The sequence below is a fragment of the Anguilla rostrata genome, chromosome 8, assembly GCF_018555375.3.
Source record: "Anguilla rostrata isolate EN2019 chromosome 8, ASM1855537v3, whole genome shotgun sequence".
In the NCBI taxonomy this organism is placed as follows: Eukaryota; Metazoa; Chordata; class Actinopteri; order Anguilliformes; family Anguillidae; genus Anguilla; species Anguilla rostrata.
In genome coordinates this window covers 3,000,322-3,071,052 of record NC_057940.1, presented here as the reverse complement: position 1 = coordinate 3,071,052, position 70,731 = coordinate 3,000,322, and the positions used below count along the sequence as shown (strand labels likewise).

At 48.4% G+C, this 70,731-nt stretch overlaps 2 protein-coding genes across 53 annotated transcripts; one reads left to right on the top strand and one right to left on the bottom strand.

Annotated features, from left to right (window-relative positions):
* The first annotated feature begins 18,339 nt into the window (after window positions 1–18,339).
* pitrm1 (pitrilysin metallopeptidase 1) lies at window positions 18,340–35,186 on the top strand. 3 transcript variants are annotated; one of them, XM_064345811.1, is made up of 27 exons: window positions 18,340–18,551; window positions 18,933–19,044; window positions 19,712–19,818; window positions 20,402–20,553; window positions 21,147–21,261; window positions 21,667–21,763; window positions 22,367–22,527; window positions 23,753–23,879; window positions 24,284–24,372; window positions 24,903–25,031; window positions 25,566–25,679; window positions 26,060–26,156; window positions 26,557–26,691; window positions 27,245–27,383; window positions 28,510–28,626; window positions 29,246–29,375; window positions 29,739–29,859; window positions 30,081–30,157; window positions 30,636–30,801; window positions 31,565–31,665; window positions 32,012–32,132; window positions 32,289–32,336; window positions 32,763–32,875; window positions 33,106–33,231; window positions 33,633–33,778; window positions 34,058–34,160; window positions 34,698–35,186. In XM_064345811.1, the coding sequence occupies exons 1-27, from the start codon at window positions 18,505–18,507 to the stop codon at window positions 34,789–34,791; spliced, it is 3,084 nt and encodes a 1,027-aa protein (XP_064201881.1). In that variant the 5' UTR covers window positions 18,340–18,504; the 3' UTR covers window positions 34,792–35,186. The 3 variants fall into 3 exon arrangements, with proteins under 3 accessions (XP_064201881.1, XP_064201884.1, XP_064201883.1); XM_064345814.1 differs by lacking the exons at window positions 18,340–18,551; window positions 18,933–19,044; window positions 19,712–19,818; ... (2 more) ...; window positions 21,667–21,763; window positions 22,367–22,527 and adding an exon at window positions 22,867–22,887; XM_064345813.1 differs by lacking the exons at window positions 18,340–18,551; window positions 18,933–19,044; window positions 19,712–19,818; ... (2 more) ...; window positions 21,667–21,763; window positions 22,367–22,527 and adding an exon at window positions 23,472–23,496.
* A 328-nt stretch (window positions 35,187–35,514) lies between these two features.
* On the bottom strand, window positions 35,515–67,642 carry LOC135260530 (ATP-dependent 6-phosphofructokinase, platelet type-like). Of its 50 annotated transcripts, none has more exons than XR_010331653.1 (25): window positions 67,321–67,630; window positions 63,303–63,376; window positions 61,297–61,374; window positions 60,663–60,852; window positions 59,847–60,012; window positions 59,695–59,739; window positions 58,983–59,089; window positions 57,432–57,529; window positions 56,059–56,151; window positions 54,238–54,363; window positions 53,113–53,177; window positions 52,515–52,584; window positions 49,942–50,088; window positions 47,307–47,377; window positions 46,868–46,955; window positions 43,914–44,066; window positions 41,869–42,033; window positions 40,125–40,186; window positions 39,514–39,625; window positions 38,706–38,805; window positions 37,409–37,549; window positions 37,224–37,290; window positions 36,974–37,129; window positions 36,522–36,860; window positions 35,970–36,164 (listed from the first exon to the last, which is right to left on the bottom strand). XR_010331653.1 is itself a non-coding variant. In XM_064345818.1 (23 exons), exons 1-23 carry the CDS (start codon window positions 67,403–67,405, stop codon window positions 36,014–36,016), a joined length of 2,505 nt encoding a protein of 834 aa, XP_064201888.1. In that variant the 5' UTR covers window positions 67,406–67,642; the 3' UTR covers window positions 35,515–36,013. The 50 variants fall into 50 exon arrangements, 1 of the variants encoding a protein (XP_064201888.1); XR_010331645.1 differs by having other exon boundaries at window positions 37,332–37,549; window positions 67,321–67,629; XR_010331632.1 differs by having other exon boundaries at window positions 36,974–37,176; window positions 37,216–37,290; window positions 37,338–37,549; window positions 67,321–67,629.
* Window positions 67,643–70,731: the final 3,089 nt, after the last annotated feature.

Genomic DNA, 70,731 nt, shown 5'->3' with positions numbered 1-70,731 from the left:
CTTAATATGAATTATTTTAACTGCACGGCGATGCGCCTCACGGGAAATCTTTTCCGCTGGGCTGTAATGAGTTGCGTGTGCTATATTTGGCCAGGGGGCCCGTAAACAACATACTTGTTAAAATCGAAGCAACCGCGAGCAGGCGGGCTAATTCAGACACGAAGGCGGATTTATGCAAACGAGGCAAAAGTGCTGATTCCTCCCCCGTTCAGCTTTACATCAACTATTTTTTAATACTCGCTGAGCTGGAAGAAAAAAAAAAGCTTTGTGCCCGTAAACCGATTCAAAGCGCATTCAAAGATAAGAAGAAAGGGCGTGGCTAATGGATGTCAAGGAGGCACAAAGCGAGATTTCTGCAGCTGAGCTGTAGAGCTGAGGAGGTTAACTCGTAAAGAGCTAATCCGCAAATGAACGTTTAACATTTTTCTGTTTAATTGGGCATTAGGCAGGTATGAGAGCATGTGAATCTTCTCTGTTTTGTTGTGAGGTTCTCTGGTTAATGGGCTCGTGACAGTGCCAGGCTCTCTGTCCTGAAATTTTCTAAATTTGCTGAAATGCGATGGCTCTATAAAGGGAATAGTTTATGATTAGTAATTGCAGGGTGAATGCTGTTTAATAAAGAAGAGAAAAGAGGCTAAATAATGAAACTTTTCATTCAATTTAACAGGTTCTCCCCCTCCAACACACACACATACACATTCACACACACACACACATATACATGCACATATGCACACACACACACATACTAACACACACACACACACACATACTACACACACACAAACCTTATAATCCATTCCCTATACCACCTGCTTCATCTACATCTGCAAAATCATGTTTCCATGGAAACATGCATGAAAAGAGTTCGGATGAAAGAGGCACTTTAAGTCAGATGCAAAAACATGAAATTTTCCCCAGACTGGTACTCTCACTGCCATTCATCCATGCGTGTGAATGACCTCAGGCAGTTAACAAATGAATATAGGGGGATCGTCACGAGAGAGTTGCATTGCTTCATAGATTTTATGCCAAGAAATCAGATACCGATTTGTGTTTTTACGATACCCATTACTTTTTTAATGCTTATGAAAATGTTTAGTGAATATATATCAGACTTTTCATATTATATTTTTCAGCACTGTAGCAAAGAGGGATTGTTTTCTGCGTGTGAGAAATATCAAGAAACGTTAAAGTAAATTGTGAAATATGGTATATTCCATTGGTTTGTTTTATCCAGGTGTTGAGCCAGTTGAGGCTTCAAACCGAGCTGTGTTAAAACTGCTCGGCAGAGGCAAGGTCATGGTCACGCTGTGAACCGGAGGCTTTGTCTCGGTCATGTGACATTTGTATTTTTTTGGGGGTGACCGTGGCTTGAAGGAGACAGAAGGTAGTGCATTATCCTTGAAGCTTGAATTCACTGGTTCTCCAGTGTTTGGAGGTCAATACTTCCTTATCCCTTCTTTATGAATCTAACCTGTACGGTGCTTACCTTACATTACATTACATTACATTTAGCAGATGCTCTTATCCAGAGCGACTTAGACAAGATTTGACATAACATTTACATTGCATACATTTAGTGGGCATTATGCAACCGCATCGACCAATGTCTCCTGTCCTCTTGCAGCATATATCCCATAAATGGTGAAAACATTTTTTATATTGCATTACATTTATTTGGCAGTATTACATTTACTTGGCCTTGACCTCTGCTGCATCGACCCATGACCTCCAGGCCTTTGTGCGCGCACAGCTCCACACATTGCACAACTCCACACATTGCACAGCTCCACACATTGCACAACTCCACACATTGCACAACTCCACACATTGTAGAACTCCACACATTGCAAACTCCCCCATTGTAGAATCACCATTGTAGAACTCCACACATTGCAGAACTCCACACATTGCAAACTCCACACATTGCACAACTCCACACATTGCAAAACTCCACACATTGCACAACTCCACACATTGTAAAACTCCACACATTGCACAGCTCCACACATTGCAGAACTCCACACATTGCAAAACTCCACACATTGCAGAAGACACTTGCGACTACACATTGCACACCCACACATTGCAAAACTCCACACATTGCAGAACTCAACACTTTACAGAACTCAACACATTGCACAACTCCACACATTGCAGAACTCCACACATTGCAGAACTCAACACTTTGCAGAACTCAACACATTGCAAAACTCTACACATTGCACAACTCTACACATTGCACAACTCCACACATTGCAGAACTCCACACATTGCAAACCTCCACACATTGCAGAACTCAACACATTGCAAACCTCCACACATTGCAAAACTCCACACATTGCAGAACTCCACACATTGCAGAACTCCGCACATTGCAGAACTCCGCACATTGCAGAACTCCGCACATTGCAGAACTCCACACATTGCAGAACTCCACACATTGCAGAACTCCACACATTGCACAACTCCACACATTGCAAAACTCCACACATTGCAAAACTCCGCACATTGCAGAACTCAACACATTGCACAACTCCACACATTGCAAAACTCCACACATTGCACAACTCCACACATTGCACAACTCCACACATTGCAAACCTCCACACATTGCAAAACTCCACACATTGCAGAACTCCACACATTGCAGAACTCCACACATTGCAAACCACACATTGCGAACTCACACATTGCAAACTCCACACATTGCAGAACTCACACATGCAAACCCACATTGCAAACTCCACCATGCGATCCACTGCAGACTCGCACCTCCCTGTTCTCGAAACTTTGGCACACCTCCCTCTCTCAACACAAGATCTCTATCTGCTGAATGAGGTGTGTTTTCGCTGGGGTTGGAGGGAATGCCCACAGGGACGCCTCCCTGTTGTGTGCTGTGTGTGTGTGTGTGTGTGTGTGTGTGTGTGCCAAACTCAGAACCGTACTCGTGCCAAAACTCCGTGTCCCCACCTGCACCCTGAGCGCTCGACTCCACACTCTCAGGTGTGAAAAATCAGCAGGTGCAAGGAGCAACTACTCGTCTCCAGGTAACGGGAAGAAAAAATACTACCTTGAGTTTTGGAAGCGTTCCCGTTGTGAATCAGAACTGTGTGTGTGTGTGTGTGTGTGTGTGTGCGCGTGTGTGTGTGTGAGTGTGTGAGTGTGTGTGTGTGTGTGTGTGTGCGTGTGTGCGTGTGTGTGTGTGTGTGTGTGTGTGTGTGTGTGCGTGCGTGCGTGCGAGTGTGTGTGTGTGTGTGCGTGCGAGTGTGTGTGTGTGCGTGCGAGTGCGTGTGAGTGTGTGTGTGTGCGTGCGTGTGCGATTGCGTGTGAGTGTGCGTGAATGTGTGTGTGTGTGAGTGACCCCCTGTCCTTCACGGATGAGTCAAACCAAGCGGTATTTTCAACAGAATAACTGCTTAAACTGTGGTGGTGAAAAAGGGGGGGGGGGTGATATGAGTTACCAAGGCGGTTTTCTTTTTAGACCTGGATGAGTAAAGCAAATTTGTTTTTTTAGATTAGAAGATACTTGTCCTGCTCAAATGAATTTAATTGATTTAGAAGTTTTCTGGAATGTTCTGTCATACAACCTTAAAATGTACAAAGAAAAGCCTAATAATAAAAATAGACCAGCACGTAAAAGTCATTGTAAAGCAAAAGCACTAGGATTTCCATTAAATTTTTTTTCGCTTAATCACGTATTTGTACAAAGCTGACATGTAGTTTCAGAAGATGTTTCCCCAGGGGATACACAGGACACATCCAGAGAGGAGGGCAGACCTCCCCCCCCCCCCCCATTCCATTTAACAGCCAAAAATCCAGAACATCAGCGAGGTTACACCGTGGATCTGCAATCCCTGGTCCTGCAGAGGGTGACGCTGTTCAGATTTCCAACGTCACTCAGGGTTTAATCAATCGATTAAAGCAACGGATTACGCAGTGAGGTGACCTCGCCCCGGTCTCTCTGGCCTGAACTGGTGGCAGATTTTCAATGTGTGAAAGCAAAGATCGGCAGAACCTTTGGTTTCCGCTCGACCAGGACTGCAGATTTCCCCCCCCCAAAAAAAACAAGCTTCTGCAGATCAGATGGACTCTCTGAAGACCACAGTTCAAAAACGGCAAGGCACGGTCCGTCATTTTTGGTGCTCGAGGTTGAGTTCCGCTCCAGGAGCTAGAAATGAACTATGTAAAAAAAAAAAAATTTGCATTTTTCATTCTAAAACTGGCTATTAATGTTACCCCAGTGATATGTGAACTGGCATTTGTGAATGCCTCCAGGCTATCTAATCTCCTATGTTCTTTGGCTTCGGCTGTGAGAACGAGGAGGTTGGGTTTGGGGTGTGGTCAGGTTGGGTTGGGTGGGGCTGGGTTGGTTTTGGGTCGTTTCCATTCGGTGTCACGGTTACATGATCCGCTGCAGGTGGCTGCGTGTCCAAACCCCAGGCAATGCCGTCGGTCACCCCCCCCCCCCACCCCCACCCCCACCCCCCCATCCCCCCTAACCCCCTTTGTCATCGTGGGAAAATGCTTAACTGGTTTGTCATGGCGAAGTTGTGAAGGTTACATTGGAGCTGTACACCAAGATGCCTATTCAAATGCTGCCATAAGCGCAGCATGCCACGCGTCATATACATTCATAGTGTAACTAAGTTAGAGATTTTCCCTGAGACCGAGGTGGGATTTGAACCCGGGACTCTCGCTCGTCCAAAGGTTTCATAGGCAAATGCATTGCCAGTCAGCTAAAGGAGAAATCGCCCCTGGCCAAGGGCAATGTCATTATTTTTTAATTTGAGGGTCGCCACGGTAACCTGCTATGAGTCCTTCACTTTATCGGACCTTCACTGTGCTTCGCTAGCGAACTAGCCGAGCGAAACCGACTTCACTCATTGCAGAAGGACAAGGGTCGTTGGCCATTGTGGCATGTGTGTGCATGATGACATCACTGCAGAGGGACAGGCTGTTGGCCATTGTGGCATGCGTGTGCATGATGACATCACTGCAGAGGGACAGGCTGTTGGCCATTGTGGCATGCGTGTGCATGATGACATCATTGCAGAGGGACAGGCCGTTGACCATTGTGGCATGCGTGTGCATGATGACATCATTGCAGAGGGACAGGCCGTTGGCCATTGTGGCATGCGTGTGCATGATGACATCACTGCAGAGGGACAGGCCGTTGGCCATTGTGGCGTGCGTGTGCATGATGACATCACTGCAGAGGGACAGGCCGTTGGCCATTGTGGCGTGCGTGTGCATGATGACATCACTGCAGAGGGACAGGCCGTTGGCCATTGTGGCATGCGTGTGTATGAAGACACACTGATTTGCTCACAGTGCTAGTGGTGCCATGTTAAATGCAGCCTTCTGTGATTTGCTTTGGTTAAAAGCGTTGGCTAAACTGCTTAAATTGCACATTTATAAATAGCAAATTGCTAGGGACCGTGCTGAAATGAATTAATCTCGTTTTTTTATTTTATCTTAGAGGAGTTATTTGTGGCTCCTCTGTCAGTATTAAGATGCACGTTATGAGTCTCCTGGAGGCGTTTCGCATCACCGCCTCCAATTTAAAAGCATTTTGTTGTTATTTTAGACCAATTAGAGCAGCCCGGGTCACAGAAGGGAGAATGTCAGACGGTAATTAAAATTCCGCCGCAGCGTGTTTCTGTTCGCTCGCCGTGCTCTTCTGAATACGCACCCCGGGCTAATAAATCAACCGAGATAGAACTGTGAGGAATTGTGTACACCCGTTCATGTATTAAGATTGCATGCGTGAGATTCTTGAAAATTCCGGAGTTTACCACACGCCCCCCTGCCCCCCCCCCCCCCCCCCCAAAAAAAAATCACAACACGTTGAAAAAAGAAAAGCTAGAATCTCAACAATGCAAAAAAAACGCTGTCGACAGGTCATCCTGGCGCTGGTGATGGATTTGCACAAATTCCCCCAGGGGGCAGCACTGAGCCCATCACCAAGACGCGTCACACTTCTTCTTTTCGGTCCTCCGGGCTCCGGGGATCGAAAAGCCAGTATCCAGGAGAATGAAAACTCCTCTTTCACTCTCTCTACTCTACTTCTCATCACACACGTGCTATTCAGTTTCCAAAGCATTACATTACATCATATTACAGGCATTTAGCAGACTCACTTTCCAGAGCGACCTACACAACGTTTTACCTGGCATTTACATTGCATCCATTTATACAGCTGGATATATACTGAAGCAGTGCAGGCTAAGTACCTTGCTCAAGGTTTCAATGGCAGTGTCCTGCCTGGGAATCGAACCTGCAACCTTTAGGTTACAAGACCAGTTACCAATCCTGGCTCCTCTGTGTAGACTCCATGCAAGCTCACCCCCCCTCCCCTTCCCCCCCACCCGTCTGCATTAAATATTCATGAATATTTGAGATGAAAATGAAATTTGGGAATGTTTGCCTTTGCGTGCCCAATATATATGTCATGGTCCGGTTCTCCTGTCTGTGTTTCCCCTGTTGGGCCGCCAGATGGCGGCACTTCTGTTTTGTGTCCTGCTCCCCCCCTGTTAATTGTATTATTGTCTGTCCCGTTATCCCATCATTGTTCCCACCTGTGTCTTGTTATCCCCTCCTTCTGGTTTGATTGTTTTTTGAGTTCACCTGTGTCTTGTTACCCCTTGTCTATTTAAGTTCTCTGTTCCCTTGACTCGGGTGCTGGTTCCTTGCGTTTGTTCTTCCTTGTGTTTGTTGCCTATGAATTTTCAGACCCATTGTACCTGCCTGCGTTTTTTACCCGTTTGTGTTTTGTTTCTGACTTGTGTTTGTTCCTGACCCGTATGTATTTTCTGGTGTTTCTTTTATGTGTTTGCCTGTGTGTTCCACCTGCCTGTACCCTGCCTGCCTGCCTGTGTTCTGTTCTGTGTTTTGTTCTTAATGTTTTGAGTTTGTTGTTTTGCCCTTTGTGGCCTTGCCTGTTCCCTGGTTGTGTTTGCCTTTTTTTTTGTGTGAGTAAAATCTTTGTTAATTTTCCCTTTTTGAGTTTTGTGTTTTTTTTCCCCCCCACTCTGCGCCTGGGTCCCAGCACCCGTACCCTCACAGAAGGAACCAGCCAGTTTGGGACCCAGCAGAGTTTTTTTTTTTTTTTTTTTTTTTTTTTAATTTTTAATTTTTATTTATTTTTTTTGTTTATCATGCCACCGGGGTGGTGGAGTGACCCGGAGGACTCGCCACCCAGCGACTGGGAGTCCCTCGCCCTTGAGCTTCCCAGCGCCCGGGGCGGACGGTCACGGAGGCGCCGTGGTCGGGCTGCCTCCCGGTTGGCCAGACCTCCAGCTGCCCAGCCAGCGGTTCCCGGCCCTGCATCATTTGAAGGGTCTCGACTGGCGATCTTCCCAGGGTCCGGCCCGCGGGGGTCCCGCCGGTCCCGTCCGGCTGCCCAGCCGGGTTCCCTACAGCTGTGGTCTGTGTTCCTGTCCCCTGCCCAGCCCAGACGGCAGGGCCCTCGCCCTGCTCCACCCCAAGTCCAGGAAGGGCCTTCACGGCCTGCTCTGCCTCAAGTCCCGGAGCGGCCTTCACGGCCTGCTCTGCCTCAAGTCCCGGAGCGGCCTTCACGGCCTGCTCTGCCTCAAGTCCCGGAGCGGCCTTCACGGCCTGCTCTGCCTCAAGTCCCGGAGCGGCCTTCACGGCCTGCTCTGCCTCAAGTCCGGAGCGGCCTTCACGGCCTGCTCTGCCTCAAGTCCCGGAGCGGCCTTCACGGCCTGCTCTGCCTCAAGTCCCGGAGCGGCCTTCGCGGCGCTGCTCTGCCTCAAGTCCCGGAGCGGCCTTCGCGGCCTGCTCTGCCCAAGTCCCGGAGCGGCCCCCAGAGCCACCTGGAGCCCCGAGAGGCTCCCAGATCCGCCTCGAGCCCCGGAGAGGCTCCCAGATCCACCTCGAGCCCGGAGAGGCTCCCAGATCCGCCTCGAGCCCCGGAGAGGCTCCCAGATCCGCCTCGAGCCCCGGAGAGGCTCCCAGATCCGCCTCGACGCCCGGAGAGGCTCCCAGATCCGCCTCGAGCTCCGGAGAGGCCCCCAGAGCCGCCTCGAGCTCCGGAGAGGCCCCAGAGCCGCCTCGAGCTCCGGAGAGGCCCCCAGAGCCGCCTCGAGCTCACGGAGAGGCCCCAGAGCCGCCTCGAGCTCCGGAGAGGCCCCCAGAGCCGCCTCGAGCTCCGGAGAGGCCCCAGAGCCGCCTCCAGCCCCGGAGAGGCCCCAGAGCCGCCTCCAGCCCCGGAGGTCCCGCCTGCTCTGACCCTTCCGCGGAGGCCGCCTGCTACACCCAAGTTTCGGGCTTTACTTGTGCCTCGAGCCCCGGGGGGGCCTCCGGAGCCGCCTCAAGCCCCAGGGGGGCCTCCGCAGCTGCCTCGAGTCCCGGGGGGGCCTCCAGAGCCGTCCAGAGCTCCGGAGAGGCTTCCGGAGCCGTCCAGAGCTCCGGAGAGGCTTCCGGAGCCGTCCAGAGCTCCGGAGAGGCTTCCAGAGCCGTCCAGAGCCCCGGAGAGGACAACGGTCCCTTCTGTTGTCCCGCAGGGGCCGCCGCAGACTGCTCTGGCCGCCCCGCAGGCTAAGCCACCTGCCTTGCCCCCTGGCGTTCGTGCTCCCCCTGGCGTTCGTGCTCCCCCTGGCGTTTGTGCTCCCCCTGGCGTTTGTGCTCCCCCTGGCGTTCGTTCTCCCCCTAGCGTTCGTGCTCCCCCTAGCGTTCGTGCTCCCCCTAGCGTTCGTGCTCCCCCTAGCGTTCGTGCTCCCCCTAGTGTTCTCGCGCCCCCCAGTGTCCGTTCTTCCCCTAGTGTTCTTGCTCTCCCTAGTGTCCACACCTTGCCCCCTGGCGTTCGTGCTCCCCTGGCGTTCGTGCTCCCCCTAGTGTTCTCGCGCCCCCCAGTGTCCGTTCTTTCCTAGTGTTCTCGCGCCCCCCAGTGTCCGTTCTTCCCCTAGTGTTCTTGCTCTCCCTAGTGTCCACACCTTGCCCCTGGCGTTCGTGCCCCCCCTGGCGTTCGTGCTCCCCCTAGTGTTCTCGCGCCCCCCAGTGTCCGTTCTTTCCCTAGTGTTCTCGCTCCCCCTAGTGTCCACACCTTGCCCTCTGGCGTTCGTGCTTCCCCTGGCGTTCGTGCTTCCCCTGGCGTTCGTGCTTCCCCTGGTTTCGTCGCTCCCCCCAGTGGTCGTCCCTCCCCCGGTGTCCGTCCTTCCCCCAGTGGTCGTCCCTCCCCCGGTCTCGTCGCTCCCCCCAGTGGTCGTCCCTCCCCCGGTCTCGTCGCTCCCCCTGGTGTCCATTCTCCCTTTGGTGTCTGTCCTCCCAACCGTGTGTCCGTGTGTTCCCCGGCCCCCCTGTCTAATTGTCTGCCCGCCTGTTTGTCTGTTAGTCTACCCGTATGTGTGTCAGCCAGTTTGTTGGCCTGTTTGTCTGCCCCCCAGGCCGTCAGCCCATCGGCCAACGTGTTTGCCCGCCTGTCTGCCTGTCTGTCTGTGTGCCAGTCCGCGTGTGTTTTGTCTTGTTTGCCTGTGTGTCAGTCCCTATGTCAGTTGTTGGGTTCCCCCCTCGCCTTCCCTGTCTGCCTGTCCCTTTGTGTGTCCATCGGTGTCGCCGTGTGCCTCCCCGCCTGCTTGTCCCTGTGTCTGTCTTTGTAGGTCTCCCTATTGTGCCAGTGTCTGTCAGTCTTTCCCTCTCAGTCTTGCCCTACCCAGTCCAGTGTTGTCCACCTCGCCCCAGTCTAGTCCTGTATGTCTGCCTTGCCCCTGTCCTAGTCCCCCCTGGTTTCCTGAGTTTCCCCGAGTCGCCCGATGTGCGGGCCCTGAGTTTCCCCGTGTCGCCCGATGTGCGGGCCCTGAGTTTCCCCGTGTCGCCCGATGTGCGGGCCCTGAGTTTCCCCGTGTCGCCCGATGTGCGGGCCCTGAGTTTCCCCCGAGTCGCCCGATGTGCGGGCCCTGAGTTTCCCCCGAGTCGCCCGATGTGCAGGCCCTGAGTTTCCCCCGAGTCGCCCGATGTGCGGGCCCTGAGTTTCCCCCGAGTCGCCCGAGTGCGGGCCCTGAGTTTCCCCCGTGTCGCCCGAGTGCGGGCCCTGAGTTTCGCCCGGGTCCTGCCCAGCCCTGAGTCTCCCCGTGTCGCCCGGGTCCTGCCCAGCCCTGAGTCTCCCCGTGTCGCCCAGGTCCTGTCCAGCCCTGTGTCTTCGTCGCCCGGGTCCTGCCCAGCCCTGTGTCTCCTGTTTCCTAGTTCCTGAGTTTTGTCCCAAGTTTTCCTGTTCTGTTTTCCCCCGTCCGAGTCCAGTCCCGAGTCCTGTTCCCCAAGTCCGAGTCCAGTCCCAAGTCCTGTTCCCCCGTCCTAGTCCAGTCCCGAGTCCCGTCCTGTTCCTGTCCAGTCCTGGTTCTGCCCTGAGTCCTGTGTCCAGTCCTGTTCCTGTCCAGTCCTGTTTCCAGCCCCGAGTTCCCCTCCAGCCCCGAGTTCCCCTCCAGCCCCGAGTTCCCCTCCAGCCCCGAGTCTTGTTCTTGTTTTGTTCCTGTCCTGCCCAGTCCAGCCCCGAGTCTTGTTCTCGTCTTGTTCCTGTCCTGTCCAGTCCAGCCCTGAGTCTTGTCCTGTCTCTAGCCCCCACCCTCTGTTGACTCCCTCCCCGGGTCGGCCTCCTGGGACGTCAGGAGCCGTCCCTTGGGGGGGGGGTACTGTCATGGTCCGGTTCTCCTGTCTGTGTTTCCCCTGTTGGGCCGCCAGATGGCGGCACTTCTGTTTTGTGTCCTGCTCCCCCCCTGTTAATTGTATTATTGTCTGTCCCGTTATCCCATCATTGTTCCCACCTGTGTCTTGTTATCCCCTCCTTCTGGTTTGATTGTTTTTTGAGTTCACCTGTGTCTTGTTACCCCTTGTCTATTTAAGTTCTCTGTTCCCTTGACTCGGGTGCTGGTTCCTTGCGTTTGTTCTTCCTTGTGTTTGTTGCCTATGAATTTTCAGACCCATTGTACCTGCCTGCGTTTTTTACCCGTTTGTGTTTTGTTTCTGACTTGTGTTTGTTCCTGACCCGTATGTATTTTCTGGTGTTTCTTTTATGTGTTTGCCTGTGTGTTCCACCTGCCTGTACCCTGCCTGCCTGCCTGTGTTCTGTTCTGTGTTTTGTTCTTAATGTTTTGAGTTTGTTGTTTTGCCCTTTGTGGCCTTGCCTGTTCCCTGGTTGTGTTTGCCTTTTTTTTTGTGTGAGTAAAATCTTTGTTAATTTTCCCTTTTTGAGTTTTGTGTTTTTTTTCCCCCCCACTCTGCGCCTGGGTCCCAGCACCCGTACCCTCACAATATATTCATGTGTGTTTGTGTAATAAAAATTTGAAGACATTGCCGTCTCTTCTAATAATATTAATAGACAAATGCTTGATGCAAAAGATGACTAGAGGTCTTTTTGGGTTTTCAGGCAGAACTAACCCTGTGTCTATTCTGGTTAAAATCAGCGCAAACCTTTTTTTCAAAGGGTCAGTTGGACTTTGTAAAATTAACAGCCAATTCAGACCCAAGAAACAAGGTGAGGTGGCTGTGTAGTTAACTGTTTCGACAGGTGAGGTGGCTGTGTAGTTAACTGTTTAAACAGGTGAGGTGGCTGTGTAGTTAACTGTTTCGACAGGTGAGGGGACTGTGTAGTTAACTGTTTCGACTGGTGAGGGGACTGTGTAGTTAACTGTTTCGACAGGTGAGGTGGCTGTGTAGTTAACTGTTTCCACATGTGAGGGGACTGTAGTTAACTGTTTCGACAGGTGAGGGGACTGTAGTTAACTGTTTCGACAGGTGAGGTGGCTGTGTAGTTAACTGTTTCGACAGGTGAGGTGGCTGTGTGGTTAACTGTTTCGACAGGTGAGGGGACTGTGTAGTTAACTGTTTAAACAGGTGAGGTGACTGTGTAGTTAACTGTTTCGACGTGAGGGGACTGTGTAGTTAACTGTTTCGACAGGTGAGGGGACTGTGTAGTTAACTGTTTAAACAGGTGAGGTGACTGTGTAGTTAACTGTTTAAACAGGTGAGGTGGCTGTGTAGTTAACTGTTTAGACAGGTGAGGTGGCTGTGTAGTTAACTGTTTCGACAGGTGAGGTGGCTGTGTAGTTAACTGTTTCGACAGGTGAGGTGGCTGTGTAGTTAACTGTTTCGACAGGTGAGGTGGCTGTGTAGTTAACTGTTTCGACGTGAGGGGACTGTGTAGTTAACTGTTTCGACAGGTGAGGTGACTGTGTAGTTAACTGTTTCGACAGGTGAGGTGGCTGTGTAGTTAACTGTTTCGACAGGTGAGGTGGCTGTGTAGTTAACTGTTTCGACAGGTGAGGTGGCTGTGTAGTTAACTGTTTCGACAGGTGAGGTGGCTGTGTAGTTAACTGTTTAAACAGGTGAGGTGGCTGTGTAGTTAACTGTTTCGACAGGTGAGGTGGCTGTGTAGTTAACTGTTTCGACAGGTGAGGTGGCTGTGTAGTTAACCGTTTAAACAGGTGAGGTGGCTGTGTAGTTAACTGTTTAAACAGGTGAGGTGGCTGTGTAGTTAACTGTTTAAACAGGTGAGGTGGCTGTGTAGTTAACTGTTTACACAGGTGAGGGGACTGTGTAGTTAACTGTTTCGACAGGTGAGGGGACTGTGTAGTTAACTGTTTACACAGGTGAGGGGACTGTGTAGTTAACTGTTTCGACAGGTGAGGGGACTGTGTAGTTAACTGTTTACACAGGTGAGGGGACTGTGTAGTTAACTGTTTCGACAGGTGAGGTGGCTGTGTAGTTAACTGTTTAAACAGGTGAGGTGACTGTGTAGTTAACTGTTTCGACAGGTGAGGTGACTGCGTAGCTCGCCTGTTTTAATTAATCAAACAAGTACTTACCTTGCAGCCCTCCAGGCCAGGGCTGCGGACTCTTGTGCTAAATAAAGAAGACAGCCAAAATTAATTTCTTCAAAGGTCCATAATTTATTTCCCAGGAAACATTTTTTTTTATTGTTTTGAGAAATCGAAAGAGAAACAAATAAAATGAAACACTTTTCATTCTTGTTACCAGGCCCCTTATCTTCATTTTTCACACAGTCTCCTCCTCCGTCGGTCAGAGACTTGCGGTTCACTTGAGCCACAGTGATTTCGGGAGGAACACCGGAGGGTCCTTATTGGCCAGAGTGGTTTTTGATTAGCGTTAATGGCGCTCCTGAATGGCCATTAGTTTTTTTTTTTTTAAGTTTTATTTATTTATTTTTATTTTTTTTTACCAGGGCCGACCCACTCCCAGCGAAGCTGCTGTCTCCATGGGAACGCTTGACTGGGGGCCTGGCCCCCCTCTCTCTCTCAGGGGCAGAACGTAATGGGGGGGGGGGGGGTGGCGGGGTGGGGGAGGTCCACAACGAGGTCCCATCCATTTAGCGTCCCAAGCCAGCTGCCACCCAGTCATCTGTTTGCCCTGGCATTTTGGATACAGTCATGCGCTGTTTCATTTTTTATATATTTTTTTCACATTAGTAACAACCAACATAGATGTGAAGCACTGGCGTACACAGCTGTTTATTCTGAAGCGAGAATAATGGGTTGGACCATAAGCCGACGTTCACAAACACACTGGGCCCCTAGGACTGAAGGTTTGCACATCTGACACAAGTTTTGTGTTGGCAAACCAGCCAACTTGTTTTTTTTTTTCTTCTTTTGGGCAGCTTGATTCAGTGATGGATCGGTGAGGCTCACGTTCAATGAAAAGGAACACGTTGGAAAAATGAAAGATCGTTCCTTTGGGAATTTTTTAATACTCAGTGATTATTCCATTGGCTACTGCCCATATTCAGTAGCTAGAGATTTTGGGGGGCTAGATCCCCTTAAGGTCCACCCCTGGAACTACACCAATAGCAATAGTTTTCCTTTCAATTTTTTGGTTTGGTCATCTTACTCTCCAGCATTAAAAGACACACAGACGCACACGCATACACACACACACCACACACCACACACAAACTCATGAGGGACGAAAGAAAATGCACAGGTGTGATTTTAATTGAGTTTACCATCTTTTTCTTTTTTTTTTTTTTAAGAAAAAAAAAACCCACCTGATTAAATTTAATTATTAATGCTGCTGTTTAAGCTATGGGAATACTGATGTCCTCTTAGCATAGAAAATGATGGAGGTCACGGCTGACCCCTCCCACCCCCCACCCCCCTACCCTCACCCCCGCGGACCACGGCGGCTCCTTCCGCCCAGGGCATGGATGCAACGCCAGATAACGAGAAATTAATATTCATGTTATGGACCTCGCGAGTGAGTCGCCGCCTTATCGACCGCACGGGGTAGCCTACCGTTAATGTCAGCTCCGTTAATACCGCCATGGCTCTCTCCTATCGGCAGCGCGCCCTCTGGTAAGCACGCGAGCGCATTTGTTTTGATCGCGCCTCCCCCCAAAAATAAACTGACAGACGCGGAGCTGTTTAGCAAGAAGACGGCTTTCGGCGGGGGCTACAGATGAGCCCGGGAGAGAAGGCGAGAGGAAATCTGTCCCGATAAATGTCAGGACGGATGATGTTGACTGTGATACCTGCCTCCGAGAGTCTCCCTGTCACAGACCCTTCCAGCACCCCCCTCTGCCCTGAGGTTAAGCCACCGCTGTACAATTATAGATGCACACGCGGGCCGCACTGGCACATTCACACTTTAATTGCGCTCTGCGGAAAAAGAGACGGTATTTTTTGTGCATTTTAATTGTCCGGAATTAGGAAGAGCGCACTCGCCAGCACTAGATAGGCTTTTGTAAACGCTCATTACAAAAAACCACAAAAAGGCATATGGTGTGGTGTGTGTGTAGGAATTACTGAATATTTAAGTAGTGCTTATAAAAGAGCTATGTACTACCTCTAAAGGAGTTTTAAATACACAGGGATTGTCTTTGATCAGAAGAAATTACCTTTTTTTTTTGGATCAGCCTTACCTTTTTTATTCTCTGAAGTGTAGATTCCGTTGTTATGAAAGACAATTTGAAGAAAGTATTACTAAAATACCTTTGGAGTCCACCAAGGATAGCAGCACAGCATGTTGAATTCTAAATTAGCCTACAGTACAGCTAGCTGGCCATGAAGCCATGTTGGATAATGACATGGTTTTATTATTGCATAATGTGCAACAGGCAGCATTTTAATAGGACAGCATTTTCTTCCTTTTGTTATGAGCGTACCTAAGAGCACCATGGTCCAGCGTATGTGGGGTGATCAGGTTTTTACTGTCATAACTCGCTGGCAATGACAATGCAATTTTAGTATAAGATATGAAGTCTATGAAGTGTCAACTTACATCCATCCTGTGACCCTGCTTTTCCTGGGCAGCGTCACAGGGGGGTTGGGGGGGGGGGGGGGGTGGGGCTGGAGCCTATCCCAGCATGCATTGGGAGAGAAGCAGGAATGCACCCTGGACAGGCCGCCAATCTATCACAGGGCACACACACCATTCACTCACACACACATACCTACGGGCAATTTAGAGTCTCCAATTAGCCCACCTGCATGTCTTTGGACTGTGGGAGGAAATCGGAGTACCCAGAGAAAACCCATGTGGACACAGGGGGTCAATTTAAATGTGATCTCTAATTTTAAATATAAGATCATACTGAGTGTGCAGATTTAGTTTATTTTGCTATATATCTCTCCATATATGCAACAAATATGATATCCCCCAAAAGCACAGGCTTTATTACACTTTTATTTGGAGGAAATAATCCACTGGGGATGCATCATCCCTGTTAGTCTGAGCGTTTACATAGGCAGTGCCTTTGATCAGAAGATTCCACCCACCTAATTACCTTTTTAATTCTCTGAAGTTCAGATTCCGTGTTACACCTTAGGAATTTCAAACACACGCTGCACCCAAAAGATCAAAGGGAGTGTAACTCTTTAATTGCAGCTATCGGAGAAATATGTTAAAATGACATGTTTAATTCATCACAGGTTATTTAACTGAATCTGGTAATAATTTTATTAATTTGTTTTTTTTATCTCAAAAATATACTTTTTTTTTAAGTTAACAAGGGAGTGAAATGTGCAGAGGTAAAGAAGACCAATGGGAACAGGGACAGAAATTGTGTTTAATTTAAAAATTAAAGAGGAAGAAATGACATGGTAATTACTATTGACTTCCTCTCAGTGTATAACCCCACACGGGCCGAATCAAGATTCTTAAATAAACCTAAAATGATTTGCTTTTCTCCATTAGTACCCTGGGGATCCACGGGTTCCGTGAAATAGAAATGGCTTCATAAGGGAGGAGAGCGGGTGGGGGGGGGGGGGGCGGGGTGGAGGGGGGAGATTAAACATACTGTAGAGTCAGCGTAATTCCTCTGCAACGAAGCACTGACCAGCCAAAACCATCCATTGTTCTGGATCAGACTTGTCGTACAATTCTGGCTGTTTGGGTTTGAACTGGTGACAGTTTTGGTCGAATGGGTGATTTGAACTTGAACACCGTGAATGGTAAAAACAGCGGACGTCTTCAGGCCAGTTTCCTGAGCTCACACTCTGCAGTTCCCTGTTTGATGATCTTTTTAAGACCCTGACAGGGATAGATGCCGTTTAGAAAACCAATCAAACAAAACAGTGATACCAAAGCAATCGTCTGAATCTGCACAATCTGTCGACGCAGTTTATCTAATCAATCGGTTGATTTAAATGTATGTAGGCTGACAGATTAAAATGGTCCATTGTATAAACCACACTGACATTCTATGTAAATTAAAATAAGACTTACTGATACTACATTGCTGTGATAAAATGCCTTAAATACTGACTCATGCTGTCATGCTGGGATGTATTAGATATGCATATCATCGTTCTCAAATATGTCTGCACATACATACATGCTGTATAGACCTCATTACTATCCAACTAAATTTACAGTCCTTAGGTGCTTTTGAATCTTAAGCCAGTTTGGTAAAGTTGCTATATCAAGCGTGAGAAATTAGATTGATGACTATTAGACATCATCTATTTTGCTAACTGGGGGGGGAAAACATTGTTTTGTTTTTTGGAAAATAGAACCAAACAGATGCATAGCCAGAAAATCTTCCAGGTATTGTTTGGAGGGCTAGGTTTTTCTCCTCCCTAAATAAGGTCCACGTAAGAGTGGCTACCTGTAGCACTAAACCACCAAAGCGAAGCGTTGCCAAAGTGCGCTAGAAATTATGTTCGGATTATTAGTCAGATAGGCCTACGTTGTGATGCCATTTAACATTTTTAAATTTGAGTATGTTTTGTCCGCAAATCAACTGCTGCTCAAGTAATTGTTTTCGTGTTCAAGAACTGCCATTCGCTCTTGATCAAAATGCAAAAACCGCATTTGAAATGTGGAGTTCGACCTCCGCTGTTGTTGTGGCGTTCCCACGGAAACCTTGAGATAAGGTGTGAATAGTTTTTCTGGCATGTTTCTACGCTGCCTCGAGATGAGATACACACAAAGAACACCGCGAGACTCTAAAAAGCGCGTGCTTTTCCCCCCCATGTCAGTTCAAGGTCGCGTCGCCTTGATAAATGTATGAATGACTCATACGCTGTCGTTGAGAATGCAGATAACATTAATGACCCCCGCACGGATGTACTGCATTCCAGGCGTGCAGCGTTTCATGTGTGCCGTCTGCATGCAGATCTATTCAGTGAAAATTTGACTCATTAGACTATCAAAAGACGCACTTTGTTATGCACAAAATGAGCTCGTGCACTGCGAAGCCTTCTACTATTTAATATAATTAATGCAGATAATTTGCAACCGAACATGCAATTACAATTCACATTGTGCATTTGTGATTTCTAAGATTATTCTGCAAAGTAGAATTTTACTTTTGCACTGTCTTAAGTAGCCTACTGTCCATGAAAGTATGCAAAGTAACACAGTCACGTGCGAACAACTTGTTGGACCAACAACAATGTCCAGAGCACGGAGACCAGCTGCTGCCGATGCTACCGTTATGCTGCAAGCTTGCCGTTGATTTTGGCCACAATAGTCAAGTTGCGTTGAACAGCTCTTTGCTACCATCTGCTGGTGAATAAGTGCTAATGGTGACGATTCAATGAAACTTCACCATAAGCAAAATATCGCGTGTAGTATTTAAAACGAATAAAAATAATAATAATAATCATCATCATCATCATCACCATCATCATCATCATAACAGTAAGCATATTCTATGTGCTCATTAAATAACTAGAATGCTTGTTTGATTTGACACTGTCACCGTGACATTGCGCCGCGATGTTGTCATGTGGATATAATGTGAACTCATGGTTTTAAAACACTGGGACTGATTATGGTCGGCTTGTGTATTATCCAATGATCGCTAGAGTTCTTCGCTGCCCCAGCCAATGGAGAGTAAGTATACAAGGGGGTCTTCTCAAGAGTGCGAACTAGCTACATTTGACATGAGGAGGGACCTGGGTTTGTAGTAGCCAGTCAGAAGTACTTTCTGAAAACATAAAGTCACAATGAATATACTCTTTTGAAGTGCCTATTTACTGTATGTGACATTAATGTAAATGCGATTTTTTGAACCCACGTACTTACACCATGTTCAGGTCAACGAGAACCATTTTAAAGAAACTTAGACATTTGAGGTGAGTGTTAGAATCTTGCTAGTTAACGTTAGCTTGCTGTCTGAGGTTGTGTGATTCAAGTGAACCAATATTAGTCTTCGTGTTTATTTTACGTCGCGTCAGGTGTCATTGCAGGACCACATGAGCCTAAACTGGACTGATGTGTTGTATATCAAATGTGCTCTGATAAATCTAGTTTTCATGATGAATTAAATGTAAGATGACTCTAGATGCAGCGCTCATCTAGCTAGCCAGCTAGCTAACTTCGATAATGAAGTTGTCCTTTTTTGAATATTATGAATTGCATACCAGTATGTAATGTGATTTTATATTGAGGTTATTGATGCGAGGGTCCCGTACCAATCACTCCTGCAAGTAGTAATTGACCTTTTTGAAATTCAGTTTTCAAGGACGAAAGCCGTGGAGGTATAGCAGTCATAACGCTACCTCTGCGAGAGAGCGCGCACTCGGCTACGAAGTCGGACAGCAAATCCATGGCTTCACAGTTAAAGAGGTTTGTATGAATAATTGTCTAGAACCACTACGACGCTTTACTCGTAAAGCATGTCTGCTTATTTTTGCAGCATAATAAGTATCCACCCCGTGCACGTACAGTGTGTCCACTCCGTATGGTCAAGTGCGACTGCATATAATTGATCAGACCTTAAATTTTGGATACGGACCTGCGCGGCAGCGCATTGTAGTGTAATTGTACCATCAATCAGAAGTGCAGTTATGAACTTCAGGCTTGACGAAGCCTAAAATGAGCCGAGCTAACGGGCTCAGTTGGTGACTCACAGAGGTGGACAATCCAGGTCCAGACAGTAAAAGTATTCTGTTAGAATCCCCAGTATTTTGCTAACTGGATTTGCTAACTGGCACAGTTCCTCAGTCAGGAGGTAGAACTTATTAGGTGAAATCAGCTGACTGAGTTGATGGGTGGAAGAAACACACGGCAGGACTTTTACTTTCTGACCCCTGCACTTTCCACTTCTAGACTCACTAATTTGAACCAGTAATTTCCTTGCTTCAAAAAGCAAAATAATTTGATTGGTATAATGGAAGTTCATGATTGACAGCTGACTGCAGCTCCACCCGTCAGGGTGTTGATGACACCTCACTGTCCTGCTGATAAAAGCACAGGTTGGGGACGCGTGTCCTTCCCTCTCACCTTTCCGCAGGTGACACCGGTGCCGGATTTATGCCTCACCGCTGTCAAGCTGACCCACGACAGCACCGGTGCGCAGTACCTGCACGTGGCGCGCGATGATTCCAACAACCTCTTCAGGTAAGACTCCGATTGGCTATTCACCATACATGTGACTTTAATGTAAAAATACATTTCTGCAGCCAAGTGATTGTGTCGTGTTCAGGACCAGTCATCGTGTTAATGAAAGCGATATCTGAGGCGAAGGGTGAGCTTCCTCAGACTTGTTGACATTATCTGTCTGTGGCGGCTAATTGTCCGGCTCGTTGGAGTCGTAGGGTGCGATGAGGTGGGGAGTTAGTTACCACGGTGACCGCCTCTTCCTGTATGATGCTATGACAGCGGTGGCCAGTCCAGGTCCTGGAGAGCCGCAGGGTCTGCTGGTTTGTGTTGTTACTGTGCACTGAATTGATTAATTGAAGCAGTCAGTTACACAGTTTGCTCACCTCACCTGGTTTATTTGGTTTGAGCGGTTGCCGTGAAAACAAAAACCAGCAGACCCTGCGGCCCCCCCCTGGGACCAGGGCTGTCCACCCCTGTGCTTTCAGCGCTGATACGCTGCGCTGAGAAACTTCTAATGACGTTGCCAACCTGTGCCCTTTGCCCGGGACGTCCTGTAATCCAGACCAAAAAGGTCACCCCTCTGTTCCCCTTCTCTTCGCAGCGTCCAGTTTCGGACGACCCCGATGGACAGCACGGGGGTACCCCACATACTGGAGCACACCGTGCTCTGTGGGTCACAGAAGTACCCCTGCAGGGACCCCTTCTTCAAAATGCTCAACCGCTCGCTGTCCACCTTCATGAACGCCTTCACTGGTACGGTCTCTCTCTCTGTCTCTCTCTCTCGCTCTCTCTCTCTCTGTCTCTCTCTCTCTGTCTCTCTCTCTCTCTGTCTCTCTCTCAGTCTCTTGCTCTCGCTCGCTCTCTGTCTCTCTCATGCTCTCTCTCTCTCTTTCTCTCGGTCTCTGTCTCACTCTTTCTGTCTCTTTGCTTCTCTCGCTCTCGCTCTCTCCTTTTCTGTCTCGCTCTCTTGCTCTCTATCTCTCTGTCTTGCTGTCTCTCTTTCTGCCTCTCTCTCTCACTCTCTGTCTCTCACGTTCTCTGTGTGTCTCGCTAATGCATTGTCATGATTTGCTGTTACAATTTAGGCAGGAGCTTTTAGCCAAAGAGGCTTTCAAAAGTGCAAGTTCCTCCATCACTACTGCATTTTTTAAACGAAATGGAAAACATTGCGGTGCAGTCTAAAAAGGAGAGTTTTTATACATTTGCAGAAGGGAATATATGTGATTGATCTTCATGATTGGTCGGGGCAGGCTGTTCCCCTATTGGTGGACGAGGCAGGGAAGAGGCGGGGCTTGTGAGGGCTGTTACTGCACATCCGTTATGAGTCCTTTTCTTTTTTTCCACAGCCAGTGACTACACCATGTATCCGTTTTCCACCCAGAACAGTAAAGATTTCCAGAACCTTCTGTCTGTCTATCTGGATGCCATGTTTTTCCCATGCCTTCGAGAGCTGGATTTTTGGTAAGTGCGCCCAATGGGTGGAATCAGCAGTGCAAAACATACAGCCGGATTGGTCATGTGTTACCTTTATTTACCTTGTACTTTGCACAGTTAACACATGTTACATTACATTACAGACATTTAGCAGACGCTCTTATCCAGAGCGACTTACACAACTTTTACATAGCATTTTACATTGTATCCATTTATACAGCTGGATATATACTGAAGCAAATCAGGTTAAGTACCTTGCTCAAGGGTACAACGGCAGTGTCCTACCCGGGAATCGAACCTATGACCTTTTTGTTACAAGCGCAGTTCCTTACCCACTGAGCTACACTGCCGCCACTGTTCCTTTAGCTTCATAAGATATTGCATATCTGCTAGGTCAGTGTCATTTTTTAAATAAAATTTTTTTGTTCACAGGCAAGAAGGCTGGAGGCTAGAAAATGAGAACCCTACAGACCCAAGCACCCCAATTGTCTTCAAAGGAGTCGTCTTCAACGAAATGAAGGGTGCATTCGTAAGTCTGCTCTGTCTTGTCCTTCATTTCCTTCATTGAGTTCAGGAGCCATGTTTTGAGAATGCTTTCACCCTCCTCTCTAACTCAAATCTAAATTTTGTCGGTCTTGTTTTGCAAAAGTGATTACATCAAACTGGGATGAAAAGCACAGATCGTTAGTGTTGCTCAAGATGGTAAGGTAGAGCTGGGAATCCCTTTTCCTGGACGGATAGCTCTCTCTCTTCCTGTAGAGCTAGCTCGTCCTGATTTTTGTCTCCACGGCTCAGGAAGGTAGCTGTCTGTGGACGCCAGTGCTAGTTCACTCATCATGGATTAGGTCACGGCAGAGTAGAGGAACACTTTGTAATATGCAATCTTCAGCTGTCATTGACTAGCCTGAAAGCTGCTAAAATGACAGGCTGTGTGAGTTATTGAATGAAGTAAATAGCTGAATAGAAGTACCCAGAATGCAGTACTCCTGGAGCGGGGTACCCCCTGACTGTTTCCCTCAGGGTGGGGACAGTGTATCCGCATCACAGGTAACACTGCAGAGCTTCAGCAGGTAAAATGGCCGCTGCTTTTGTGACCGGCGCGTTGGCGTCTTCCTGTGTTTTTCCCTCTCAGTCGGACAGCGAGCGCTTGTACGCACAGCAGCTGCAGAACAAGCTGTACCCGGACCACACATACGCGGTGGTGTCGGGTGGAGAGCCGCTGGCCATCCCCGACCTCTCCTGGGAACAGCTGAAACAGTTCCACGCCACCCACTATCACCCCAGCAACGCACGGTACACCCCCACCTACTATCACCCCAGCAACGCACGGTACACCCCCACCTACTATCACCCCAGCAACGCACGGTACACCCCCACCTACTATCACCCCAGCAACGCACGGTACACCCCCACCTACTATCACCCCAGCAACGCACGGTACACCCCCACCTGCTATCACCCCAGCAACGCACGGTACACCCCCACCTGCTATCACCCCAGCAACGCACGGTACACCCCCACCTACTATCACCCCAGCAACGCACGGTACACCCCCACCTACTATCACCCCAGCAATGCACGGTACAACCCCACCTACTATCACCCCAGCAACGCACGGTACACCCCCTCCCACTATCACCCCAGCAACGCACGGTACAACCCCACCTGCTATCACCCCAGCAATGCACGGTACAACCCCACCTGCTATCACCCCAGCAACGCACGGTACAACCCCACCTACTATCACCCCAGCAACGCACGGTACACCCCCACCTACTATCACCCCAGCAACGCATGGTACACCCCCACCTACTATCACCCCAGCAATGCATGGTACACCCCCTCCCACTATCACCCCAGCAACGCATGGTACACCCCCACCTACTATCACCCCAGCAACGCATGGTACACCCCACCTACTATCACCCCAGCAACGCACGGTACACCCCCACCTACTATCACCCCAGCAATGCATGGTACACCCCCTCCACTATCACCCCAGCAACGCATGGTACACCCCCACCTACTATCACCCCAGCAACACACGGTACAACCCCACCTGCTATCACCCCAGCAACGCACGGTACACCCCCACCTACTATCACCCCAGCAACGCACGGTACACCCCCACCTACTATCACCCCAGCAACGCACGGTACACCCCCACCTACTATCACCCCAGCAATGCATGGTACAACCCCACCTGCTATCACCCCAGCAACGCACGGTACACCCCACCTACTATCACCCCAGCAACGCACGGTACAACCCCACCTGCTATCACCCCAGCAACACACGGTACAGCCCCCACAACAACCCACTATCACCCCAGCAAACCACCCCCCATTATCTAAAATATATTGCCAAGATCAGATATCGCAACACCTCACAATATATGAGCAAAAGTACTAATTTCAGCTAATGTGAGATATTAATGATAATAACGTGTGTGTGCGTGCTTGTGTGTGTGTGTGTGCATGCGTGCGTGTGTGTGTGTGTGTGTGTCTTGTTTGCTCAGGTTTTTCACGTATGGAGATCTGCCCCTGGAGCGGCACCTGAAGCAGATCCAGGAGGAGGCGCTGTCCAAGTTCGAGCGCATCGAACCCGACACCTCTGTCCCGTCTCTAACGCACTGGGACAGACCTGTGAGTGTCCCCCTGTCCCCCTGTCTCGTCTCAAAAGCTCTGGGACAGACCCCTATTCCTTCAGGACAGTCCTGCAGAGTGCTGCTCTCCCACACCATCACTGACCTGATCTGACAGTTTAGCCTCCTTTATTCATGTATATTGATGCCATTGCACTGAAAGCACGCAGTCTTTAAAGCTTTTTAACTGTAATAATTAGCATGACACTGAAAGCTGGGAATGTAATGTAGAGATGCTCTTTGGTGCCGTGTGGCTTTGGTTAGTACTGCATGAGCTCCCATCAGCTTCCCTTTGAGTTGGTGGAAGGGCCCGTTAGTTTCGAGCAGTGCAGTGATCCAGTCTTTGAGCTGTGCTACTGAAGGCAGGGCTTTAGGTTGTTTAGGTTGTCGTTTGCGTCCCTGCAGAAAGAGGATCATGTGACCTGTGGCCCAGACGCGCTCGCCCCAGACCCCGCCAAGCAGAACACGCTGTGTGTCAGCTACGTTCTGGGAGAGTGAGTCACCAAACCCTGAACCTGTCTGTGTGAACCCCACCAAACCCTGAACCTGTCTGTGTGAACCCCACCAAACCCCTAACGCGTCTGTCTGAACCCCCAGACCCCAAACCCGTCTGTCTTAACCCCCAAACCCCAAACCCGTCTGTCTTAACCCCCAAACCCCTCTGTCTGAACCCCCTAAACTCGTCAGTCTGAACTCCAGACCCCTAACCTGTCTGTATGAACCCCAAAACCCATCTATCTGAACCCCCAAACTTGTCTATCTTAACTCCAAACCCATCTGTCTGAAATGTGAGAGATGTTGCTTGTGATTGCTCAGCATTACAGATATGTTTGATTGATGCTGCATGTGATTGGTCAGCATTACAGACACATAAGAGATGTCGCTTGTGATTGGTCAGCATTACAGACTCGTTTGAGAGACATTGCTTGTGATTGGTCAGCATTACAGACACGTTTGAGAGATGTTGCTTGTGATTGGTCAGCATCACAGACACGTTTGAGAGATGTTGCTTGTGATTGGTCAGCATCACAGACACGTTTGAGGCCTTCACTCTGAGCCTGCTGTCCAGCCTGATGGTCTCCGGCCCGAACTCGCCCTTCTACAAGGCCCTGATCGAACCCAAGTTTGGATCCGACTTCTCCTCCGTCGTAGGGTACGTGGGAAACACCTTTCATCTGTGATAAGTAGATCACATGCAAAATTTAAACTTTTATCACACCTTGGTCAAATGCTTCATGTAAAAAAAAGTTTCTACAGGTTACTGGCATTTTTTACTCTTTTTTTGTTATGTGTTTGTTGAAAGTGGTCAGGTATCTGCAGGATTGTTTTAAATGTTAAGGGCGTATATGAAGCAGATGTGCTCTGTATATGGTGTGTGCTTGGAGACGATCCCTGTATAGCCCTTGGGGCCTGTGTCACAAAGCAGGATTACCGGGTTAGCTGGATAACTGCACCGAGTGAAACCTGGAACAGCTCCAGAATCTGGAATTTTGGGCTGAAGTAAAAAGAGCCATTCCAGGTTTTTACTCAGTGCAGTTATCCAGCTAACTCAGTAATCCAGGGCCCTGTTTCACAAAGCAGGATTACTGCATTAGCTGGATATCTGCACTGGGTAAAATCTGGAACATGGACATGAGTATCCTGCTTTGTGAAACACTGTGTGATGTGATCTGTGTCCTCTCCTCAGGTACGACGGCAGCACTAAAGAGGCCTCCTTCAGCATCGGCCTGCAGGGAATGGCCGAAGAGGACATCGAGAGCGTGAAGCAGATCATCAGCCAAACCATCGATGACATCATTGCGTGAGTACAACTGCAGCCGTTTATGGCTCAAAGTTTCTAGAGGACTCAGAACTAGAAACATTTCTAACTCGGAAATAGGCTTCCCTCACTAGGCTCATGTAGGCCATCGATTAACATTGCAAACCGCAGTGACGTTGTTTTACCACAAGAGGGCGACAAGGACCCGCTGGCGAACACCAGTGAGTAGGTGTGGATCCTGTGCTTTTGAAAGCATGTTCCCGCATCCTCGGGTCTGAAGGTCGGATCAAACCGGATGGCTGCCCCTGGTGTTAGTTTGTACAGCTGTTGTTCTCAGTGGCGGCTAGTTGTCCCGCTGCACGTATGAAACACAGACAGTTTGATCTTATTCCCCCCCCCACCCCCCGTCTCCTCGTTTAAAGCCACGGTTTCGAGGAGGAGCAGATCGAGGCCCTGCTCCACAAGCTGGAGATCCAGATGAAGCACCAGTCCACCAGCTTTGGCCTCACTCTGGCCTCGGTGAGTCCAGCGCCAACCAGCGCCGCGTCTGCTCCCTCCTCGCCTCTGAGCGCACTGCATGCTGGGTAGGGAACGGCACGTCCAGCGCGTAGCAGCGTGAGCCCGGCCAGGTGCAGCGGGTTGAGCGCGAGTCGTTAGCGTGCGGCTACGCTAGCCTGCTTTCAGCTCACACTGCGAGGGCTAAGCCTCAGGTGCACTGGTTACAGTACATCACTTCCTGTGTGTTATGGTTACAGTACATCACTTCCTGTGTGTTATGGTTACAGTACAGTACATCACTTCCTGTGCGTTATGGTTAGTACAGTACATCACTTCCTGTGTGTCATGGCTACATTAACATAATTTCCTGTGTGTCATGGTTACAGTACAGTACATCACTTCCTGTGTGTCATGGTTACAGTACATCGCTTCCTGTTGGAATCACGACGGTGACCCGGTGGAGCTGATGAAGATCAGCGACAGCGTGGCGCGGTTCAGACGTTGTCTGCAAGACGACCCGCTCTACCTGCAGGACAAAGTCAGGAAGTACTTCAAGGTGAGAGGAGAGGGGTGGGTCAGCTTCCAGTGGACCTGCAGGGACCGCTGTGCCCTGGTTTCAGGGCTCTCCCAGTCACTTTGTTCTCTGTGTTAATTAAGCCACTCGCTTTTACACACGTACGGGTATGAAAATAACACACTGTCCTTTTGCAGTACAGCATGTCATTTCTAAACACAGGAGCTGGTGGTGTGGCCTGCTGTGTCTGTTCTGTAATGGTTATGATACCCTTCACGTTCACTTATTATTGGCCGCCCACTAAACCAAAACACTGTCGATTGGCTGTGCTTAAATGGAAGTCTACATATTGCTTATGTAGGCAACAGGTTCTCCAAACGACCAATCACAAATCCCTCTGTGATGGACAGTACGTCCATGAACTTTGTTGCTTTCAGGAATAAAAAAAAAAAAAAAAAAAGAATTTCAGCGGAATAAAATACGCTTAATGTCGCAGCATCTTCATGTTCTTTGTGTTATGGATTGTGATTTTTTAAATCCTAACTTTCAATAAGTGAATGAATGAGACTGGGACCTCTGCTCCTTCCTGATGCAGGAGAACACCCACAGGCTGACGCTGTCCATGAGCCCTGACGAGGGTTTCTACGAGAAGCAGGCCCACGCCGAGCGGGAGAAGCTGCAGCAGAAGATCCAGGACCTGTCCGACAGCGACAGGAAAGACATCTACGAGAAGGGTGCGTCTTTTCGGGGCACTGTTCAGTCATAACCAAATACGGTTCACTTTTGTACTTTGTCATATTTCGTAGTTTAGTATAGTTTTTGAATAAAGGATTGCCCAAAGTAAATGTATTTTTAAATATACATTGTGGAACCTATCATAAACATAATTTCCATTATAAATTTCCCGAGACCTTTTGGAGTCGGCAAAACTAAAAGTCTGTTTAGGCTAGACTCGGCTAAGCTAACTGCTATGCCTAGTGTTGTTTGGTGTACTGTATGCTTGTGGCTAGGCTAAGCTAACGGCTATGCCTGGTGTTTTTTGGTGTACTGTATGCTTGTGGCTACACAAAGCTAACGGCTATCTCTGGTGTTGTTTGGTGTACTGTATGCTTGTGGCTAGGCTAAGCTAACAGCTATCCCTGGTGTTTGGTGGGTGGCTAGGCTAGGCTAAGCTAACGGCTATCCCTGGTGTTTGATGTACTGTATGTGAGTGGCTAGGCTAAGCTAACAGCTATCCCTGGTGTTTGGTGTGTGGGTGTGGCTAGGCTAAGCTAACGGCTATCCCTGGTGTTTGATGTACTGTATGTGAGTGGCTAGGCTAAGCTAACAGCTATCCCTGGTGTTTGGTGTGTGGGTGTGGCTAGGCTAAGCTAACGGCTATCCCTGGTGTTTGATGTACTGTATGTGAGTGGCTAGGCTAAGCTAACAGCTATCCCTGGTGTTTGGTGTGTGGGTGTGGCTAGGCTAAGCTAACGGCTATCCCTGGTGTTTGATGTACTGTATGTGAGTGGCTAGGCTAAGCTAACGGCTATCCCCGGTGTTTGATGTACTGTATGTGAGTGGCTAGGCTAAGCTAACAGCTATCCCTGGTGTTTGATGTACTGTATGTGAGTGGCTAGGCTAAGGTAACGGCTATCCCTGGTGTTTGATGTACTGTATGTGAGTGGCTAGGCTAAGCTAACAGCTATCCCTGGTGTTTGATGTACTGTATGTGAGTGGCTAGGCTAAGCTAACAGCTATCCCTGGTGTTTGGTGTGTGGGTGTGGCTAGGCTAAGCTAACGGCTATCCCTGGTGTTTGATGTACTGTATGTGAGTGGCTAGGCTAAGCTAACAGCTATCCCTGGTGTTGTTCCGTTCAGGTTTACAGCTGCTGTCGGTGCAGAGCTCGCCTCAGGACGCGTCCTGTCTCCCCGCGCTCAAAGTGTCCGACATCGAGCCCGCGGTCGCCGCTACGCCCGTGGAGATGGGCACCGCAGGTGCGTGCGTTGCCCTGGAAACGAGGGCGAAATAAAGCCAATAATGCTAAAAACAGCCTGCCGCGCTTTAGGCCCTTCAGACCACGGGCAGCCGTGTCACTCAGCGAGATCACACAGCGCTCCCAGAACAAAGGCTTTTTACTTCCTTATTGCAAAATGTCATTTATCTTTTCCTAACGTTTCATAAAACCACACATGCTAACCGCTGCGCATTACTCAATTAGGTAAAATGAATGAACGCTTGTTGAAAAGCTCTCTAACGTTTTCTGTCAGTTTCTTCAGTGTCATTCAGCATGTAATCGCTTCTGCACCACAGTTGGGACAGTTGGGTAATCAAAGGAAATATTTGCAAAAATGTCACAAGTGTTTGTACAGTCATTTTAACGGATATCTCTGAAACAGCTATTGCTATCGTGCGCTAGCCCACACAATGCTTTTAAAACGTGTCGGTCTCCAGGCTAGCTGAAATGAATGAGGGATTATGTGGATTCAGGCAGGCGCCGTTGTAAGCGTCTAACATTCTCTACGTGTCACGTAAAGGTCAGGCACGTTTGACTGACTGTTGACAGGTCTACGGCCCCTATTCACCTCCCGTGTATTTCCCCCGTCTGTCCTGCAGGGGGAGTGCCAGTGCAGTACTGCGAGCAGCCCACCAATGGGATGGTGTATTTCCGAGCGATGTGCAGCCTCAATACCCTGCCGGAGGACCTGAAGGAATACGTCCCCCTCTTCTGCAACGTCATTACCAAGTGGGTGTAGCAGAGTAACAGAGCAGGGAGGGACTGGAGGAGTGGTGTTCACTCCTGGCCCTGGCTGATGAGATAAGGCAGTTAGATACACAGTTGGCAGTTCACATGGGCCTGAATTAGAGGAGGAGGATTTTAAGGTGAAAACTGAAAGCAGCAAGTCCTAGTCAGCGAGATGTGGGGGGGGGGCGGGGGGGGGGGGGGGTGGTGCATGCGTGTGTTCGTGTGCATGTGTAAAGAGGGGTTAGCAGTGTTAATGTGTGTGTGTGTGTGTGTGTGTGTGTTGATGTGTGTGTGTCGGTGTTAATGTGTGTGTGTGTGTGTGTGAGTGGATGTGTATTAACGTGTGTGTGTGTGTGTGTGCAGGCTGGGCTGTGCAGAGCTGGATTACAGGCAGCAGTCTCAGCAGATTGAACTGAAGACGGGGGGAATGTCTGTCAGCCCACAGGTCACCCCCGACACTGCTCACCTGGACACGTACGAGCAGGTAAAACACTCACATGCACGCACACACACACACACTGCTAACCCCCTCTATACAAGTATGCACACACACACACATGCACACACGCCTGGTCACGTATGAGCAGGTAAAACACTCACACACTCACACGTGCGCACACACTTCTAACCCCTTTATACAAGAACACACACACACACAGATAAACATTTGTTTATAACTGTGTGTTCTATGATTATTGCCTGTAGGGGGTCCTCCTCACCTCTTCCTGTTTGGAGAGGAACCTGCCGGATATGTTTCACTTGTGGAGTGACATATTCAACAGGTGAGCCCAGCGCGTTCATTCCTCTGTGTGATTTCACTCACGTGGGTTAGCCGTAGCGAGTTAGCCAGCTGTCCCTCACAGGGGGGTTGGGTGTGTTCCTCACTCTCAGGCATGCTTATGTCCTATTCTGTCTGAGCACATTCAGAGCTGGGGGAGTGTAGCATTATGGATAGCGAGCTGGGAGAGTGTTGCATTATGGGTAGGGAGCTGGGGGAGTGTTGCATTGTGAGTAGGGAGCTGGGGGAGTGTAGCATTATGGATAGCGAGCTGGGAGAGTGTTGCATTATGGGTAGGGAGCTGGGGGAGTGTTGCATTGTGAGTAGGGAGCTGGGGGAGTGTAGCATTATGGATAGCGAGCTGGGAGAGTGTTGCATTATGGGCAGGGAGCTGGGGGAGTGTTGCATTGTGAGTAGGGAGTTGGGAGAGTGTTGCATTATGGGTAGGAGGCTGCTTCACGCTTGCTTCCTGTCCTCCTCAGTCCTCACTTCGATGATGAGGAGCGCCTGCGCGTTCTGGTGATGATGGCCGCTCAGGAGCTGTCCAATGGGATCTCTTACTCGGGTCACATGTACGCCATGAGCAGCGCCGGCCGCACGCTCACGCCCAGCGGGGACCTGCAGGAGACGTTCGGCGGGATGGACCAGGTGAGCCGGACCGCGGCCTCGTCCCAGACCCCGCCACCGCACAGCGTCGCAGAGCCGTGCTGATCCAGGATCAGTTTGGCCTTTTTACTCTTATAGACAAGGTTAGCATGTGTACATGGGGACCGCTGGTCTGGGATCAGTTTGGCCTTTTTACTCTTATAGACAAGGTTAGCATGTGTACATGGGGACCGCTGGTCTGGGATCAGTTTGGCCTTTTTACTCTTATAGACAAGGTTAGCATGTGTACATGGGGACCGCTGGTCTGGGATCAGTTTGGCCTTTTTACTCTTATAGACGAGGTTAGCATGTGTACATGGGGACCGCTGGTCTGGGATCAGTTTGGTGTTTTTACTCATATAGACGAGGTTAGCATAGGCTAGACAAGGCTACGAGATGCTTTATGAATAAGGCCACTATGAGATGCTTTATGAGTAAGGCCACTGTGAGGTGTTTTATGAACAAGGCCACTATGCAGTATTTTATAAATAAGGCCACTATGGGATGCTTTATGAATAAGGCCACAAATAAGGTTTTATGGCTCATAGTTTAGAGAAATGTCTTATGTCTCAGAGTGTGGAGATATCTTTATGAAAAAATATGTTAGCAGTTACATTACATTACATTCATCCTAAAAAAGAACGTACGTATGTACAATCAGATATGTTCACAACCACAGACCAGAGTAATTACCAGTGAGTTAATAACAGTTACCACTGACTGTTCTGCTGTCCTTCTTAGTATGGTTATTGTTTCCTGTTTCCAGGTGAAGTTCATGAAGAGGATCGCAGAGATGTCAGACTTGTCGTCAGTGCTGAGGAAGTTGCCCAGGATTAAGAGATACCTCTTCAGCAGGGAGAACATGAGGTGTGTGTGTGTGTGTGATTGACAGCTGAGTGGGTGATCTCACCACCTGGTCATGTGATCAGAAGCTCAGAGGTGTGAGTGTGATAATATCCCTGCTCGGCTTGGAGCTGATAATCATGGTTTGATTACTCTGGTCTTAGCGCCACAGGATCAGCTGCTTTTCAGCACTTCGTTGATCGATTAAAACGGCTGCTCACATAGTCAACTGGCTTCGCATGGTGCGTTGAGTCTGAAGGGGGTTCTGGGTTGTGGAGCACAAAGTTGAGGACAGGTATTATCTTTACCTGCTGCACAGGTGTGCAATGTGTGAAGGACGGCTCTAGCTCTGTCTTTACCTGCTGCACAGGTGTGCGGTTAACGCTACGCCTCAGAAGATGTCGGACACCTCCTCAGAGGTGGAGAAGTTCATAAACAACGTTTCCATCAGGAAGAAGGAGAGGAAACCAGTCCGGCCGCACATTGAGGAGGTAGAGCCATTATAATAATAATAATAATAATAATAATAATAATAATAATAATCACTCTATCATTGCCTTCCTAGATTTTGTGTGTATTTTAATGGTCATTCTGTGAGTGTTCGAAGCGTGTGTTTGAAACGATGTTTCCAATCTTTGCTCTGACAGAAGCCGCTGGACCCGTCTGGGAGTGCAGGCAGCCGGAAGCTGGTTTCTGTGAGTGCTGTGGGCCCTACAGCCCTGTTTAGTGTTAGCGTTAGCAACGGGAGCAACATCACCCACTGGCCAATAACACTTAAACTTCTGCTGCTCACACTGAACATTCTCCTTTCTGAGGAAGTTCTCTCTCTCTCTCTCCCTCCATCCCTCTTTCTCTCTCTCCCTTCCTCCCTCCCTCCCTCCCTCCCTCTCTCCTCTCCCTCCCCCTCCCTCTCTCCCTCCCTCCCTCTCTCTCTCTCCCTCCCTCCCTCCCCTCTCTCTCTGTCCTCTCTCCCCTCCCTCCCTCTCCCCCTCTCTCCCTCCCTCTCTCCTCTCTCTCTCTCTCTCTCCCCCTCTCTCCCCTCCCTCTCTCCTCTCTCCTCTCTCCCTCCCTCCCTCCCTCTCTCCTCTCTCCCCTCCCTCTCTCTCTCTCTCTCTCTGTAGGAGCCCCACTTTAAGCCGTGTCAGCTGAAGAGTTATTTCCAGCTCCCGTTTCCGGTGAACTTTGTGAGCGAGTGCGTGCGCACCGTCCCCTTCTCTGACCCGGACTACGCCAGGTACCCCCCCTGCACCACCCCCCACACCCTGACCCCCCGACACCCCCCCACACCCCCCCACCTGACCCCGACACCCCCGCCACAGCCGTGCGCTCTTTACGCACCTCTACCCGATGCTGGTACCCAGCATGCTTTGCTGCGAGGCCTTTAACGTGCCTCTCTGTGATGCTGGTACCCAGCATGCTTTGCTGCCGTGCGCACTAACACTCTTCCTCTCCCCTGATTGGCAGCCTGTGCGTGCTCGGGCGCATGATGACCGCCAAGTTCCTGCACGGCGAGATCAGGGAGAAGGGCGGAGCCTATGGGGGCGGGGCCAGGATGGGGCGTGGCGGACTGTTCTCATTCTACTCCTACAGGTATGGGCTGATGTTCAGGTATGGGCTGGTGTTAGGTATGTGAAGTTCAGGTATGTGCTGGTGTTCAGGAATGTGCTGGTGTTCAGGTTTGTGCTAATGTTCAGGTACATGCTGATGTTCTGCACATTAGTTGTGTTTTATAACATGGAGGTACATAAGTTGAAGTCTTACCATCTCACTTAAAACATGCTGAACAGTACTGAACTGCTGAATGTGGACCCAGCCAGTCCAGCTAAAGAGATGAGTGGTCTATTGGAGATTTTGACTGTGCTTGCAATTTAAGCTGAAAAGGACAGTAACTGGTGCAGTCATGTATATAGAGACGAGATGCACACACATGCACAGACGAGAGAGATGTGCTTGTGGAGCTAACCAGCGCCCCCTGCTGGCGTGTGACGCAGAGACCCCAACGCGGTGCAGACGCTGTCGGCGTTTCGGGCGGGGGCGGAGTGGGCCCGGGCGGGGTCCTTCGCTCCGCAGGACGTGGACGAGGCCAAGCTCAGCGTCTTCTCCGCCGTGGACGCACCGGTGGCCCCCTCCGATAAAGGTGAGTTCCCCCCCCCCCCCGATAAAGGTGAGCGCCTACCCCACCCCGTTCTGATAAGGTGAGCCCCCCCCCCGATAAAGGTGAGCTGCCAACCCCCGCTTCGCCCCCTCCGGCCTTCCCGATGGCAGTGCAGTACAAAGCACCGAATGAACGAGGGAACTACGTGTGTAAATGAGGTCAACAGCAGCTGACTGGTGCAGAGTGTCCATCTAAATTGTTCAGAATTTTCTGTTAGTTGTTACACATTGTCCCCTGATCCTCTGTGTCCGGCATGTGTAGGAATGGACCTGTTCCTGAACGGCATCTCGGACGAACAGAGACAGGAACACAGGGAGCGGCTGTTCGCCGTCACCGGCAAGAGCCTGACGGACGTGGCCAGCAGGTAGAGAACATGCGCCAGAAACATGCGCCCCCTACTGTCAGTGTGAGGTACTGTTCTAGCGATGAACAATACTGAAATCTCACCAGGGTCATAGGTCATCTGTGGCATCCATTTTATTTCTTACTCAATAATAAGTAGCCATCGCAGATAGTAAAATGTATGTTGCATATGTGTCTGGATGTGGATATCTCCATGTTGTCCTGTAAGGTGGGGGCACTGCAGGTGCCTGAGGTGTTTCTGGTTTTGGTTTCAGTACAACCTGATCGCTCAGTTTGATGGATTATTAGGGGCCTGAGCCTGAATATTCAGTCTGAGCGCCTCCGTCATCCGCCTGCTAACTAATGCTGTTTAGCGGTTAGGGGACCAGATTAAAAACAATCAAATGTGTGGCCCCAGTGAAAAGCTGTGTTCTGCTGCTGTAGAGCATTAGCCTAGCGACCTCTCACTGCTAGGTCAGTGGTGCTAACGTCGCTAGGCTAATGTCTTTCACAGTTTCCGCGCGCAGTGATGCATTTCCATGCGTTTCTGTGCCGACAGGTACCTGGGCATGGGACAGAGAACGCGCGGAGTAGCCATTCTGGGTCCCGAAAATGAAACGATTAAGAAGGACCCTTCCTGGGTGGTGAAATAACCGAATCATCTCTGGTGCGGTGAAAAACAAAAAGGGTCCCGCGTCTGTTCTCCTGTCACTTAAAACGTCGGTGCGGTGGGCTACTGCATTCTGGGAACTAAAGAGGTGACACTTCAAAATCCGGTGTATTTCAGAGAGCAGAAAACAACGTGACTGACTGGTTAGTGACAGATTTATACTCCATCTGAAGTGTCCCTGAACACTTGACGAGAAAAAACAAAATGTCCCCCTTTCAGTAACCAGCCAAACTTTGGGTTCATATCCACAACTCGGTTCTTTCATCGTAGCGATCCTCCATAGAGCGCCTCCACTCCCATTGTACCTATCAGGAGTGTGGAACTGCGTGGCTCATTGGCCGAAGCGCTTCAGTCTAACATTAAATGTTATTTATCGTCTCCTGGCTCGTTTTTGTACGTATCACCTGTATCAAACACATTATTCATAAATACATAAATTGCTGTGGAATATAATTACTGTATCCGGTCACCTTATTTGATGTGGAAATGATGCTCTTCTGTTCTTTGTTTTTGGAACAACAGATGAAAGGGTTTCAAGTTATTTCCACATGAGAAACCGCACAAAATGATGAAATAGCCCTTTATACATGTGTGACCTCTTCGTTATGAAATGGTTGGAAGGCCCTCTCATTCTTAGTTGGGTCGAGTGGAGTTTGCACTGATGCAGACAAGTCTACTCTATTGCCCATGGCGCGTAGCACATGCAATACACTTTCTTCTTTATTGTGACACTCAACAACACTACAGTTTTGTTTGCATTGCACTACACACACAAATACAATCTGCAGCTTGACACAAGCAGAGCTACGCACACACACGCACACGCACACACACACACGTGCACACGCGCGCGCTCACAGTCTGCTTGGGGTACAAAGTGCCGTTACCACGGAGACAAACACGACAGACGGGACAGCAGCTGACTAGGTTTGGTTCGCCCCCGGGACCGTGCCGGAGCGAACCCCCCCCCCGAGAAAAAAGCGCTCGTGCTATCACTTCCACTACCGGGGTACCCTGTGGGGGAGGGTGAATAACATTAGGAATGAGGGGGGGGGGCAGGGGAAGGGCGGGGGCAGTGCAGGTGTGAAGGTAACTTCATATTAAAGCACCCAAAGCGGGCTATCAGTGCTCTCGCACACACATTCCGTCTATGGTATAGTGGGGGGGCGGGGCTTCAGGAGGCGGGGCTTCGTGGGGGCGGGGCTTCAGATGGCGGGGTCGGACTCCTTGGGCCTGTTGCGCACCAGGTGCTCCAGCTGGCCCGAGTCGGACACGTCAAAGCTGGTCTTGTACTTGGCCAGGATCTTCATCAGGGGGCGGAGCTTCAGCCACCACTGCTCCTTCGGGATCCTGTGACTGGAGGGAGAGGGGACGCGTCACCACGGTAACAGAACGTACCACAGGGGGCCAGTGTACCTTCAGACCCGGCCCGAATCCATACTGGAAATACTTTTAAGACGTTCAGATGCTGGTTGTGTTGTTACAAATATAGTTACCACGGTTACAGAGCGTACTGCAGGGGCCACAGAGCGTAGCTAATACAGTATGAGGCTTAGCATATACACACATTCTCAGTGTAATGTAGAAGCCCTTTTTAACCTTACTAAGCAGCCTGTGTGACAGATGTAAAGCACACCGGTATGCTTTTGGGTTTTGAGTGTAAATAACACACTGAGGGCGCAGGCGGTCTGGGGAACGGCGGGGGTGTCGTACATGAAGTCGGTCTCGTCCTTCAGCTGGCTGACGGGCTGGAAGACCAGCGCCCTCCGGCGCATCCCCAGCAGGCAGGCCGAGTCCTCCGAGTTAGCAAACACCTTCCCTGCGTAACCACGACGACAACACCGTCATTACACACATACACACACACACACACAAACACCTTCCCTGTGTAACCACGACAACAACACCGTCATTACACACAAACACACACACACACCTTCCCTGTGTAACCACGACAACAACACCGTCATTACACACACTAACACCTTCCCTGCGTAACCACGACAACAACACCGTCATTACACACATACACAAACACTAACACACAAACACCTTCCCTGAGACTAACCACGACAACACCCGTCATACACACATACACCACACCACACACACACACACACACCAAACACCTTCCCTGAGTACACGAAGAACTAAAACGTCATTACACACATACACACACACACACAAACACCTTCCCTGTGTAACCACGACAACAACTCCTTCATTACACACAAAGACACACACACACAAACACCTTCCCTGTGTAACCACGACAACAACACCGTCATTACACACATACACACACACTAACACACAAACACCTTCCCTGCATAACCACGACAACAACTCCGTCATTACACACAAACACCTTCCCTGCATAACCACGACAACAACTCCGTCATTACACACAAACACCTTCCCTGCGTAACCACGACAACAACACCGTCATTACACACATACACACACACTAACACACAAACACCTTCCCTGCATAACCACGACAACAACTCCGTCATTACACACAAACACCTTCCCTGCGTAACCACGACAACAACACCGTCATTACACACACACACACACACACACAACCACACAAACACCTTCCCTGCGTAACCACCACAACAACACCGTCATTACACACATACACACACACTAACACACAAACACCTTCCCTGCGTAACCACGACAACAACACTGTTATTACACACATACACACGCACACACACACACAAACACCTTCCCTGTGCAACAATACTAACACCGTCATTACACACATGCGCATACACTCACACATCTTCCCAGCACAATCACAACACCAACACTGTCCTTACATGCACACACACACACACAGACCATATGCACCTGAAGACTAACACACACGCACAGACAGCTCCCTCACACCACACACCCCAGTCACATCTACACACATTCCACCAGTCACTTAACACTGTTTCATTTAACGAGGGTTAACCTCAGTGCCCTGGTGAGTTTATATCAGGAGGAGTGGAATGTAAGTATTAGACAAGCACAAAGTTCTACATTTCTACGGTTCTACCTCTACGTACAGTATGTGCAAGGATGTTTTATTTTATTTTGAAGCATAATTTCAATTCAAATTTTAAAAAGTGTTAATGTTAATGTTAATTTCTTAGATAGAAATGCTTTATATAATATTACCTTATGTTACCACGACTCTGTTCTCTAAGTGAAATGGAACTAGTGCTACTCAAGGGGACACAAACCAACGTGTGGGACACAAACTAATGCTACAAAGCCAATAATAATTTTGTGAAAACAATTTACCTTCATCTAACGTCATCCGCACAGACAGAAAAATGTAAAGGAACAACAGGAAATGAGATTACTTGAGGAGCGGGACTGTTATGATTTCAGCAGGGAGTAATGGGACAGACTGGAACATTAACAAACATCATCCAATCACAGACAGACAGCACTCCAGAGACGGGCCTGGACAGCGGCGGAGATGTACAGATATAAATAGGCGTAGTGGGTAAGGAACTGGGCTTGTAACCGAAAGGTCATAGGTTTGATTCCTGGGTAGGAACTGCCGTTGTACCCTTGAGCAAAGTACTTAACCTGCATTGCTTCAGTATATATCCAGCTGTATAAATGTGTAAATCCTACGCAATAAATCCTGTGTAAGTCGCTCTGGATAAGAGCGTCTGCTAAATGCCTGTAATGTAATGTAAAAATCAACGAGGGAATTGTATTGGAGCTCTGGAATCGAATTAAAACTATCTACGTTTAGTGCCGATTTGCAAAACACTGGAGTCAATTGGCCTTGATGCATCCCAACGAAGCAGCGGATTGCTTTATGATTAAATAAAGGAGAAAGCTAGAGGAGAGCGTGTAGACGCTGCTGTTTGTTGTGACTACCTTGTCTGTACGACTCCTGCAGTTTCTTGGAGATCCACAGCATGGCCTTGGCTGAGATCTTCGTTCCAAAGTTTCTATCGAAAGGTGACGGAGCACCTCCCTTTAAGAAGAGAAAAATCGTGCATTTAGAACATTCTTTTTTTTTACTGAACTGAATACTGGACCTGGCTGGTGAACCCAAACTTGTTTTTGTGTTGTGCAACAAACCACACTTTAAAAACCTTTTTTTCAAAATTTGAATTAAAGATTAATATGAAGATAGAAGAGATTGTTCTGCAGTGGGCGGCAGTGTAGTATAATGGTTAAGGAAGGTCTTGTAACCTAAGGGTCACAGGTTCGATTCCCAGGTAGGACACTGCCGTTGTGCCCTTTAGCAAGGTGTAGCAAGCTGTATAAATGAAAAGTAAATGCTATTTATAAAGTTGTGTGTGTAAGTCGCTCTGGTTAAGAGCGTCTGCTCAATGCCTGTAATGCAGTATCATGATGTGGCTGTGCTGGAGGATGTGTTGCAGCTGCACTTGCAGTATCGTGTTGCAGCTGCGCATGCAGAACTTGTTGCGGCTGCACTTGCAGTATCGTGCTGCAGCTGCGCATGCAGGGCGTGTTTCGGCTGCGTGTTGCAGCTGCGCTTGCAGCATGTTTCAGCTGTGCATGCGGTATCGTGTTGCAGCTGCGCATGCGGTATCGTGTTGCAGCTGCGCTGCAATATTGTGTTGCAGCTGCGCATGCAGTATTGTATTTGTGTTACGGCTGCGCATGCAGGACGTGTTGCTGCTTGCGTGTCGCGGCTGCGCTCGCAGTATCACACCTGTTGCATGTGGCCCAGCACGTTCTTCCTGCAGTCGAACACGCCCCTGCCTTCCTCGGTGTACAGCTGGTAGATGAAATCCGTGGTGTAGTTTTGACTGCTGTTCTCATTTCTATGGCAACACAGCACAATGGGACGGAAGTAAAACTGAATTATGAAAGACAGACCTTTTTTCTAACTCATTACTGATTTCATTAAGAGTTTGCAGTGGAAAAAAAAATCCACATTATCATAAAATATTCATCACACTGTGATGTGAAATTTTAGCTGAGGAACCAGACAAGTACACATTTGGTGTCGGGGATAAACCTTGCAAGGTTGTAATTCTCAGGAACACCAAAAAACTGCTTCTATTTGCCACTTACCAGTGTGAATTTTTATCATTTGGGTTTCAAAACCAACTTTAGTTAAGAAACTCTCTCTCTCCCTCTCTCTCTTTCTCTCCCCCTCTCTTTCTCTCTCTCCCCTCGCCCCTCTTTCTCTCTTGCCCCCACTCCATCTCTCTCCTCCTCCCCCTCCCCTCTCTCTCTCTCTCTCACCCCTCCCTCTCTCTCTCCCTCTATCTCTCTTCCTCCCCCACACACATACACACACACACACAGGTACTCTACCTCAGAACTAGTCCCCTCTGAATGCTGGTCTTCATCTTCTCCGTCAGGTGCTCCACGTTGGCCTGCAGTAAGAAGGAGCCCACGGTCATCAGCACAGATTGCACACCGCGGCTAATGTTCCTGTGACGCTCACATGGGATACAAACCGCGTTTACTGTTTACCGCGCACGACTTTATTCCTGAAAGCCGATTGGCTCTTTTATTGGCACGTGAAACTCAGTGCAGTGTTTGCCTCATTCATCTGAAATTCGTAATGCGGGTTGAGGAACACCACTCCTCTGTGAAAGGGAAGTAATGCTGGAGCAGTGCAGTCACAGGGGTTGGTCAGAAGGGCTGGGGGTTCCTGTGTCTGTGGATATCCTTTTCCCAAAAATGCTCACTCACTCTATGGTACAGGGATCCTTAAATTTAACAGAAACAGTATTTATTGTGTCACTGTGTCACTGTCCGAATACTTATTTTTCATAATTTCTGGCATTTAAAGGGGACCCACTGCACGTATCACAGTTGTGCTTTTGGAAAATTCTGTTATCCAAGGCAGTTAACACACCTTATACAACAATCCATGTATACAGCTGAAGAATATTTGCTGAAGCAGTTTTTCAGGAAAAGTACCTTACTGTGGTTTACAACAGCAGTGCCCCACCCAGGAGTCAAACCCGCAAGCTCAATTTCCTTAACCCCTCCCCCTCACATGCACTACTGCCACGCTATGCCCCACCAGGGAATCAAACCTGCAACCTCTTAGCTATGAGCCACATTTCCCACCCACCCCACTGGTGCTATTGCCACGCTATGCCCCTGTGCGTGGTACATATTTACAGCAGCAGTGCCTCACCAGGGAATCAAACCCGCAACCTCTTAGCTATGAGCCGAATTTCCTGACCAGCTCACAGCCACTAATGCCACGTTATACCCCTGGGCATGGTGCATACTTACAGCAGCAGTACATCAGCCACAGTAACTCCTCACTGACAGCTTCAATCAAAACCTGGCGTCACACACTGACCACAGATTAACACTCAAACAATAACCCGTTCCCTGGCTATTAATAACCTCAGTCAGCCACTGCTTCTGAGAGCACATTCCCCTCCGAGCACGAGCTGTCCGTCTGATTACTGACCGGGAGGACGGACAGATAGGACACCCCCACACCTCACAGTCTGATTGCTGACCGGGAGGACGGACAGACAGGACACCCCCACACCTCACAGTCTGATTGCTGACCGGGAGGACAGACAGGACAGATAGGACACCCCCACACCTCACAGTCTGATTACTGACCGGGAGGACGGATAGACAGGACACCCTCTCACCCATCGTCTGAGCGAGAGAACGGTTTGACCGCCCAGGCATTTCATTAAGGGAGAAACGCTTTGACTGCTGCCCACAATTAGCTGCAGTTACTTATCTCAAAATGAGTCAGTATCGGGAGGGTCTTAAATGCAGCTCTCTACACCTCAGTTGGTGCCTGATGGGTGTTGTGGTGTTTCATGGGTGCTAACTGCCTGCCATACAGGCTATCATCTAGTTGGGTAGCTAGTGGTTGAGTGCCGTTCCAGCACATTTACATTCTGAAAGGCACTATATAAAACCAAAACATTGTTATAACATTATTATTATTATTGTTTTTGTTGTTGCTGTTGGTTGTTGTTGTTGCTATTGCTGTTGTTGTTACACGCAGGTTTAAATTGCGGGAACCGTATCACGCTGAAAGAAATAGCGGTGAAGCTGTCGGCTGCACCTGAAGGTCCCGGATGTCGAAGGGCTCCTCGTAAATGTAGGCGGCGTCGGCTCCAGCCGCCAGCCCGCCGACGCTGGCCAGGTACCCGCAGTAGCCTCCCATGGTCTCGATGATGAAGACGCGGCGCTTGGTCCCGCTCGCCGACTGCTTGATGCGGTCGCACGTCTGACAGGGCACACTCAGAGGGGTCAGTCGCAAACCGAAACGCCGCCATTAAACCGCATTACCAGACAACCGCCAAAAACAGCCACTGCGCGTGCACAGATTACTCGGTGCACAACTTCTCCGGAATAGCCCAGCAGTGAAAGAGTTCCGTGGATTCCAGTGTTTTCCTGTTTATCAATGTATCACTTTTTAAGTTAAACGTTAAAATTTTAAGTTAGAGGGGTTTAAACGTGACAGTGCACACCTGCTAATTGAACAATAAATAATTTACTGGCTACAATGCTTGTCAACAACGTCAACACGTTTTTTTTTCCTTTATCGTGAGCAGTCACTTATCGATAATCTTCAATGAACTGTGAAACACGGAAAATCCCACGGAACTCTTTTTCATCCGCTGGTCCTTCCGGCCACGAAAACAACAGCAACAACAGCTCTAGCAAACAGGTAGGCCGTAACATAGAACAGCGCACTGCCAAAGCCGAACACGCATAACATCAACCGTTCAAACCTGCCGATCCACATACTGTAGCCTACGCGTGTCAAGCCTTCCGCAGGTGTCTGTTGATAAGCTTTATATTTAGCCTGTAGCCTGACAAAAGAATGCACACGCATTGTCAAACTTTAATATTCCGTAGCTCAAAGCAGGCTAGCTAACAGCCAAACCTGTAAGTCCTGCATTGTTAGCCTCAGGGTAGTTATTTAATCAAATTCGGCTTTAGGTTCTGTGCTCCTGATTTAGTTTACCCTGCGGGAATTTAATTTTCAGTGTGCATGCTGTGCATTGTTAAGACTGAAAAACTTTTCGTGGGAAAGTTCAGTAGCTCCTGATGTTTTACGTTCCCTTGTGGTTTCCGATTTTCCACCGAGCGTTGAGAATCTCCCCGAAAGGGTCTCACATCTGTTCAGAAACACACTTTACCCGAAGTAACCCTCTTCTGTCAGCAGGGATGCTTTAAATCAGCTGCAGTGACACCCTAAACTACTCTCATTTTTAAATGAACTTATTCCCCTTGTCTGTTTCTGATGTATTTCCGTTTTACTATGTTTTTTTTATCCAAATTGGCCCAGATATTTTCTTGTGTGCGAAGAAGGATATTTTATCTGTTTACATACGTTTCTGATGACCTGTCAGCTCTACAGTGGTAAGTATAGGACATTAGGTTTGTGGTCTAAACTAAAAACACTTTAAGTATCTCCTTAGCCACTTGTGCACTGATGTTTTGCCCCCAGTGGTTGTGTGTATGCATATTACTCTATTATTACACAGAAAATAATGTTTAGTATTATTTTAGGTTGGAACAAAATCCCGAAATGCCGTATATCTGCTACTGTAATGCAGACGGCAGACTAATGCGAGAACCCAACATAAATATGTAAAATATCCTAAGCTACGCAACAACTAAAAAACTGTCTGGGCCAATGGGAAACAAACACATAAACTGCAATAACATAAATAAACTCCAGGAAGCAAACGATCTCCTTTAGTACTCATTATGATAAAGTAACTGGCTGCCTTACCACTATGAAAATGCACTGTGCGGCCAGCGTATCAGCATGAAATATTTCAAGTCCAGAAAATATATTGCAGCACTAAGGAACATACTGGCAAATATACAAAGTACTGCTGCCCCGAGATACTGCGATATATACTTTAAAAATGTATATTTTGCTTTCAAAAATATGTACATATCCTCAAAAAATGTCCACAAATGAACAATATATTGGAATTTCTGTCCATTTCTACAAAGGTTACAGTTAAAGAGATCTGCCAGTTAAGCGCAATAGAGTGAAGTAATGATTCTGGAACTGCAATCTGCGATCCGGTGATTTTTTTTTTTTTTTTTTTTTTTTTTTGATGCGTCGTGATCCTTTTTCCTTACCTCCACGATGGCATTGAGGGAGGTGTCGACGCCGATACTGAAATCGGTGCCGGGCACATTGTTACTTATGGTGGCGGGCAGCATACAGAGCGGGACGCAAAGCTCCTCGAAGGCAGCGCGAGCCTCGCGCAGCTGCAGCAGGCTCTCCAGGGCCTGGAGCAGGCGGCAGCACAGAGGCAGTTAGACCACCAGGGGGAGCCCACGGGCCTCGCTCCTCGCTCCCGTCGCCCCCGTGTGTGTGTGTGTGTGTGTGTGTGTGCGTGCGTGTGCGCACCTGCCCCCCGTGTACCTGCCTGGCAGCTTGTTCCGTGTGACAGCAGGGGCTGCTTTGGCTTCCCATTGGCCGAGAGTGAAAATGAGGGGCGGGGCTGAGGGCACCCACACTAGGACCCCTCCCGCCCCCGTGCGTGCTCGCTCTACAGACAGGGGGCGCTGTTGGGATAGGTTTACTGGTTAGGACTAGCTAAGTGCAGACGCAGAGACGATGCTACAAGCACGACGGTGGTCACGCCTGGCTCAAGCCAACATTCTGTTTGCCCTCAATGGCACAAATCCATGATTTGCAGGTTTTTGATTGGGTTAGAAATACAAATGGAAGAATTCTCATTAATCTTCACTCATACATGCAAATATTATAACAGACTGATAATAATAATAATTATTATTATTATAGCAGACTTGAATTGCCTTTTTTTTGTTAGTTTTTTTTTTTGGGGGTTAACCCTTTGTTCTCCACTGGGAATCTCCCCTTGTGACTTCTCAGTCACTCAGTTTGTTCATAAAATTGTTCAAAAACACTTTCCAAGCTTAACGAGAGTCGTGTAAATTAACAACAATAATCAACCAAAATGAAATGAGCAATTATAGGTATTAAAAAAACGATAAAGCATTAGATTAGAAAACCAAGCGTTTCCTATAAAGCCAGCAACATGCAAGTAGCAAAACTTTGTTAACTCCATCATTATATACACCGTGAAAATGTCTTTTCCTGCGTTTATGTCATGCAAACTGTGTTAACGGCTGCCTGTTATCTACGCACAGAGCGGTGACTCTGAGTACAGCCTGTTTTTGCACACAGAGCCGGTTTGCGTGCGCGCTTGGTGTGTTAGTGAGCGAACTCCACTGCCCAGAGTTGGAGTGAAATGTTGGGTTGAGGCCCCAGGCGTCGACCACACGTCGTTTGTGTGCAAAACAAGCAGAGCACGGTGCAGGCTAAACATCATCATGGTCGCCGTCGCAGGGCGTACCACCATGCCACGGCACTGCATGCGTTAGCGGTACTTACCTGCACCCTGGCGCCCGGCCCCGGGGGGGTCCTGTTTTTACCAGCAACACCCGCCAAAAAAACACACCTTTACCCAATAAAACCCTCCGCTTGCTCTCTCTCATATTACAGTAAGGTACCGTTTCATGTACGGTAACTGTACTGTAGTGTAGCGATCTGTAGCCTTGGGCCTGGAAAGGTACAGGGCCTGATGGTTTTTCTGGCCATTCAGCAGTTAATTGATCGTTTAAAAAGTTTTTGTTGGAGCCTCTGTTAGTTATTTTCCTATAGTCACATTTTCTAGGTTTTTTATTTTATTTTTAATCCTTAATGAGCACAGTTACCTGTGTGCTGTTTTCTGATTGGCCAGTCTGTGATGCTGGTAAAAAAAAGAAAAGCCCCCCCCCCCGAGCCGTGACCAGTGGTGCCGAATTTTGATTGGCCGGCAGCGTTAGCGTGTATGCCGCCGCCGCCGCGCCAAAGCCCCTCCCACTTACATCGGTAATCGCGTTCAGGGCCGTGTCTGCACCGATGCTGAGATCTGAACCCGGAATATTGTTGGAGACCGTGGCGGGAACCATAACCATGGGAACACAGAACTGGTCATGTGACCCGCGAGCCGCTAGCAGGTCCATCAGTCCCAGGTAGGCCTGCAGGTCAGAGCCGGGCCTTTATTACAGCGGGGGAGAGCCAAGGCGCTTTTACCGCCAATGGTGCCACACAGACAGGAGCACGGGCGCACAGCAGGGGGCGCCACACAGGGTGATGGGCTTTCACACATGGAGGTGGAGATGGGGGGTGGAGGTGGAGGTGCAGGTGGAGAATGGACAAGGAAGTGGCAGTACATCGAAAATACAGTGCTAGCATTTTCCCAGCTTCAGAATGGGTGTGTATGGATGTGTGTGTGTGTGAGAGTGTGTATGTGTGTGTGTTTGACGAGTGTGTGTGAGTGTGTGTATGAGTGAGTGAGTGAGTGTGTGTGCGTGCGTGCATGTTTGGGTGTGTGAGATAGATCGATTGGTTCAATTTTCATTTAACATATTTATTGGTTAGTTCTAGAGGGTTAGGTGACATGCAAAGAATAGAAAATGAAATATGAACCAATATTTCTGGTTTTTTTTTTTATAGGAGTGGCTGTATGTGAGTGAGAGCACTGTCTCTGTCAGAATATCCCTTCTGCCAAAGTGTGGGAAATTCCCATGGCAACAGTGCCTGTCACCCATTCTGAGGGGCTGCATTAAATGAATGAATGAATGAATGAATGAATGAGGAGGAGGAGGATGATGTATGATCAGAAAAACTGAAGAAGAAAACATGTTTGCACAGGAAGAGAGCTACGGAAGAGGGCTGGTCAGGATCAGCATTGCAGTAAATCAGTCAATATACAAAAGAAACAGTAAATTTACAACACAATCTATTATTGTTCATAACTTAGCAATATCATTATCATTCATTAAACAAAACATTTTCTTTAACCTTCAGCCGTTATTATAATTATTATTCTGGCTAAAAATAAAATTTTACTGTACACAGTTAATATCATTCATTATCCAAAACATTTCCATTAATTTTTAGTCATCTAGAGATTTTTCTAATATAAACAGACACTTCATTCTTGTGTACTGGATAAATTTATGCGTCATTATTCCCTCAGTTCGTAAAGAAACACAGTAAAGCAGCAGCAGCGTACCTCGAATCCCCCGATCACCAGCAGGGCGTTGATGTTGTGGATGCGCATTTGTTCGGCAATTTTTTCGATGTGTTTCGCAGGAAGTGTTCTGGAAATGGACGAGCAAAAATGAACGGAAAATACTTTTTAAACACTTCTCAGCAATAAGGCATGATCTAAGCAATGGTGTTATGATGAAGAGGACTGTCCTGGAAACAGGGTTTCCATAACAGTGGGTTATTCCTTTGTGGACATTGGCAGCCGTTATGTGTGCATGCACTTAGTTTGACATGATTTTAAAAAAAACAAAAAAAACAAAACAATTTCCCACATATGAACACATCACAAGTCAGGTTGTTAAGCAGAGAGGGGTCACGGTCAATGCATTTACACATTAAAGTGGGTTCAGAGAGCAGGAAGCGCTGCTGTATACGTGATCTGGAAAAGATGTGAGCCTCACCGTTTTGTCCCCAAAAGCGAGCCGCCTTGGCCTGTCCAGCCTCCCACGTCCCCCCATTTGATCTCCTTAATCTGGGACGGGAGAGAGAGTTACAGGAGAGTCACGGGAGAGTCACGGGAGAGTTACAGGAGAGTCACGGGAGAGTCACGGGAGAGTCACTGGAGAGTCACAGGAGAGTCACAGCAGAGTTACAGGAGAGTCACAGGAGAGTTACAGGAGAGTCACTGGAGAGTCACGGGAGACTTACAGGAGAGAGTTACAGGAGAGTCACAGGAGAGTCACTGGAGAGTTACAGGAGAGTCACAGGAGAGTTACAGGAGAGTCATGAGAGAGTTACGGGAGAGTCACGGGAGAGTCACTGGAGAGTCACAGGAGAGTTACAGGAGAGTCACGGGAGAGTCACGGGAGAGTCACTGGAGAGTCACGGGAGAGTCACTGGAGAGTCACAGGAGAGTTACAGGAGAGTCACTGGAGAGTCACTGGAGAGTTACGGGAGAGTCACGGGAGAGTTACGGGAGAGTCACGGGAGAGTCACAGGAGAGTTACAGGAGAGTCACAAGAGAGTTACAGGAGAGTCACAGGAGAGTTACAGGAGAGTCACAAGAGAGTCACTGGAGAGTTACAGGAGAGTCACGGGAGAGTTACGGGAGAGTTACGGGAGAGTTACGGGAGAGTCACGGGAGAGTCACTGGAGAGTCACAGGAGAGTTACAGGAGAGTCATGAGAGAGTTACAGGAGAGTCACAGGAGAGTTACAGGAGAGTTACGGGAGAGTCACTGGAGAGTCACAGGAGAGTCACAGCCACGCTAGTCACAGCGCTATCATATAGCACCCACACTACGCAAAACCAGCTGTATAATAATCATCGGGGGGGGAGAGGTGCTGTGCTTAAATGCGCATTTTTGAGAGCTAAATGGTAAAATGGACTGCATTTATATAGCGCTTTTATCCAAAGCGCTTTACAATAGATGCCTCTCAATCGCCAGAGCAGTTAGGGGTTAGGGGTTAGGTGTCTTGCTCAAGGACACTTCGACACGCCCAGGGCGGGGTTTGAACCGGCAACCCTCCGACTGCCAGACAATCGGTCTTACCTCCTGAGCTATGTCAGCTAAACGGTAAACGAGGCCTTTGTGATTCACAGGCTAGCTACCCGTGTTCCTTTCACCTGGTTTACCCAGAGAGGAAGCTGGTCAAGACCTTTTTAGATTTCTGTTACCATGGGGGAGAGCAAACTGCAAGAAGCAGCATTGTCTGTCCGTCGCCAAGCAACAGCCATGCCTCTTGCCCAGGAAGTCATGAGGACATTTAGGTCATGCTGGCCTTTAGTATTGTTTTGGTCACATGACTGTCCAGGTCAGACCCCGGCCATTTGTGACCGGGGGCGGGGGGGGGGAAATGCCTCCCTAATCTCGTAACAAAAATAAATAAGGAAGAACAGCCATTTCAGATCTATAACACACCATACTGTGGTACTGTCTCAAAAAGTGCATTCCTGAAAAAGTTCTTACTAAACAAAACTTTTTTTTCAAGGAATGTAGCAGAACCTTAAAATCATGAATGTGCTTTACAGCAAATTACATCTGGATGTCTTAATACAAGCCCCAAAATGACAGCTGAGAACACTCAGACATCTTAGACGGTCATTACAATTGTCTTTTTTTTCTTTTATCATTTATTTGGGCACGACAACCTTTCAGTCAATTACAGCACACAGCACACAGCAACTCTACATGAACCCAGCTCTTAGTGGAGGAGCACACTGGAGCCAAAAGAGCGCTAAATAATTACTGAAGTAAATATTAATGAAATAAATGGTCCCTGTTTTATGTCATTAAGACTGCTTTTAGGCATTTAGCAGAAGCCCTTATCCAGAGCGACTCTCACACGTACTGTGAGCGCATGCAGGTTTAGGTAGCTAGCAGTGCTGACTAAGTCGTAGGTAAGGACCTCTCTGCATGTCCTTACAGCACACAGGACTGGGACGGTTGGTCAGGGAGAGTGATTGGCTTACAGTAATCCCAGTGGCTTATGTTCCATCTATCTCCAACTAATCCCTAAAGGTGACACAGCTCTCACCCCGTCAAATGCGTCAGCACACGCTTTTGACACAGTTGAGCTGTGCCCTGTCACCACACTTTGACACAGTTACACTGTGCACTCTCTCTCTCTGTCCCAACAGACTGTGTTCATCACTAGGCTCAAGGTCAGCATGAATCAACATTCTGCACACACTGCACTACATGTATGTACCACATAAAATAAAAACATTCCTTCGTCTCAGTTGCAGTAATGGCTGTTCGAACACTGCCTGGATGTGCGTGCGTCACATGAGCGCTCCATCCAGCACTTGTACTTTGTATCATTATATCTTGATGTTGTAGCTCATCATGCCTCCTAGTTTCACTTAGCGTAGGTAAGGTCAGAGAGTAATGCCTACCGTGTGAGCTGGACTTAATGAGTTCACGGCTACGAATAACTGTTACATAATGAGTACTGCACCTTCTGGGACCTGCGTTTTGTAGTCGTTCCAATGACCTTCGGTACGCACTTATTGTACATACGCTTTGGATAAAAAGCGTCTGCCAAATGCATGCAATGTCATGTAACGTTTATCCTGAGGCGATGTGAGGCTTACCTGGCCCCTGGCGAAGCCCTCGAACCCGTCGCTGACGGCGAACATGGTGTGCCCCTCGGTGATGCCCACCCGGACGGCGGAGCGCACGGCGGCGTTCATGCCTGCGGCGGGCGCGCCCACGTTCAGCACCGCCACGTTGAAGGAGCTCTGCGGAGCCACAGGGCAAGGGCGCGGTCACACAAACGCAAACACACCGCCGCGCAGCGGCCACGCGCAGCCGCACCACCAGATGGCGCCAGAGAGCAGGTAGGCAAGTGTGCCTCTTTTATGTAAGCATTGTTCACTATTGAATAATGATTATAAATAACTACTAATTTATTGACATACTTTTTATATAATAATAATAATATTAATAACAATAAACCTATCTAACTGTATGGAGTTATACCTGCTACTTGCAAAGCAACCAACGCTTACAGCAGTTTGATTGTAGTTTGTTGATACATTTTTTTGGGAGGTATTTAGTCATTTATATTTTGTGATATGATTGATAGGTACATTTTCGCTGTGTTAGCGCTGTGCTAACTAAACCCTCTCCTTCCCTGGTGGAGTGGACCTCCTGTACAGCACCTTCCTTTAAAAAAGCACGAGCCAAACATATTTCACACTATAAATAGGACAATGAAATAATTCCCATATAATTAAAATGTGAAGCCAGTGTACAGTAAGGCATTGTGTGGAGACTTGGGGCTTGCTGAAACATTTTAAGCGCTGTAATTTCTGGAGAAAGCAAGGTGAACTGAAAGATGAATTTCAGAAGGAAATTTGAAAACCCGCTAACAAGTTAGCGCTCTGAGGTGCAATCTGTTGAATGGTAAGCGATGTCTTTATTTCACATGCGTCACACAGTCACTTCATTAACAGCCTCATCACGATGCGCGTAGCTTCATATGCTAAGTAACTGTAGCCTGAGGCAGAGTGCCTGTCTATGGCACCACCCATCCATTATCTATCCATCCATCCTCTCCATCCATTATCTATCCATCCATCCTCCTTCCATCCATTATCTATCCATCCATCCTCCTCCTGTCCATTATCTATCCATCCATCCATTATCTATCCATCCATCCCTCGTCTACACCTGCTTACCCTGGGCATAGCCAGGATAAGCGGGTATATATGGGGGTTGCTGGAGCCTATCCCAGCGTGCATTGGGGCGAGAGGCAGGAATACACCCCTTTCAGTTCACGATGCACAAGCACGCGTTTCAGCGGGGAAGCTCTGTTAAGCGACACGGAAGCTTCTAGCACGCCGAGCCACATATATCAGCAGTGTGCACTGGCAGCAGAAGCAGGAGGCATTACCTCATTCCTTTCCTTTCCTTGTGGCACTGTTACAGTCCAGACAGTGAACTAAGTCTAAGGAGCCATCCCATAAATTAAAGCAAGCAAACAGGTTGGCATTGCTTCGATTATGCAGCATCCCAAAAAGTTAAACAACTGGCTCTCATTCACAAAAAAAAGGTCTCCACTGGACTAAATTCAACTGATTCTGATCCATAAAGCATGTTAGTTAAACTTGTCTCCCTTGAACATGACACAGACTGCTTCATAAGTGATTGCGGATTATGCAGCCCATCCAAACATTAATTATGGAAGCATTATTTTTAAACAGTGCTTTCAAAAGTACTAGTTGCCATAAAGAGGTCAGCCAAATTTAGGTCAAATACTTTCAGTAATTTTTAGCAGTTATGGGGGTGCGATGGATTTCCTGTGAACAGCATAAAGCAGCCCACAGTAATTTTTCCTTGCGGTGGAAATACAGAATTTACATAAAGGCGGGTTTGGCCTGTGAGGACCCGTAAAAAGCCGAGGACTCTGAGCCATGCAGGGGAGGAAGCCAGCGAGAGCCCGCGGGAGCTACTGGGACACTCAGAGCCGGATGCAGATCAGTACGTACTCTACGAGACGAACCGTCCTGATGGGCAAGGGAGGACAGAAACAGCACACCGGCGTTAGTGTCACAGAGAGACCCGCCATACCAGCTACTCATGTGCAGGCTATGACCCGCCATACCAGCTAATCATGTGCAGGCTATGACCCGCCATACCAGCTAATCATGTGCAGGCTATGACCCGCCATACCGCCACAGCTGCATAAGGGCTCTGCATGTGCAGGCTAAGACCCTCCATACCGCCATAGATGCATAACAGATCTGCATGTGCAGGCTATGACCCTCCATACCGCCACAGATGCATAACAGCTAATCATGTGCAGGCTATGACCCGCCATACCGCCACAGATGCATAAGGGCTCTGCATCTGCAGGCTAAGACCCTCCATACCGCCAAAAATGCATAACTGCTATGCATCTGTAGGCTAACAGCTATGCATCTGTAGGCTAAGGCCCGCCATACCACCACAGATGCATAACAGCTCTGCATGTGCAGGCTAACAGCTATGCATGTGCAGGCTAGCTCCGTGCTGAGTATACCTGGTCCTAAAGGTGCACATTAAAGGGCGGCTGGAAAGATACGGAGACAGATTAGAGGCCTGGAGGTCTGCGCGTGTTCAACAGAACTGTTGTCGACGTGGCTGTAAAATGGTCTGCTTTTAAAGCAAACAGGTGACTCACGTGCGGAAGCTCAGAGTCCGGTCTGCGGTGAGCCAGCAGTTTGTAAGTGTTCAGATTGTTCTCAAAACTCCTGAAGGATCATGGGGAAAAAAATAACATTGTTTTAAAAAAAGAGAAAAACTGCAGACAACATCCATTACTTCATTATGCTGAAAACCATTCTATTCTTCTAAAACACATGACTATCTTTTATAAACAGATTTTCTATGCCTGGAAATGTCCAGGAAAACGTCATTGTGAACCGTTGACGTGCAGTAGCCGATGACACTGCAGTCTTACAGTAGATTACACAGTCGTTTCAGACGTTAAAACAACATTAAGATGTAACGGAAATCAAATATAAAACGGGTAACCACACGGGTCATTTCTGCGTCCTGTGTTCTGGTCTAGCCGAGGTTAGGCCAGAGCGGTACTCTAGTCCCTGGGGTCCCACCATGCAGACCTTAATGAGCTGGCCTCTACTGTGGCTACATTAGCCATTCAGCCAGTGAAGCAGAATACGCCCCCACTCGCGTATCATAATGACATTGCTTCTCCCCCCTCCCCTCCTCTGATTGGTTGTTGACGTTGTCGTGACGCAGAGCAGCTGATGCAGTACCTTCCCCGCAGTCGTACAGCCTCCTCAAACCTCTTCTCATCCATGGCCTTCTGCACCTCCTGGGTCTGTTTTCAAAATAACGTTCCGTTAGCCTTTCCCCCCTCTCTCCACAATGCCATGGTCTACACACAGTGGGCCTCGTGTATCCACCTTCCACCCAAAAACACGTTCTAAAGTGCATCTAATGAGGATGAGAATGTTCAAAGTAAATTTGAAAGGAGTCAGAGTTAAGCTTTTATTCAGCGATCAAACTCCATTACTCCTGACTGTTGGACTGATATACGACTGTCAACCCCCCCTCACCACCCCGCCCCCCAGAACACACGCACAGTTTGACACAGTTTTTCTTCCCTGTAATTACTACTTGATGGTGCTGGGGTAGAACTGACTCCCCTGAAAGGACCCAAAAGAAGGGCACGTTCCTCTGGGCCACGTTAACGAGCTCTCGAGAACAGCCGCTGTCACCACGGCCAAGTGAGTTTCAAAAAAAAGCTCCTTTTATCAGTGAGAGAGGGAGGGGGGAGAGAAAGAGAGAGAGAGAGAGGGAGGGGGGAGAGAAAGAGAGAGAGAGAGAGAGCGACTAAAGAGACAGAGAAAGAGGGGGGGAGAAGGGGGAGAGTGACAGAGAGAGAGAGAGAGAGAGATAGAAAAAGAGAGGGAGAGGATGCTAGGGCCAAGAGAGAGAGAGGGGAGCAGAAGGGGAGAGAGGAGAGATAGAGAGAGGGGGGAGATGGAGGGGGGGAAGGCCAGAGAGAGAGAGAGGGGGAGGTGGAGGGAGAACTAGAGAGAGAGAGATGGAGAGAGAGGGGGAGGCAGAGGAGAGAGAGAGAGAGGGGGAGACGGAGGGGAGAGAGATGAAGCGATAGAGACAGAGAGAGCGGGGAGGGACGGAGGGAGGGAGAGAGAGACAGAGAGAGAGGGGGAAGAGGGAGAGAGAGACAGAGAGAGAGGGGGAGACGGAGGGAGAGAGAGATGGAGCGATAGAGAGAGAGAGAGAGGGGAGATGGAGGGAGGGAGAGAGAGACGGAGGGAGAGAGAGATGGAGCGATAGAGAGAGAGAGAGAGAGCGGGGGAGGCAGAGAGAGAGAAAGAGAGAGCGGGGCCTGGCGGAGCTCCAGCTCTTACCATCTGCACGCACTCCATGAGGGGCAGCCGCACGGCCTGGTTCCCGCAGAGCGACACCACGCAGGCGGGCGTGTCCACAGAGGCCTCCAGCAGCGCCAGCACCGCCTCCACACCCATCCGACTGGCCTGGGGGGGGCGGGGGGGGACAGGGGAGCAGTTACATTACATTACACACCCCCATCCGACTGGCCTGGGGGGGGCGGTTACATTACATTACACACACCCATCCGACTGGCCTGGGGGCGGGGGGACAGGGGAGCGGTTACATTACATTACACACACCCATCCGACTGGCCTGGGGGGGGACAGGGCGGTTACATTACATTACACACCCATCCGACTGGCCTGGGGCGGGGGGACAGGGGAGCGGTTACATTACATTACACACCCCATCCGACTGGCCTGGGGGGGGGGGGGGACAGGGGAGCGGTTACATTACATTACACACACCCATCCGACTGGCCTGGGGGGCGGGGGGACAGGGGAGCGGTTACATTACATTACACACACCCATCCGACTGGCCTGGGGGCGGGGGGACAGGGGGCGGTTACATTACATTACACACACCCATCCGACTGGCCTGGGGGCGGGGGACAGGGGGCGGTTACATACATTACACACACCCATCCGACTGGCCTGGGGGGGGGAGGGCGGTTACATTACATTACACACACCCATCCATGGCCTGGGGGGGGGGGAGGGGCGGTTACATTACATTACACACACCCATCCGACTGGCCTGGGGGGAGCAGGGGGACTGGGGGGCGGAGCTTCTGTCATTCTGTCCCATTTTACATTACATTACAGGCATTTAGCAGACGCCCCTATCCAGAGCAATTTACACACCTTTTACACAGCACCTACAATGCATGCAGTTAAACAGCTGGACATACTGCTGTATACTGAAGCAATGCAGGTTAAGTACCTTGCTCAAGGGTATCCAACCTGGGAATCGAACCTGTGACCTATCGGTTACAAGACCAGTTCCCCATTGTGCTACACTGCTGCCCTATATTTTTTTATATGTTATGGTGGAAATGTGTACAAATTCCCAAATTTAACTAGTGCTTCTGTCGCTGGTCTGGGAATGTTGCTACTGTTAGTCAGGCCTGTCACTGCTGGTCATATAACTCAGGCACTTATGTTTTATTACATTATAAGAGTCTCTGTGTGATGAATGTAGCGTAATATCCTGTAATATACTTCTACACCACAAGAGGCCAGTTCTTTAATTGAGGCCATTCTTTTTAATCTCTTCATGTTCTCACATTACCTCCTCGGTACACACCCTTACGAAGCGCAAGTTTATGCACAATATCTGAGCCAAGCCTGCACTGGAAATACTTCAACTCTTTAGATAGTGATCAGTGTTTCAAACAGGCCGCAGCGTGAAAACCACCATGTTGCAGTTTTTTTTTAGTTTTTTTTTTTTTTACTTGTGTGCTTGCTACACGTTAGCCTCCAATGCTACAATCACGCTAAGAGGTTAGCGCCCTTTTTGTGCAAACCCCAGTGTTTGAGGCGTGTTTGCTCGCGTTTGCTGCGCTTCAATTGTAAACATAAGCGGTGAGTAATGTGTGTGAGTAACGTGTCTCTAAGTGTTTGGCGACAGTTCTCACAGAGAATGGCTCTTATCAGTAGCATCGGCGTAGCGACGGTGCCCTCCGCCAGCTGGGCGTTCACCGCCACGCCGGTTCGGCTTCGTTAAACGTGCGTGCCGCGGCTCGTCCCGTCCCCGAACGCCGGCGTCTAAATAACGCGGGGCCCCCCGGCTGTAGCCGAGCGGGACGGGGACCGCGCCCCCCCCCCCCCCCCCTCACCAGAATCCTGTCGAAAGCGGACGGGGTTCCTCCCCGCTGGACGTGCCCCAGGATGGTCACCCGCGTGTCGAAGCCCAGGCGCCGCACCACCAGCTGAGGGAGAAGGTCAAGGTCGAGGTCACGGTCAAGGTCAGACTGAACAGGTTTCTGCTCCGCAAGTGCTTTGTAAACATCTCGGTATCAGATAACAACACAAAACAGCGAGTTGAACTCGTTCTGCTGTAAAAACAACCTAACAAGCAAAATACATCTACTGTTACAGAGGACTGGATATCAGGGAAGATATGATACTGCACAACTAGGGTTTACAGTACATGTTCACATGCAGGCAGCACACGATTTTAAATGTTCATACCGCATAAAATAAACAAAATATAAATTTGACTAGATTTAAGAGTGTAGCCTAGATGCTGTACAGTGTTGTATAGTTAAACAAGACATGGAAACTAACAGCACAAGAGGCCTATAATTATGTGCAGTATAATTATTTAAAATTAGAATGACGGTTTGCGTTTCGGTTGGGCCATAGTTGGTGAAATTGTCTTGCATTTCAGTGCAGCCCTATCATTTTTACAACACAATAAATAAGTCCATTTGCATGGTTTGATAGGACACTGTAACATAATTCAACCAGAAATACCAGGGAAACGGCCTTATAGACAAAAATGAGGAAACAATGGCATGCATGAATCAACTGAAAGATTCAGGAAAAGATACAAAACAAACATGCAAAGCTTCAGTCGTGTTGAGGTCATTAATACATTACGCTAAGTTCTGTGAAGAAGCACGAACACTCCATTCCAACCTGAGTAACAAATTCTTAAGGATTCCATCTGGTAGCATGCTGAACAAACACCATTTCACAGCACAGACAGGGCAAAGTGCCACACACACACACACACACACATCACTGGTTCAGCTTCTGCAGGACCGGAACGTGTGATGGTAAAATGGACTGACGACTGAGTGAAAAATTCTGGAAACACACTGAGCTACAGGCTTCATGCACTGGTCTAATTAACCAGCTGTTCCGGTACAAAATGTGGAAAGGCCAGTTAAATCAAATGAAACAATTAAATTATCCAATTAAACAATAATTAAAAAAACATTTTTTGACAATGTAGTATGTCCACTTCCTGTATGTATTTTTTATTTTTTTTGTCAGTTTTTGGTCAGGCAGAGCTTGGACGAAATGAAAGGAGAGGTCCATAAAAGGCCTGTTGATAAGGGTGGGACAGGGAAACACAGAGGGGTGTCAATCATGGGCTTGCGCTGGAATGTTCCAGAAACAGCGGTGGAGGGCAGGGCAGGGCTGCGCGTGTAGCGGGTGGTAGTCAGTGCAGGAGCTGAACCGCTGGTCCTGGAGCACTTACGTCCTTAATGAAGTCTGTGGTGATGGGCTTGTTGTCGGAATCAATCGCCCCTTCGGCTACAATAATGATGTTCAGTCTTTTCTTCCCCGCGCGATTCTGCAAGGATAAGGGGGGGGGAGGGGGGGGAGGAACAACACGACAGGAATAATAAGTAAAAGTAGTTTTGCAGCGTGAGGCTTTTACAAAAGGCAGGGGACTTGTGTGCGAGAAGGCTGCGGATCACCGTGGAAACGGGCTCGTCGCTGGCGCGTCACGCGCAAGGCTCTTACCTCGTTAATCACGCTCGGTGGCGAGCAGTTTGGCCCCGCCCACCGCATTAAAGAGGCGGAGACGAAACCGAAAAAGGACAACGGATTTCCTGCGGCGCGTTCGCGGTTCCATGTCGGAAACGGACACAAGTTAGCGCACGGAGGCGCTCTCGTCCAAACTTCTGTGTCATAAACTACCGGACATGGCCGTTCACGTCTCAGGTGAAGTTTACATTAATTGTAACGCAGTGAAGTTTACATTAATTAATCGAGAACATTTGGGTCCAGAAATCCGCAACTGCAGACATGGCCTGGGAGAAGTTTCTGGAAATACACACGTGTTGACGCAGAGAAACGGTCACCCACGACCGACACACCCCAAGTTTTACCGAAGTCTAACAGGTGGGATATCTCCCAGAAACTGCGTTTTCCATGCAGTGGCCATGTGACGCGGGTCTTTTTCTGAAACCCGCTCCTGTCCCAGGAGCCCCATTTTTTTAACCTTTAACCTTTGACCTTGAAGTGATCTTCAAGTACTCACGTCCTTGACAAAACTGGAGGTTATAGCCTTATAGCGTTTCCGTGCCTGTCAGGTGCTCCTTTAACCACTGTGATAATGTGCAACCTGGAGCGGTGTGCCTCGCTGTTGTGATTTCTTCCCCCGGTTTTCATCACAGAACTACAGCGTCGTATAAAACGAAGTCCCAAGACTGCATTCACGGAGACCGTACAGCATCGAACGGGAAACAAAATAAAAGATCCTACTGCCTAATAAATAACGCAAAGAACTAAAATCGACCGACAGATTCGACTCGCACAGTTAATCGCAATTATACACACTGTAAGATAAACTTCTGTAGGTGAAGAGATGTCAACACAGTTAAAACGAATTAAATATGCATGAAAAGTTGATAAAGTATTCACAATTAAAGGAGATTAATGATAGAGTGTGGAGACTGGATTACAGTGGAGAGTCTGTCCAGGGATAACTGAGTAAGATGTGCTAGTGTTTCCCATGAGGCTGGTGTACCTCAGACACACACACACACACACACACACACACACTCACACACATACACACACACTCACTCACACACACATACACACACACTCACTCACACACACACATACACACACACACACACACACACTCACACACACACACACACACACATTCACACAAACACACAAACACACACACATTCACACACACGTGCGCCAGATGTACCTAGAGCTCTGGCCATCTGACCTCCATCATCACACACATATACACACGCACACACACCACACAGTCGCGGTTCCTCAGACAGCTTCTGGCACATCTGGTCCTCCCATCCGACCTCTGGAGGCAGCTCTGGGATCAGGACCCAGTCTGCCCCACAGGCCAGAGCACTGACCAGGGCCAGGTACCTACAATGCACATACACGTGATTACACACACACACACGATCACACACACGCACATGCAGAGACATAATCAAATACACACACACATAATCACACACACACGCACATGTACAGAGATATAATCACACACACACGCACATGCAGAGACATAATCACAGACACACGTACAGAGACATAATCAAGTACACACACATAATCACACACACACGCACATGCAGAGACATGATCACAGACACGCGTACAGAGACATAATCAAATACACACACACACACACACATAATCACACACACACGCACATGTACAGAGATATAATCACACGCACATGCAGAGACATAATCACAGACACACGTACAGAGACATAATCAAATACACACACACACACACATAATCACACACACACGCACACGTACAGAGATATAATCACACACACACATGTACAGAGATATAATCACACACACACACACACATAATCACACACACACACACAGACATAATCAAACATACACACATACACACACGTACAAGCACAGACAAAATCACACACACACACACGTGATCACAATCCAGGTTATAAATAGCCCGTTCACAGCGCACGCCCTTCTACGTACCCACAATGCCTGCCCATGACCTCCAACACGAACGTCCTCTGGTGGCTGAAAGACGTGACAAAACAAAAGTGTGTGAGCACAAAAAAGACTCCCACTGACCCTTCTTAAATGTTCCTAAGGCCCGGACGGCCCGCCGCGGCCGTCGGCCGTACCTCTGGGCGGTGGTCATGATGGCGTCCACCACCTCGATGATCCTGTGCAGGGCCGAGTCCGTCCCGATGGTCATGTCCGTGCCGCAGAAGTCGTTGTCGATGGACCCCACCATGCCCACGATGCGCAGGGCGGAGTACGTCTGGGCCGCCTCCTCCGCGATCGAGCCTGCCCCCGCGAGCACACGCAAACCAGAACCCTGAGTCACACTGCACGCGGCGGCCCAATAGCCTCTGTTCATTTCACAATCAATCTGCATGTCAATCTGGCTTTAAGAAAATGCTCCCAAATTACACAAGCAGAAAGAGTACTGCTATAAAACACAGTAACATTACTATATGTACTGAGGGTGCCTGATAGCCATAAATCTTTGGTATCCCATGAGCCCCTTTGCCAATGCATCCCATCAGCCTCTTTAGTGTATGTATCTCATGTTGTTTGTTAACCTGTAGATTCCATGAGCCACTTCACCCAGGGTATCCCAGAATTCTCTATGGCGCGGGTATCCAAGAATTCTCTATGACGCGGGTATCCCAGAATTCTCTATGGCATGGGTATCCCAGAATGCTCTATGGTATGGGTATCCCATGTTGCTCTGTGACCTGTGTATCCCAGAATGCTCTATGGCCTGGGTATCCCATGTTGCTCTGTGACCTGTGTATCCCAGAATGTCCTATAGCCTGAGTGAGTGTCCTGGAATGCTCTATAGCCTGTGTATCCCATAATGGCATGGGTATCCCAGACTGCCCTATGGCATGGGTATCCCAGAATGCTCTGTGGCCTGCGTATCCCATGATGGACTGTGTGGCCTGTGTTACCCTGCTGGACCAGCTCCTCCAGCAGTCCGCTCCACTCCTCCCTGAAGAGATTGGCTCCCGTCAGGCTGCCGTCTCCTCCAATCACGCACAGGTTGGTGATGCCGCGCTCCACCAGGTTACGGGCGGCCCTCAGACGCCCCTCGCGCGCCCGGAACTCCTTACAGCGGGCGCTGCCAATCACCGTGCCGCCCTGCCGAAAAACAGGCGCTTTCACCGCCCCGCCTGATCCTCCGCCCCCCCGCCTGATCCCCCTCCCCTCCGCTAGTGCTTCTGTGACTGTATCTGTGTTTGTGACTCATTTAATTATTTACATTTATGAACATCGTTCTCCGCACCAGCACAAACGTTCCCATCGCTGATGATCATGACCATATCTCACTCACATCACACCCTGCATGTTCTGACAAGCAGCAGGAAAACGGATGTGATTATATTGAACATTCTGACTGCGAATTATATATTTGCCAGAATATTCTTACTGTGCTTGCAGCATCAGTAACAAGCCTCAAGACCTGTGATGTTTTTTGTCCAAGGAAGGGCTATCTTTATTTTTTTTCATGCAATTTGTTTGTCTGTCTGTGTCTGTGTGTGGTCAGATTGACAGGTTCTTAGATTCGCGTGTCTGTGTGCTTACCACTTGTATCATGCTGGAGACACTCTCCCAGTTTGCTTCCTTTATGTTATCGCCCCCGTCCACCATGCCCTGGTAACCCTGCAGGAGAAGCAACCGACACAGGTATACTGACTGTCTTTTAACTGACAAATGCACTGATGGTCTTTTAACTAACATCTGCACTGACTGCCTTTTAATTGATACAGTATGTGCACTGGCTGCTTTTTAACTACCATGTACTGACTGCCTTTTAACTAACACGTGCACTGACTGCCTTTTAACCCTGTTGCATCATGTTACAAATGTGTCACATCTTTAGATTTATCTTTGAGTGTTCTTCCTGGAAATCACCAGTGTAGGACTGCATTATTAGCCTAGCCTGTATTATTATTTTTATAATTTAGCCAATTTGTAAATGACTGTTTTATCCCACCTTTGATATATTATCCCTAAAACAATTAAACAAAACAATTAAAGCTATGACCACTGCACTGTGGGGTGTGCTTTCTGCAGTGCAGTCAGGTCCATCCAGAATTCAATTCCCCACAAGGCCATTTTCTGTCTGCAGGAAGAGACTAGGCCAGCGCCTGTCCTTCCTACGTTGCCAGTCAATCGCATAACAATGGAGCAGAATAGCTCAACCTGTACGGTCCTGCCTTGGAGCAGAGCCAGACCTGGATCAGCTCCAGCCATTAGGAACAAAACATGGACCCTGTAAACCAGCCATTAGGAACACAAGATGGACCCTGTAAGCACCAGCCAATAGGAACACAAGATGGACCCTGTAAACACCAGCCATTAGGAACACAAGATGGACCCTGTAAACACCAGCCATTAGGAACACAAGATGGACCCTGTAAGCTCCAGCCAATAGGAACACAAGATGGACCCTGTAAGCTCCAGCCATTAGGAACACAAGATGGACCCTGTAAACTCCAGCCAATAGGAACACAAGATGGACCCTGTAAGCTCCAGCCATTAGGAACACAAGATGGACCCTGTAAACTCCAGCCAATAGGAACACAACATGGACCCTGTAAGCTCCAGCCATTGGGAACACAAGATGGACCCTGTAAACACCAGCCATCAGCCATTAATGTCTACATCTCTAAGCTCTATAAACAGGATTCAAACGCCAGTCCTGGAATTCCCACAGTGTCTGCAGGTTTTCTAACGTCTTTTTTAAAAGCGCGACCAATTTACATTACATTACAGGCATTTAGCAGACGCTCTTATCCAGAGTGACGTACAACAAGTGCATTAGTTCAAGGCGCAGAGGTGCAAAAGAAACACACTAGAGTGAAGAAAAGATCGTAGTGCCAGAAGTGACCACATAGATCAGGACTCCAACCCTGTAGAGTAACCTGTTCAGAAAACAAACAAATAATCCTGCCAAGTACAAACTAGCACTGAAATTTCAGTAACGGAAGCAAGGCGTGTGGACTCTGGCCAATGAACAGTTAAATGAAGTACCTAAGTGATGAATCACACAGAAAAGAGGGGGACGCAGTGGCCTTTTTCACGATACAGCGCGAGACTGAAGATCTTCCCTCGGCTCTACGTCTATCACACCATCCCGCTGAAGTGGTTCTATGAATAGGCGTTCCCTCCGGCTTGGTAGTCGGTCAAAGTTCATTTGCCGAAAGCACCCTCCTTTCACAACAAATATTCAGATGGCTTCACCTGCAGCATGTCAGAGTCCGGTGAACATTTTTGTGGTAAAAAGTCGGTGAAAGGCCGTCTAGGTGTTCAGGTGAAAACCCTGCTACATTTGATTGAAAAGTGTACGTTTTCTAACTGACTAGGACACAGCCAGGCAATATCCAGGTAAAGCCTGAGCTATATTGCAGTAATCCTGGTTTGTTTTTGTCAAGACGTCTCTCAGTCTAGACTTCCAACTACACGTCTAGAATTCCAGATGTGTAGATTCCAGGTTATGCTAACTGGTAGCTGAAGAGGAACGGGACATTGATGTGACTTTTGTTCTGTTTTTTTTTTTTTTTTACAGATTTGTGTCTGGATCTCACCTCGTGAATGAAGTAGACTTTCGCCCCGACGTAGATCCCCATGCGGACCACGGCCCTCACCGCGCCGTTCATGCCTGCAAGACCAAACAGAAACACCAGAGGGCGACACTCTGAGATTCCTTCCTGAAATGGTGACTATATACACTGGGGGCCGCACAATAAGCACTGCATCCATTTCATGACAATTTTTCTGTTCTTCATTATTCATTAACCCCAACATTAATTTTATCTTACATTTTTTCATAAGACTTCAGACTGAAACATGCATCCTCGGTGAAAAAGTTTCACTGGTTAAACCGAACCAGTGCTGGTGAGCACATTGCCCCTCCCACTGACCACATGGCTCCTCCCACAAAGCGCATGGTTCCTCGTACAGACCACATGGCTGTTCCCAGAGAGCACATGGCTCCTCCCACAGACCAGGTGGCTCCTCCCACAGAGCACATCGCTCCTCCCACAGATCACATAGCTCCTCCCATAGGTCACACGGCTCCTCCCACATAGCAAATGGCTCCTCCCACAGAGCGCATGGCTCCTCCCACAGAGCGATGGCTGGCATTTAAAAGGAGACATCACGCCAGAGCCCCATCGTGCTAAGTCACGCAGCGCTGCTCTCTCTCTCTCACACACATAAACCTTTTTTCACATTTCCAACAAAGAGGCATTTCCACCCCCGGCAGCACCGTCGACCCGCGCTGGAGAAATAAATAATGGCGGGTCTGGTTTCAGAAGGCTCGCCAAGTTTTCAAACACCGAGGAGCTATCCGATGCCCTAATGCGGTTGCTAGGATACCGAACAAGATCATTTACCCATGAGCCCAGTATATGTTAAAGCAGCCTACGTGCTGTGTTATAACCAGTTGAACGCTAACATCTTAAGTCAGCCTCCCACACCGCAGTTGAATCCAATAAAAACGTTCTGAAAATAGGTTATTCTTTTACTGTAGCATGTGTTAATAACAGGCGGCAGAAAACTTTCAAATTAAGAGTCTTCTTAGCGTAATTTTCTTGCAATGAAGTTATTTTCTTTGACACTTGAATTAGACGGTGAGGTCCCGAAATTGATCCAGTTGAATTAATCTACCCCTTACAAGGAAAGACATTTCTACCAAACTGCACCTGTAATATATCACTCCTTGTCAACAGACTCATCAAAATTGAGAATAACTAAAGGTCTTTTTTTCAGAGACTGAATTCATAAATAATTTTTTTGCACCTGAATTCATTTTTGAAACCAAGAAATCTCTGCTTAAATATATGTATGTGTGTGTACGTGTATGTGCTGGTTACAGGTGTGTACAGTACATGTATGTGGGTTCTTACAGGCATGTACAGTACATGTATGTGGGTTCTTACAGGCGTGTGCAGTACATGTATGTGCTGGTTACAGGCGTGTGCGGTACATGTATGTGCTGGTTACAGGCGTGTGCGGTACATGTATGTGCTGGGTACAGGCGTGTGCGGTACATGTATGTGCTGGGTACAGGCGTGTGCGGTACATGTATGTGCTGGGTACAGGCGTGTGCGGTACATGTATGTGCTGGTTACAGGCGTGTGCGGTACATGTATGTGCTGGTTACAGGCGTGTGCGGTACGTGTATGTGCTGGTTACAGGCGTGTGCGGTACGTGTATGTGCTGGTTACAGGCGTGTGCGGTACGTGTATGTGATGGGTACAGGCGTGTGCGGTACGTGTATGTGCTGGTTACAGGCGTGTGCGGTACGTGTATGTGCTGGTTACAGGCGTGTGCGGTACGTGTATGTGATGGGTACAGGCGTGTGCGGTACGTGTATGTGCTGGTTACAGGCGTGTGCTTGCTGGCGTTCACACGGCAGCTTGAGCGCTGGAGCAGAAATGCACTGACGTGATTCGCCCGATAACCCAAACTCTGAGCGCGAGAGAAACGCGAGCACTAATGCGCTCGTTGCAGGGGGAGAAGGCAGGAGATGCAGGCCGGCAGACAGGCCCCAAGGCTTTAGCCTGCCGAAGGACTCCAGGGTTTCCTCTCAATTAGCAAACCGTTCTCTGCGGAAAAACTGAGTGATTCTTCCCAGCAGTACATGAAACATGGGGGCCACGTAGTGGAAAACTACCGACGGTTACTCTGTTTTGTGTGCGTGTGTGTGCCTGTGTGCCTGTGTGTGTGTGCGTTTATACATGTGTGTGCCTGTGCGTGTGTGTGTGTGCCTGTGTGTGTGTGCATTTATACATGCGTGTGCATGTGTGTGCCTGTGCGTGTGTGTGTGTGCCTGTGTGCCTGTGCGTGTGTGCGTTTATACATGCGTGTGCATGTGTGTGCCTGTGCGTGTGTGTGTGTGCGTTTATACGTGCGTGTGCATGTGTGTGCCTGTGCGTGTGTGTGTGTGCCTGTGTGCGTTTATACGTGCGTGTGCATGTGTGCGTGTGTGCGGCTATAGTTATGAGGAAATTTGTAGTTTTATTGACTTCTGGAACGTTCTTTATCCGCGCAGCAAACATGCCCTGCCTCAGCTCACACGTGTTGCTATCGACATGCAGAGAGGCGTGTAACCTTGAAGTGTCATTCTGCTGAAAGTTCCTGCAGTTCGGCTTGAACCACTGGACCTGAATCCTAAATCATCCAAACATAACTGAGATCAGTATCAACGTCTGTGTGTTTCTATGCTTTATACAGCCACAGGTTGCCAGTCTTAGGTCTCTTATTCTCCACAAATGTTGAAGAGAAATACTCCATCTCATAGTTGTTTATTATTATTATTATTATTAGTAGTAGTAGTAGTAGTGATAATAATGTGCTACTAATAATAATAACAATAGTAATACATTTTATAATTATAATTATTATTATAATTATTATTGTATAATTACATATGTATTTAAGTCCGTGTAAAACTTCACCGTCACGTCACAGGACGACGCGGTCTGAAAACCCTCTGAAAACACCTGTCGGTTTTTGAAAAGCGTATTTTGTAACCGACCCCGTCTTAACACCCCGCTGTACTGAACCAGTCTTCCTTTTCAAGTCACGCTCCTTCTAATGTTGAGGGATTTCCACATCCATGACGCACCCTGGAAGCCCTGCAATGACTTGCAGCTCCTCACGTACACACCTCCCAGTCATCACGAAACCTTAACCGTTGGCGTCGTCCGTTCAGCGCATCTTTTCTTTAAAAATTCTCAATACAAATATAGCAATCTGCACACAGCTTTGAATTGTTATACGGCATCGTGGAAGGTTGGAAGCGAAATAATGCGTTTTAGTCATTTCGCTTCATCTGATGACAATGTCAAGCGAGCCGCTGCCGACTTCCTGTTTCAGGAAATAAAAGTTTTAGGTTACATCATGAATGCACACCGAGGCACACCGTTTCATTCTGTGAATTCTTGACTATACGAGCAGTACAACTCGTCAAGCAAATTGGTCAAGCCCAAGCGCATCTTGCCACGGGCACCTCCCTCGCGAACATTATCGATCCGTGGAAATGCCATGCGTTACTCGGAGGCTGGGCTCTGGCTACCTACGTGATCGCACGAGAAACGCACCGCAATGCAGGCGACGTTCATCTTGTACAAATTCGCTACATCCGTCTGCTATAGCCTAATAATGGTAGACCGACTGGATTCTTTTTATGCAAGAATTCCGTGTTTATGTGTGCCTAAACGTCAGTTTGCTCATTCGTTCATTCGTAAAACACTATCGACGATATATAGGCTATATATTTTTTTTTACTTTCTTTTTATATCTATAAAAAATATTTCTGTAGTAAGTATGGGACATTATAACGGTTATTTCATTTTACGTGGAAACATTAGCTACTGTAAGTCCTTTGTAACCTGTGGATATGCTTATATAGATCGCTAGAACGTCCAGGCTATCACGTAGACTACAACACACTGTTGAACGCATATCAATTTTTTTTTTGACTTGACACGTTCCCGAATGATCTTGGCTACATCGGTGACAATCTTTCCTCTTGACCCATGCATTTATAGCCCGCAATTTAACGGAAATCAGCCCTACTAATGTCAGTTACTGTACCTTGAGCATCCCCTCCGCTCGTCAGAACGCCGATGGCTTTCCCCGCGCCGCTCAGATTCTCAAATAATTTCTTAAGTTCAGGCATTTTTGCGATATATAATTTAAAATAAAATAAATAGATAAAATATTGAAATCTCTTAAATTAACCGTATAAACAATTACAGGAAAAAAGTGCCGCTGTCGGCAAGGGTGAACTTCAATAGCAGCTGCGACCGCCCCTTTTTAATTCTCCGCTTTCTGTTCTCCGCCTTGCACCGAGGCATAAAGCAGAAGTATTCGATAGGTACGGCCAGCTAAGCCCCGTAATAATATATTGACGGTTTCGTTGGCCAATAGCTTCTTGGATCACGTATGCTCGCCGCTACCTTGACCAATTAAAGTCAGCAAGGCGAGCGTATAGGAGGGGAAACCGGGAAGTGAAGCGCCATTCTTCATCGCTATGAATAATCAACTCAATGACGTAAAAATTCCGTGGCACAGTCGTGCTGTAAAAACGTCGAAGTCTTGAACCCCTAACACCCCTCGCCCGCAAAGAAAAACGTGCCTCAAGAACTATACAAGCACAAATACCCATTTTGTGATTCCAGTGAATTACAGGTTTCTTTTTTTTTTTTTTTTTTTAAATCAAAATCGAGATTATCTGTCTATCTCTCCTGAACGTGCAGGGTGGTTAAAATGTAGAAGTGGTTTTAGGATATGAATAGTTGCCTTCACGTGGGCTACGACGTGCTTATCTGTACGTGCAGTTGGCTTGGTATGGTTTGAGAGAGAGAGAGAGAGAGAGAGAGAGAGGGAGAGAGAATGAGACAGGAGAGAGAGAGGGCAAGAGAGACATTGATTTGTAGCTCATTTTCATAGGCATAGATTTTGGGGGGGGGACGCAGGGGATACGTCCCCCTCAATATTTAGAACATGTGCATTTGTCCACCCCCCACCCCCCCAAATTGGTGCATAGAAATTCACCAGAATGCAGGAAATGAAGTATCTGACGCTCAAAATTTCCTGGGGGAGGTGCCCCCCCCCCAATTTTCAAACAAAACCTGTGCCACTGCTCATTTTAGGTAGTCATATCCATATGTCTCTTTCTAAAATATTGTGTGGTTTTTTCAATATAGTTTACATTTTCAAATAAAATGATGTTGGAGGAAACTTTGGACTTTACTTTTTTTCCCCATTTATTATCTACATCATTGTGGCTTTGAGTTCCAGGGAAATCTGTGTAATTCTATCCGCCGGCCTGTTTGGAAGAAAGCCAGTGTTTGCACATCTGTGTTCGGACCTGTGAAGTCCTGCATTCCTGTGTGTAAAAATGTTCATGAAAGGAAAGTGAGTTTTCAGAGCATCAGTTATTGGCAGTGTGTGTGTGTTTATTTGTGTGTGTAGTTGTGTGTGTGCATGTGTATGTGTTTCTGAGTTTGTCTGTGTGCCACATGGATTCAGGTGTGTTTTGTTTTTGTGTGTACGTTTGTGTGTTCGTTATGAGATGTCTGTTACATTGAGCTGTCGTGTGGATCGATAGTTTATTCTGTGTTTTGTTTTGTTGTGTGTCGTTGGTGATCTGATGCTAAGTTGTATGTAAGTGATGACAGGATAATGCTGTGTATTGTGTGTTGTGTGTGGAGTCACGTTGTGTGTGTGTGTGTGGAGAAGTGTGTGTGTGGGGTTGTGTGTGTGTAGAGAGAGAGAGTGTGTGCGTGTGTGTGGATGTGGTGTGTGTGTGTGTGAGAGAGAGGTGCGTGCGTGATGTGTGTGGATGTGTGTGTGAGAGAGAGAGAGCGGAGGTGTGCGTGGTGTGTGTGTGTGTGTGTGTGAGAGAGAGAGAGTGTGTGCGTGTATGTGTGTGCGTATGTGTGTGTGTGTGTGTGTGTGTGAGAGAGAGAGTGCGTGCGTGTATGTGTGTGTGTGAGTGTGTGTGTGTGTGTGTGAGAGAGAGAGAGAGCGTGCGTGTGTGTGTGTGCGTATGTGTGTGTGTGTACAGCCTTTAATTCACATCACGGGACAGAGCTGGGGCTGGCATGGGCGAGGGTGACACGTACAGCACAGAAGAGCCTCCATTATCAGGCTGCCATAATCACTGCGTCGCTCTTACAGTTTAACCTCGTCTGGAAAAGCAGAACCACATCCCTGATCTCTGGACCACAGCCACGAAAAGGCCAGACACAGCAGATGGTGTGCGTGCAGCGAGTACACCTTGGACTTGCGCCTCACAGAACTACAAATCCCAGACATCCCAGGTCAGCTTCAATCAAATTAGCAACAGATTAAACTTAAAATGTATACCCCCCAACCACGATAGTGCGTTGGAGCATTAGAGACTGCTGCTGCTTATTTCAGTGATAAGGAGTATCTGCTCCTGTTGTTGTGATCCAGAGGTTTAAAGCTGAGGTATAAACTCCTCCTAAGTTGTTTGCAACTGACACCGGAATGTTCAGACCGCCTGGACCAACTGTCGCTACCCTCAAAAATGGACCAATCAGCTCTAACAAAGCACGCCTCATTCAACAGCTAGCTATCTTGTTGAGCTGCTAATTTGAAGAACCGGTTGTGCCAAATCAAGGTTGAAATGAAACCCTACAGGATAGAATATTACAGTAGATCGCCAGAAACAGGGTTGGTTACCACTGGCTTAGGGTGACATCTATTGTCAAATTAGCAGTACTGCCAACCCACAGACAAGGGCCACCCCAATTCATGAGAAGAGAACAGGATCTCACATGTGCACTGTGCACTGTAACCGACACAAAGAGTTAATGAGGGACACAAGCCAAGAGGACGGGCAGGACCAGAGTAAAATGGAGTTATTTATAAACCTGGCGTTAGTCCTGGCTGACGGTGCGGTAATCTCTTTGCCTGAGGCCGAGAGCGTCTTCTCCCTCGGCAGTATGAGATAACGAGGATGTTCTCACGTATAGGGCGACCATGTTTTGGGAGGGGGGTTGGGTTTGGGGGGCGGTGGGGGGCAGTGCGGGGGGGGGGGGTTTGTCGGAGAGAGAGGGGCCCAGATGGGACCCCTCAATGTTCAGGCTGGCCTGCATGGGTGTTCACCTCAGCTAAGCTGAAGTGATCGCATTTGGAATAAAGGTGCCGTATTACAGCAATTTAGTCCATGCTTGCGCAGATCTGCCCACATTTTACAGCTGAATGCTTATACATATAATGTGTGCATGTGCATTTGTGTGTGTGTGTGTCTGTGTTTTTGTGTGTGTGTGTGTCTGTGTTTGTGTGAATGTGTGTGTACATGGGTATGATGCAAGTGTGCGTGTGTACTTGTGCGTTTGTATGTGTGTGTACATGCATGTGATGCAGGTGTGTGTGTGCGTGTGTGTACATGTGTGTGATGCAGGTGTGCTTGCCTGTGTGTCTCTTTGCTTGTGTGTGTGTGCGTGGAGGGATGCAAGTGACAAATATGAC

Excerpts from the sequence above, each read along its gene's own strand:
- pitrm1 (XM_064345811.1), top strand. The coding sequence starts at position 18,505 with ATGTTCAGGTCAACGAGAACCATTTTAAAGAAACTTAGACATTTGAG. Across the intron at positions 24,373-24,902 it reads GTCAGCTACGTTCTGGGAGA|CATCACAGACACGTTTGAGG; the intron begins GTGAGTCACCAA and ends GTGATTGGTCAG. Across the intron at positions 31,666-32,011 it reads TTCAGCAGGGAGAACATGAG|GTGTGCGGTTAACGCTACGC; the intron begins GTGTGTGTGTGT and ends CCTGCTGCACAG.
- LOC135260530 (XM_064345818.1), bottom strand. The coding sequence starts at position 67,405 with ATGCCTGAACTTAAGAAATTATTTGAGAATCTGAGCGGCGCGGGGAAA. Across the intron at positions 47,378-49,941 it reads AGGGCTTCGCCAGGGGCCAG|ATTAAGGAGATCAAATGGGG; the intron begins GTAAGCCTCACA and ends CTCCCGTCCCAG. Across the intron at positions 42,034-43,913 it reads CCCTCAATGCCATCGTGGAG|ACGTGCGACCGCATCAAGCA; the intron begins GTAAGGAAAAAG and ends GTGCCCTGTCAG.